Below are 72,089 nucleotides of genomic sequence, written 5' to 3'. Positions count from 1 at the left end.
GAAAATAAAATGTGTTAGAAGCAGTTCAGAGAAGTTCACTCAGCTCATTGCTGGGATGAAGGGCTTATGAAGAAAGGTTGGGTCTATACCCATTGGAGTTTGGAAAAATGAGAGGTGACCTTATTGAAACATGTAAGATCCTGAGGGGACTTGATAGGGTGGATACCAGGTAGAAATTTCCCCCTTGTGGGGAAATGCAGAACTAGGGGACGCAGTTTAAGAATAAGAGGTCTCCCTATTAAGACTGCAATGAGATTTTTTTCTCTCTGTCAATGAGGGTTGTTGGTCTGTGGAATTCTCTCTTCCAGAGAGCAGTGGAGGCTTGGTCATTGAATATATTCAAGGCAGGGTTAGATAGATTTCTGATAGATAAGGGAGTAAGGGATTACTGGGAGGGTAGATGCGAGAGGGATGTGTGGGTGATTTTGGAGACTGGGTAACATTTTCTGGAAGCAATCTCACACCTTGGACTCTACGCAGCAAAGCTAAGAGTGTGTTTGAGCTCACTTGGTCCTGAACACCCCAGCCACAAAGCAAGCTCTACTCATTCCATCAGGATCATTTCAAGAACCCCGAAATTGAAGGTGTTTAAAGATCTGTGTGAGGATGCCGAGCAGCTTGTGTGTCGAATCATTGGATTTAAGCTGGCAATGATCTGTGCTCGGTGGCAGGGGCACTGTTAGCACACTCAGCTTGCAATATCACATGGACGACAATCTGCAGATGCTTCACCGCCACTTCATTGAGGAGTGGGTTGAGGCCGTCATCCCTAATCTTGTAACATCTCCTCCTCTCACTTACCCCGTGTTGTCATCTTTTTTACTCTTTGGTTCATTATTTTGTACATCCTTTATTTAAAAGCTTTTTATTTTGCTTTCCTCAGTTTTTTTGCAGACTGACCAATCCACTCCTCCAGAAAAAGTTTTGATCAAAGTGTTTACAAGTTTTTTTCAGAGTAGTTCCATTAAACGCAGTTCACCGCTACCTCCATGTGGAACTTGTGACTGTGTTGCTGTCCTTGTCAGATTTTGCTCCTTGTCCTCCTATTGAATCCCTGATTGATTTCCTCTACATATGTAGCAGCGCACATCCTCCTGGAAAGGGTGGCATTACATCATTTTAATCACAAGCCAGAGATAGAGGTGAGGGAGAGACGATCTGATCTGACCCTTAACTCATTCACCCAGCATTCCACAGGGATCACTTCCTCAGTGACACCCTGGTCAATTCCACCACCAATCCCTCATGTCCTTCCCATGGCACCTTCTCTTACCATCGTAGAAGGTGCAACACCTTGCCCCTTTACGTCCTCACCGCTCAAGGGCCCAAACACTCCTTTCAGGTGCAGCAGCATTTCACTTGCACCTCCTTCCATTTGGCCCACTGTACTCGATCCTCCCAGTGTTGTCTCTACATTGGGGACACTAAACGCAGACTGGGTGACCGCTTTGTGGAACACCTTCCTTCAGTCCCCAACCTTGACTACAACCTTCCTGTCATTTGTCATTTCATCTCAGCATCTTGTTCTCATGCCCACGTGTCCATCCTTGGCCTGCTGCAATGTTCCAGTGAAGCAAACTGGAGGAGCAGCATCTCATATTCCGATTCAGCACATTACATCCCTCAGGACTCAACATTGGGTGGCACAGTAGCACAGTGGTTAGCACTGCTGCTTCACAGCACGAGGGACCTGGGTTCGATTCCCAGCCTGGGTCACTATCTGTGTGGAGTTTGCAAGTTCTTCCTGTGTCTGCTTGGGTTTCCTCCGGGTGCTCCGGTTTCCTCCCACAGTCTGAAAGACGTGCTGGTTAGATACATTGACCCGAACAGGCGCCGGACTGTGGCAACTAGGGGAATTTCACAGTAACTTCATTGCAGTGTTAATGGAAGCCTTACTTGTGACTAATAAATAAACTTTAACATTGAGTTTGACAACTTTAGACCGTGAACTTTCCTCTCCATCTTAACTGCCTTTTTTAATAGATCCCATACATTGTTTGCCTTGATGTAAAAGCCCTTCCCACAATGGGCCATCTGTCTCTTGTTCTTAATTTTGCTGCATCTTCGTTGCAATCTCTCCCAGTCACAGTAAAATATCCAAGACATTCCCTCTGTTTGGTTCCGATGAAGAGTCAAACGGGCTGGAAATGTTAACTCTTCTCTCTCCCTACAGACCTGCTGAGTTTTTCCAGCCTCCTCTGTTCGTTTCAGATTCCAGCATCCTGCAGTATTTTGCTCATATTGAAACGGTCCGCATTGATAAAAATTTCTTAGAGATAGTGGTGTAGCAGTAATGTCACTGGACGAGTGATTCAGGGACTCCGTTCAATTGCTTTGGTGGAGCCACGGAACATCTGAGCCTTTAAAAATGGGAGAATCACAGTGGGAAGAATTTTGGAAAGCAGCTGGGCTGATGCGTCGAAACAATGACCAATTTCAAGAGAACGCGCCCAAACATTTATACAGACAAGCATCCTTCCTGTGGACACCATGATTGGGATGCTGGTTAGAAATGTCATTGCTGTGGCATCTGTCTGGTTTGGTGTGTTTACCACCCCTACCACCACCCCCTCACCAGCCAACGCAGCAAGCTATTTAATTCTCCATTCAGTTTGGCGAGTCTGTAATATAGTCGGGCTGTGGAGATGCCGGCGTTGGACTGGGGTAAGCACAGTAAGAAGTCTCACAACACCAGGTTAAAGTCCAACAGGTTTATTTGGTAGCAAATGGTATTTGCTACCAAATAAACCTGTTGGACTTTAACCTGGTGTTGTGAGACTTCTTAATATAGTCGGGCAGCAGGGGCATAGAATCCTTGCCATGGAGTTACTCAGTTCTTTGATAGACAAAGATTTGTCTTGTTCAACCTTAACTGTAAATGTTAGTGAGTATTGGAGGAAGCTGACCTGTTTGTTTCCCCTGATGTAATGTAAACTTTGGTCACGTTGGGTGTACTTTATGATTTTTTTTAATGAATAAAGTATATTTTTGGGAGATTAAAAAAAGAGGCTTGTCTTCAACCATCTCACCACCTGACAGAAACCTCCTCAAAATCCTGCCTGACCAAGCAGAGGGAGTCAAGCTGCCTGATTTATTGAGCCACAGGTATGTTCCTCAGTTCTGGGAAGAACAGTCTATTTAAATTTTTTGTAAAATGGTTGTTTTAGTAGCATAGAAATTTGAGTGTCGCGGGGAAAAAAGAGACTCACTGTCAAAGTTTTCTGTCTTGGACTCATCAGGACATTATGCAAGGATGCCAAGTCAAGGGAACAACACTTTATACTGCATGAGAAGAAAGTGCTAATTGGTAGGCAAGTGGACTCCGATTGGTAGAGACATTAAGATTGAGAATGCACCAGGGAACAGTTAACTTCCAAGCCCTTGTTCAAGATCAAATCAGGCAAGTCGACTCTGATTGGTCAAGGCATTGATGTGGGGAATGTATCAGGGAATGGCTGACCCCAAGCTTTAGTTGAATAAAGTGTGTGGAAAAGTTCCTTCTCTTTGCAAAGGAGAGGGCCCTGTGTGTGAATATTCTAGCTTGCATAAGTGAACCACACTGCAAGCCGACAGCACATGCTAAGCAATCCTGATTGTGCTAAGAATTACACTGAAAACCAATTTAAGACTACCGGTCAAACTTGCAGTGCGGCCTGCTTTACTTAGTCCAATTGATAATCCTGATGCAAACCCAGCTGTCTCCAAAGGCTAACTGGGCTGCATTGTCAATGATCTGGGATGAGGGAAGGGAGAGAGAGAGAAAGCCCTATTTATTTATTAGTGACACAAGAAGGCTTACATTAACACTGCAATGAAGATACTGTGAAAATCCCCTAGTCGCCATACTCCAGCACCTGTTTTGGGTACACTGAGAGAGAATTTAGCATGGCCAATGCACCTAACCAGCATATATTTTGGACTGTGGGAGGAAACCGGAGCACCCAGAGGAAAGACACGGGGAGAATGTGCAAACATCACACAGACAGTGACCCAAGCTAGGAATCAAACCTGGGTCCCTGGCGCTGTGAGGCAGCAGTGCTAACTACTGTGCCACAGTGCTGCCCTGGGACATGACTGAAGATTTCTTCCCCAATTTCACATACATCAATCTTGGTGTCTAATGCTTGGGGAAGGTTGATTTCAGGAGGCGGTATCTGTGAGCTGGTTAGATGAGCTGTAATTTGGGAGAAGTAGAGTGTTTCAGTGACAGACCTGGAGTGAGTCAGCGTTAATTCTGTCATGTCGCCTCTGGGTGAGCATACCTGTGTCCGTGTAAAGTTTGTAAAGCAACATTAGTGCCACTCAAGTGTTAGACAATGACCATGTCCAACACTGGAGAAGCTAATCATCTCCCCTTCACTTTCCTTTAAAATTTATTTATTAGTAGTGCAAGGAGGCTTACATTACATGTCTATGTGGGTTTCCTCCGGGTGCTCCAGTTTCCTCCCATAGAGCAAAATGCATGCTGGTTAGGTGCATTGGCCATGCTAAATTCTCCCTCAGTGTACCTGAACAGGCCCTAGATTTCTTGTACATTAAAAGGTTACTTCCATCATTCTCAGCTAACTCCTGGAGAAGATTCGTAGAGATAGGATTTATACACATTTGGAACTGAATGGACTTATTAGTGACAGACAGCGTGGTTTTGTATGAGGGAGGTCATGTCTCATTAATTTAATTGAGTTTTTTGAGGAGGTGACAAAAACGATTGACGAGGGAAGAGCTGTGGATGTTGTCTACATGGACTTTAGTAAAGCATTTGACAAGGTCCCTCATGGCAAGCTTGTGCAAAAGATTAAATCACACGGGATCAGGGGTGAACTAGCTAGATGGATTCAGAACTGGGTTTTGCATAGAACACGGTAAGAAGTCTCACAACACCAGGTTAAAGTCCAACAGGTTTATTTGGTAGCAAATACCATAAGCTTTCGGAGCACTGCTCCTTCATCAGATGGAGTGGAAATGTGCTCTCAAACAGTGCAAACAGACAAAATCAAGTTGCAGAATCTCCACATCATTTTGCATAGAAGACAGAGGATAGCAGTGGAAGGGTGTTTTTCTGAATGGAGGTCTGCAACTAGTGGTGTTCCACAGGGATCAGTGCTAGGACCTCCGCTGTTTGTAATATATATAAATGACTTGGAAGAAAACATAACTGGTCTGATGAGCAAGTTTACAGATCATACTAAGATTGCTGGAGTTGCGGATAGTGATGAAGATTGTCAGAGAATACAGAGAAAACTATAAAATAAATGGCAGAACCATCAGGACCACACACAGAGAGAGCTGGGCGTGCAGGTCCACCTATCCTTAAAAGTGGCAGCACAGGTGGAAAAGATGGTGAAGAAAGCATATGGCCTGCTGCCTTCATCGGACGGGGCATCGAGTCTAAAAGTTGGCAAATTATGTTACAGTTATATAACACACTGGAAACACTACATTTGGAATACTGTGTCCAATTCTGGTCACCGCACTACCAGAAGGATGTGGAGGCTTTGGAGAGAGTACAGAAAAGGTTTACTAGGATGTTGCCTGGTATGGAGGGCATTAGCTCTGAGGAGAAATTGAATAAACTGGGATTGTTCTCCCTGGAAAGATGGACACTGATAGAAGTTTATAAAATTATGAGGGGTATAGATAGGGTGAACAGTTGGAAGCTTTTTCCCAGGGCAGAAATGACAATTACAAGGGAGCACAAGTTCAAGGTAAGGGGAGGGGGAGGGTGGGGGGTGGTGGGGGGAAGGTTCAGTGGAGATATGTGAGGGACGTTTTTTACACGGAGGGTGGTAGTGGCCTGGAATGCACTGCCAAGTGAGGTGGTAGAGGCAGATATGTTAGCGACCTTTACGATTTGTCTGGTTAGACACATGAACAGACGGGGAATAGAGGGATACAAGCGGTTGGTCTAATAGGACAACGTGATCAGTGCAGGCTTGGAGGGCCGAAGGGCCTGTTCTTGTCCCGTACTGTTCTTTGTTCTTTGAGAAGTCATGTTAAAAGCTGATGAGAAATAAATATCACTTAACATCTTTTAATGTGGCTTTCTCTTATGTCACTGAGGGAAATGACCCTCCTGCAAAGACTGCAGCAAAACAGCACCAGCTATTTCCAAGTTTTACTGAGTTTTCCCTCTGGGAGCCACAGTTAAACAAAGGAAGTTTTGCTTTGTTCTGTGGAATAATTGCTGGGAAATTGATGAAATGATTCAAACAAATGAAATCTTTAAAAGTGCTATTTTTTTCAAACACATAGAATTCTGAAGGGTGTTTCAAACAGAGATGCACAGCTAATTCTGGAAAAAAAATCATCAAATCCTTACAGTACAGAAGGAGGTCATTCGGCCCATCAAGTCTGTACCGACCACAATCCCATCCAGGCTCTCCTCCCAAAACTCCACACATTTACCTTGCTAATCCCCCTGACACTAGGATCAATTTAGATGGCCAATCAACCTAAACCCACGCATCTTTGGACCCGCAGTTTGAAGAAAAATGGTAGGCTTTGTTTCCTTTCAAGGGAAATATGCAAATGAGTGCTATAGACTTTATCTGAGCAGCATTTTCGGCCAACGTACAATAATACATTTCAAGCAGCAGCAGAGTTTGAACAACCTTAAATCAAGTGTGTGCAACTGTGAAAGCTAGTGGATGATGTCGGGTGGCAGCATGTGAGACATTTTAATTACAATTACTGGGTGGAGTGAAACAATTACCGGCTCGGGTCACTGTCTGCGTGGAGTTTGCACATTCTCCTCGTGTCTGCATGGGTTTCCTCCGGGTGCTCCGGTTTCCTCCCACAATCCAAAGATGTGCGGGTTAGGTTGATTGGCCAGGTTAAAAATTGCCCCTTAGAGTCCTGGGATGTGTAGGTTAGTGGGATTAGTGGGTAAATATGTGGGGGTAGGGCCTGGGTGGGATTGTGGTCGGTGCAGACTCGATGGGCCGAATGGCTTCCTTCTGCACTGTAGGGTTTCTATGATTCTATGATTACAATGCACTACATTGGGGCTATAAACAATTTCAGAGCATAACCTGTAAAGGAGGAATCAACTCTTGTAATGATTGAAAAGGTCTTCCAGTTTTGTGTTATCCTTGGATGTTTCAGTGGTTATTTTGATTTGATTTATTATTGTCACATGTATTAACATACAGTGAAAAGTATTGTTTCTTGTGTGCTATACAGACAAAACATACTGTTCATAGAGAAGGAAACGAGACAGTGCAGAACGTAGTGTTACAGTCATAGCTAGGGTGTAGAGAAAGATCAACTTAATGCTAGGTAAGTCCATTCAAAAGTCTGACAGCAGCAGGGAAAAAGCTGTTCTTGAGTCAGTTGGACGTGACCTCAGCCTTTTGTATCTTTTTCCCGAAGGAAGAAGGTGGAAGAGAGAATGTCCGGGGTGCGTGGGGTCCTTGATTATTCTGGCTGCTTTGCCGAGGCAGCGGGAAGTGTAGACAGAGTTAATGGATGGGAGGCTGGTTTGTGTGATGGATTGGACTACATTCAGGACCTTTTGTAGTTCCTTGCGGTCTTGGGCAGAGCAGCAGCCATATCAAGCTGTGATACAACCAGAAAGAATGCTTTCTATGGTCCATCTGTAAAAGTTGGTGAGAGTTGTAGTTGACATGCCAAATTTCCTTAGTCGTCTGAGAAAGTAGAGGCGTTAGTGGGCTTTCTTAACTATAGTGTCGGCATGGGGGGACCAGGATAGGTTGTTGGTGATCTGGACACCTAAAAACCTGAAGCTCTCGACCCTTTCTACTTCGTCTCCATTGATGCAGACAAGGCCATGTTCTCCTTTATGCTTCCTGAAGTTGATGACACTCTCCTTCATTTTGTTGACATTGAGGGAGAGATTATTGTTGCTTCACCAGTTCACCAGATTCTCTATCTCATTCCTGTACTCTGTCTCATCATTGTTTGAGATCCAACCCACAATGGTGGTGTCATCAGCAAACTTGAAAATCGAATTGGAGGGGAATTTGGCCACAGTCATAGGTGTATAAGGAGTATAGTAGGGGGCTGAGAACACAGCCTTGTGGGGCACTGGTGTTGAGGATGACCTCCATGGAGGAAGTATTGTTGCCTATCCTTATTGATTGTGGTCTGTGAGTTAGGAAGTTCAGGATCCAGTCGCAGAGGGAGGTGCCGAGGCCCAGGCCATGGACTTTGAAGATGAGTTTCGTGGGAATAATAGTGTTGAAGGCTGAGTTGTAGTCAATAAATAGGAGTCCGACATAAGTGTCCTTGTTATCTAGGTGTTCCAGGGTTGAGTGCAGGGCCAGGGATATGGCATCTGCTATGGACCTGTTGCGGTGGTAGGCAAACTGTAGTCGATCCAGGTAGTCCGGGAGGCTGGAATTGATTCGTGCCATGACTAACCTTTCGAAGCACTTCATAATGATGGATGTCAGAGCCACCGGCCGACAGTCATTAAGGCATGCTGCTTGGTTTTTCTTAGGTACCAGGATAATGGTCATCTTCTTGAAGCAGATAGGGACCTCAGATTGTTGTAAAGAGAGGTTGAAGATGTCTGTGAATGCGTAGGATCTGAGTGCATGTCCAGGTACCCCATCCAGGCCAGTTGCTTTCCGTGGGTTGACCTTCAAGAAAGCTACTCTGAATCTGCAGTGGTGACCCCAGATACAGGTTCATCCAGGGCTTCCAGGGTGGAGGGCATGCTCTCGCTGACCTCTTGCTCAAAACGGGCATAGAATGCATTGAGTTCATCAGGGAGGGGTGCCTTGGAGCCGCGATTTTACATGCCTTCATCTTGTAGCCCGTTATGTCTTGCAGACCTTGCCATAGTCGGCAGGGGTCGGTGTGGCTAGCCTGGGACTCTAGCTTGGTCCGGTATTGTCATTTGGCATCTTTGATGCATCTCCTTAGATCGTATCTGGCTTTCTTGTATAGATCAGCGTCTCCTGACTTGAACGCCTCGGACTTAGACTTCAGCAAGCAGTGGATATCCTTGTTCATCCATGATTTCCGGTTGGAAAACACGCGGATTTGCTTCTTTGCACACCGTCTTCTACACACTTATTAATGAAGTCAGTTACTGTTGTGGTGTACTCGTTCAGGCTGGGTCACAGAGTTTTTAAATACTGACCAGTCCACTGACTCCAAGCAGCCCTGTAGGAGATCATTCGATTCCTCAGACCAACATTGCACAACTCTCTTTGATGGGTTCTCCCACTTTAGTTTTTGCTTGTAAGCTGGGAGCAGGAGCACTTGTGGTCTGATTTGCCAAAGTGTGGGCGGGCGATAGAGTAGTTCCCCTTGAACTGAAGAAGTAGTGGCTGCAATCTGTTGAGCCCTAAATTGAGGTACATAACACTGTTAAGGTAGTGGTGAAGCAGGTGCACCCTTTGACTGTGTCTCCTTTCTTAACAGGATCCTTCTGGATTCCTGTGGATTTGAAGTTGCTGTCTGCAGAAGTTCCCCAGTGCTGAATACTTTGATGTCACTTTCAAAGATGTTTCCTGATGCTTCCTGCATCAAATCCCTGAAAGTACTCAATAAGAGAGATCTGCCACTCTTTAGAATACTAAAGGCAGAGCCTTTCTTTATGCTTCCATCTCAATGAGACCGCGTAGTGACTGTGCACCTCTACAATCCTCATGTTCTAGTCGTAGACTTGCTCATTTGCCAGGTACGTTGACAAGGTTGACAACTGCTCGGAGGCCAAGGACATCTTTGAAATCTGGACCAGCAAATGTCAGGTGAATGACAATTAAGACTGATGGCAAGGGTTTTGCAATTGGGGGGGGGGGGGGGTGCTGTAGCTATCTTACCTATGCCAACTAACCCAAAGTTTGTCATTCCAGTGGAAAATCCGGCCATGTAGTGGTCAACTGCAGTACTCTGATCTGCAAGAACTGTAAGCAGGAAGGACATCAGACAAATGACTGAACATAGACTAAGAGCTGCAATTTGTGTCGGGACTGTTCATTTATACAAGACCTACCTGAAACCTGTGGGTGGCACGGTAGCACAGTGGTTAGCACTGCTGCTTCACAGCTCCAGGGACCTGGGTTCAATTCCCGGCTCGGGTCACTGTCTGTGTGGAGTCTGCACGTTCTCCTCATGTCTGCGTGGGTTTCCTCCGGGTGCTCGTTTCCTCCAAAGATGTGCGGGTTAGGTTGATTGGCCATGCTAAAATTGCCCCTTAGTGTCCTGAGATGCGTAGGTTAGAGGGATTAGCGGGTAAAATATGTAGGGATATGGGGGTAGGGCCTGGGTGGGATTGATCGGTGCAGACTCGATGGGCCGAATGGCCTCTTTCTGCACTGTAGAGTTCTATGATTCTATGAAACATGGTATCACATATGCACAGGCCATGAAAGCCAATGATGGCCAAGCAGATGTAATGGCCAGTCTGACTACCGCCAAGGATACGTGCAAATCTCTAGCCAGTGAAACCTCCAGCCAGCAGAATGGGACAAAGGAAGGAAAAATGGCAGACAAGGGGAAAGGAAAGAGGGAGACAGCAGACAGCCAAACATCACCACACCTCAACTTCTCAGCAGACTGAACCAATGGAGCAGAAACCATCAGAGGTCCAGCCAGAGAGGGATTGCCAGCTGGTGAGAAGGAGGAAAACAATAAAGAACAATGCCACCAGCCCCGCCGAGTGAACAGAAAGAGACCACGCCCATCCAGCTCAAGTAACGGAGATGAGGATGAAAGTAGACATCTATAGAAGAGGCACCACTAGGGAATTGGAGGAGGAGACCCCCGAGCTCCAGAACATCAGAAACAACTCCAACCCCAAAATGAAGGCAACAGAACATCCCAGTTCCAGAAAGCGGGAGCAGAAATGCTCCTGGAGAGAGACGGATAGGAGAGAGATCCCAGAGAGGAAGTGACACCACCAGGATGGAGCAACCCCAATGTGAGGTTTCAGGGCAGTTTCCTCAGACCATCCAAAGTGAAACAATTTGCGGATGCTATAGGCATGGAGCAGCTCACCAAAGGACAGAAACTGTCAACAACAACAGGTCTGGTAAGCGATGAAACATGTTAAAATGGGGACAAAGATCGGTTCCATTAATGTGCATAATGTTAAATCCACCATGCGATGTGTGGCTACCTTGGATTACCTGCGAAAGTCAAAGCTGACCCCGCCCCCCCCAGACATTGCCCACCACCCCCCCCACCCCCGATCACCGCCCCTGCAGAGTTCACTCCACCCCCCCCGATTGCCATTCCAACTGATCAACCCGCTCTTCACTCCTCCTCCCCATCATTGCTCCAGCCCTTCTCAGGCCCCATTGGCTGCCAGGGTGCCTGCTGTGAAGTGCCGGAGTGCCTGATGGGCACTGCCAGGCTGGCACTGCCTGAGGGGCAATGCCGGCCCTGCCCCTGACCACGTGGACATGTTCAATGGCCTGCAGTCTCACCAGCGAGGCCATAACATCTGTTTTTTTTAATGGTCCTACCTCTCCTCCTAGGAGTTTCTATTTCCCGTACTGTGGGACTTGGCAGATGGTCTGTGATTCTATAAATCGCCGGTTGCCATATTAGTCACTGGTTTGATGTATACTGCTCTCTTGGACTCACAGAACCCAATCTCCAGCCAGATGTTGGGAAAATGCAGCAGGTATTTTGCTTATGTCTTGCAGGCTTTAGCATGGCTGCCTTACAACCCCAGGGACCCTGATTGAATTCCAGGCTTGAGTGACTGTGCAGAATCTGCATGTTCTCCCCATGTCTGCGTGAGTTTCCTCCGGGTGCTCCAATTTCCTCCCAGTCCGAAAGATGAGTTGATTAGTTGCATTGACCATGATAAATTCTCCCTGAGTGTACCCGAACAGGCGCCGGAGTGTGGCGACCTGGGGTTTTCACAGTAACTTCACGTAATTGTTAATATAAGCCTACTTGTGACACTAATAAATAAACTTAAACATAAAACTCCAACTATGCACTGCTTGATGCAGCACCCCCAGAAGGGTCACATGAGTTCCTCCCTTAAAGGCCTATGCAGCCCATGTACATAACGTAAGGGAAGTCACTTTATTTCACAGTAAGTAATCATCTTTGATTTTTTAACTTTCAAGCATTGATATGTATTTTGTATAGTTTGTGTAACTGCTATAACATTGTGAGTTTTGCAATGTATGCTGTCAATTTAATTAACTTATGCCAAGGACTGGCAGATACAACAAAGATATGATGATGTTTGTGGTATATATAAGTGACTTGGATGAAAATGTAGATGGGTTGGTTAGTAAGTTTGTAGATGACATAAAGATATGAGTGGAGAAATGGCAGATGGAGTTTAATCCGGGCAAGAGTGAGGTGCTGCGCTTCAGGAGATCAAATGTTAAGGATAAGTATAGTTAGTGGCAGAACCCTGAACAACATTTATGTACAGATGGATCTTGGGATCCGAGTCCATAGCTCTCTGAAAGTGGCAACAAGTAGATAAGGTGGTAACAAAGGCATATGGCATATTTGCCTTTATTGGCCACGGCATTGAGTACAAGAGTCAGGATGTTGCAGCTTTATAAAACTTTGGTTAGGCCGCACTTAGAATATTGCGTTCAATTCTGGTCGCCACATTGCAGGGAGGATGTGGAAGCTTTGGAGCGGGTGCACAAGAGGTTTACCAGGATGTTGCCTGGATTAGAGGGTATGAGTTTTAAGGAGAGGCTGAACAAACCAGGGTCATTTTCTTTGGTGCGGCGGAGGCTGAGAGGAGACCAGATAGAAGTCTAAAATTATGAGAGGCATAGATCGGGTTGACAGTCACAATCCTTTTCCCATAGTTAAAAAGTTTAATGCCAGGGGTATGCATTTAAGGCGAGAGGGGTAAAGTTCAAAGGAGATGTGAGGGGCAAGGTTTTACAGAAAGTGGTATGTGTCTGGAACGCGCTCCCGGGATGGTGGTGTAGACAGATATGATAAGGGCCTTTAAGGGGCTTTTAGATAAGCACGTGAATATGCAGCAAATAGAGGAATATGGACCAAGGGCATGCAGAAGCGATTAGTTTAATTTGGCATCATGATCCGCACAACATCGTGGACTGAAGGGCCTCTTCCAGTGTTTTATGTCAGGGACAACTCCTTGTATGGAGAACTAGCAGGTTTTGGGCAGACCACATAGCGTCTTTCACCAGGTTGATGACCGTCCAGCAACATGAGATGTTTGTCTTGGTGTGCATCCCTGGGAACAGCCCACAGAGCACAGAATCCTGCGTCACAGAGTTGTTCAGGATGAACTTCCACAAAAACTACCTCATCTCTCTCCAGCCGTTCATTGCACAAGGAGGTAGACAACAGTCTCTTCCCCACCATGAGGACAGCGTGCAAATGGGATGATACTCCGGACGTGTAGGAAGGCTCTGACGGGGAGGGCCTTTCTCACCACCAGTGAAGCTAGGTCTTGGTGCTTGTTTGAAAGCTCTGATGATAAGGGATTTTGCCAGATGACTTTGACAGTCTGCTCAGGGAGCCATCTGACAAGATCCACCAACTCCTTTCCCCATAAGTCCTCTAGGACATTATGAGAAGACCACTGCCTGATGGACTTGTGGTCAAAGGTATTATTCCGTGTAAACCTTTCCACAATGGTGGGAAGGCATTGTGCAACTCCTTGGAGCATTCCGCAGCAGTGTGGCCAGACCATCCTTCACAACACCGGGGACAGGTAAAACCTCAGTACGTAGTGACACTTGATGTTTGCATACTGAGGCACACCTTGATGCAGCAGATTGCACCTTATACTCGAAATAGTCAAGTATAATACTTTGTGAAATTAATGCATTGGGGCAAGGCCTCATAAAAATAATTCCCTGGGCTATGTCCTCTCTTCCAAAATAAATGGATTTTTATTGATCATTCCTTATCGGCAATTCCCCGAAGGGTCATGCGTTGCTCCCTTAACGGTCTATGCACCCCACATACATATCATAAGGGAAGCCACTCGATTTCAGCATCTTTGAGTTGGTAACTTTCAAGCATTCATATGTATTTGATATAGACTTTGTGCAATCGCTATAACATTGTAAGTTTTGCAAACTTATTCTGTAAGTTTAATTGACTGATACAAAGCAACAAAAACATAAAGAGTGAAACAAACGTCTCAGCAAAAACACATTAAAAAGCTCCTGTTTCAATAAAGTTATCTTGTCAGGGACCATATCAGAAATTCCGAGAGGTGTTATTAAGTTAGCCTAGACTTTTTTGATTTTGGCATTCGGGCAATCGTAAGATGTTTTGCTCCAGCCTTTTAATTCCTCTAGACAGATGCAGAAAGACACCTGTCTTCTGAATCCCATACAGCAGCCTCCAGAGAAAAAACTCATTTCCTGGCAGGTCCCAGTCTCCAAATCCAGTGATAAAGAGAGAGTTACTTTGCTCTCACAAAGATAACAAATTGGTCAATGTCGGCCATCCATGACTCGGCAATCCTTCCATACGATTCTGAAAAATATTTGACTGTTCCCTTTAGTATGAAAAAAGTTGATATAGTGCCCCCAGATCGATTAACATTAGGAGAAAGACAGAGATTCATGAGTAGGCCTTTAGTTTGATTTGATTTATTATTGTCACATGTATTAGTATACAATAAAAAGTATTGTTTCTTGCGCGCTGTACAGACAAAACATACCATTCTTAGCGAAGGAAAGGACAGAGTGTAGAATGTAGTGCTACAGTCATAGCTAGGGTGTAGAGAAAGATCAACTTAGTGCGAGGTAGGTCCATTCAAAAGTCTGGTGGCAGCAGGGAAGAAACTGTTCTTGAGTCGGTTTGGACATAACCTCAGACTTTTGTATGTTTTTCCCAACAGAAGGTGGAAGAGAGTATGTCCGAGATGCATGGGTCCTTGACTATGCTGGCTGGTTTTCCAAGGCAGCGGGAAGTGTAGACGGAGTCAATGGAGGCTGGTTTGCGTGATGGACTGGGATTCGTTCATGATCCTTTGTAGTTTCTTGCAGTTTTGGTCACAGCAAGAGCCCTACCAAGCTATGATACATCCAGTAAGGATGGTGCATCTGTAAAAGTTGGTGAAAGTCGTAGCAGACATGCTGAATTTCGTGAGCTGCTTGAGATAGTAGAGGTGTTGGTGGACTTCCTTAACTATAGCGTCGGTGTGGAGAGACCTGGACAGATTGTTCGTGATCTGGACACCTAGAAACTTGAAGTTCTCGACTATTTCTGCTTTCCTGTTTCTGTACAAGCATGTCCTCCACTACACTTCCTGAAGTTGATGACCATCTGCTTCATTTTACTGACATTGAGGGAGAGATTATCGTCATCACACTATTTAATCAGATTCTCTTATCTCTTTCCTATACTCCGTCTCATCACTGTTTGAGATCCGACCCACGACGGTGGTGTCATCAGCAAACTTGAAAATCTAGTTGGAGGGGAATGTGGCCATAGTCAGAGGTTTATAAGGAGAATAGTAAGGGGCTGAAGAGACAGCATTGCGATACGCCAATGTTGAGAGTAATCAGGGAGGAGGTATGTTGCTATCCTACTGACTGCGGTCTGTGGGTTAGGAAATCTAGGATCCAGTCGGAGAAAGAGGAGCCAAGTCCTCTGCCGCGGAGTTTGGAGATGAGTTTCATTGGAATAATGGTGTAGAAGGCTGAGCTGTGGTCAATAAATAGGAGTCCAATGTAAGTGTCTTTGTTATCCAGGTGTTCCAGGATTGAGTGTAGGGCCAGGGAGATTGTGCCTGCTGTGGACTTATTGCAGCGATAGGCGAACTGTAGTGGATCCAGGCAAGCTGGGAGTTTGAAATTGATCCGTGCCATGACTAACCTTTCAAAGATGGATGTCAGAGCCACTGGGTGATAGTCATTAAAGCATGCAGCATGGATTTTCTTTGGTACAGGGATGATGGTCGCCTTCTTGAAGGAGGTAGGGACATCAAATCGGTGGCTATGTGCTCCATGCGTCCCTCTTCTGGAACTCTTGCTGACACTATCCTGACCGCCTCTGAAATGGTTGGTGAGGTTTCCACCATTTAATGTGGGGCCGAAAGCAGCTGGTTCATATGCCGTCGCCAAACCAACTCATTCCGTGTTTTCACTATAGGACAACAGCCTTGTCTTGGCAATAATTGTGGTGAGAACACACTTTTACCTCGAAAAAGTAGTTCCTGGCAAGTACCAACTTGCCCTTCTGGGATGCCCTCATTTTGGCATGCTCAGCTCGACGCGACATCTGTGCCTCCTTGCTCCTCTCCACTACTCTTCTTGTTTCATCTAGCCTCTGTATACAAGTGGCTTCCAAACATTAATGCTATTGGGGAGCATTTGGTTGCGTGGTGAGTGTTGCTATACCCATTTTAAAAAGTGTCACATGTCTGCACATGAGAACTTCAGTGAGGGTTTAACAAACTGTATATAGCACTCTGCTAAGCCATTGGGTAGGGCGCAGACAGAACATGATGAATTCTATGTGGTTCCATTCAAGCAATCTGCAAAGTCCTGCGAACTGAAATGCAGTCCATTGTCGCTTTCAACCTGTTCTAGAAATCCAAACCGGTTTGGAAATTCAAACCTCGCTAACATTGATGCACTATCAATCAAGCAAAGACTAGTTTGTATGCAAGAACAAATAGGCTTTTACTCGCACAAGACTTGGAGCACACCCATGCTGATGAACTGGTCCGGCGACTGAGGCGGGGGGTTGGGAGCAGTCACCTTTATACCTGGACCGGGGGGGGAGGAGTCTCAGGCAGGGCCGGCAGTAGCATACCCAGGCATGTCCCACACACACACACACACACACACACACACAGACAATAAGCTTAACAGTGGTTTACCACAAACATGTCATCAGGCTTGTCGAGGCTCCTTTCTGTGATCATCGACCTCATACTTATCACTTCCAGCCACTTTGAGTGTGCATCAATGGCCACCAGCACGGGTCCCGCAAAATCAAACTGGGCCCGTTCCCAAGGCTCCCTTGGCCATTTCCATGGCTGCAATAGTGACGCAGGTGGTGCCTTATAAATTTTGGAACATGATACACAAGAGCGTACTTTTTCCTCTATGCTCACATCCACCTTAGGCCACCACACATTACTGCGGGCCATCACTTTCATCCGTACCACCTCTGGATGTCCTTCCTGCAGTTGCTCCAGTACATTGTCCCCATCAAAGGGAAAAATAGGAATGACAACCCACATGCCCCACATCAAACATCCATCCTGCACTGACAATTCCCACCGATCCTCAGATATGCTTTCAGTTCCAGGTTCTTCTACTGGCTTGTTCTTCCGTTGTGGACAAGGTCTACCACCTGACTTAGTATGGGATCCATCTGTGTGGCATTCTTCACCAGTGTAGCGGTAATTGGCACCTTGTCATCTTGTGAAAACTACATGATTTGGGTAATCTCGTCCGGGTTCTCTTTATTACTCAACAACGGCAGCCTGGATAAACATCAGTATTTGCATGCTGGTCCAATTGGCTAATCTTGTATGAGTGGGCAGATAATATCAATGCCCATTGCTGTAACCAAGCTGCAGCCATCGATGGAATCCCTGTGTGAGGTCCAAAAATCGTAGTCAGCAGTCTGTCAGAACTGCCTGCCATATAGACAGTGGTGTCATTTGGTAACACAAAAAAATGATGCCTAATGTCCCCTTCTCTACATGCGTGTATTTCTCATCTGCTTTGGAGAGTGACCTAGACATGAAAGCAATGGGCCTGTCATCCCGATTTCCCATCACATGGGATAGAACTACTCCCATACCATACGGTAAGGCATCACAATTTGGCTGCAGAGGTGGTCTTGGTTCTTCACTGCTTCTTAAGCCTTCTCACACTCCAGCACCAACTTCCACACTTCTCCCTTAAGTGGTTTGAATCCTGTCACCCAGTCCAGCACAAATTTGCCATAATAATTTATGAGTACCAAAGAGGACCTCAGCTGGGGCAGGTTTTAGGTCTTGGCGCCTTCATTATGTATGGTCACCAACTTCTCCCCCGCATTATGCAATCCTTCCCCATCGATAACATGCTCTAAATATTTGACAGAGTCCTTGAAATCCCATGTTCTTGCAGTCTCTTTAAAGTCTCTTCCAAGTTCTGCAAGTACTCCTCATCGTGGATCCTGTTATCAGGATGTCATCTAGGTAACATTGGACCGCCAGGAGGTCACTCAATATCTGGTCCATGGTTCTTTGTAATAAGGCCAAGGGCCGACGTGATCCCAAAAGGCAGTTGCTTGTAATGGAATCTTTTGGGTAATGATGGTCAAAGGCGGCTATGACTCTTTGGCCATCCCTACCTGTAAATAGGCCTGCAAGTGATCCAATTTGTTAGTTTCTGACCTCCAGCACGGCCACTAAACAGGTCTTCGATAAGGGGCAACGGATACTTCTCCACACGTAGCACAGAGTTCACGGCGACCTTAAAATCCCTGCATTGCCTCAATGTGCTATCGATCTTCATGAGGGAAACAGTGGGCATGGCCCACTCAATCGTAGCCACGGGTTCCAATACACCCAAATCCACTAATCTCGAGGTCGGACTCCACCTTGGATCTGATTGCGTATGGTACCAGACCTGCCTTCATGCTTTTGGGTGTGAATTCGGCTTCAGCTGCAGACTCAATTTCACTCCCTTCATCTCACCAAGGGTCAAATGAACACACTCTTGTATTTCTCCAAAGCATCGTTCATGATTCTCGGCTCTCGCATAATTTTACTGGCTTGCTCTGCCCATCGATGAGCGGGGCGAGCTGCTAAAATCCCAGCCAATGTTTCAGGTCCAGGTTTCACTCCCCTTACTAGTTCTGACGAAGGGCCACTGGCCTTTTTCTCTCCGCACAGATGTCAATAGATGTGCTGAGAATTTCTAATACTTCCTGTTTCTACATGAACAAAAATAACACATTTTGCTGGTCTCCGAGAGCAAGCAGACTCCAATGAGCCTTTCATCCTAGAATCATAGAAACCTACAGTGCAGAAGGAGGCCATTCAGCCCATCGACTCTGCACCGACCACAATCCCAGCCAGGCCCTTTCCCCATAACTCCATGCATTTGCCCTAGCTAATCCCCCCGACATTAAGGGGCAAGTTAGCATGGCCAATCCACCTAACCTGCACATCTTTGGACTGTGGGAGGAAACCGGAGCCCCGGAGGAAACCCACGCAGGCACGGGGAGAATGTGCAAACTCCGCACAGACAGTTACCCGAGGCCGGAATTAAACCCGGGTTCCTGGCGCTGTGAGGCGGCAGTGCTATCCACTGTGCCGCCGTGCCGCTCCTCTCAGCAAGATACCTAGCAATCTGAGATCTAGATTGGCACAATATTAAAAAAGACTTTTCTAAAAAAGTTAAGCTATGAACTTGATGATCAAAAAAAAATTCAATGTCAAAGCAACAAACTGATCAATTAAAAAATAATCACTAATAAAAATGACCAATAAAAATGCTAAACAACAGAGCTAATAAAAACTTATTTGTCTAAGAAGCAGAGCTAGAGAGAGACTAGACTCCAAGTTCTGGTCACAACAGGGGTCAAGGGTCATGCTGAGGAGTTAGGTTCAATTTATTCACATCTGCTAATACAACCTATGAGCTGGCCTCAGCAGAGCTTGTATCAAAGTGGGGGTGGAAATGGTCTCCTTTCAATCTGGGTTTACAGCCTTCCCGAGCCCAGAATCTGTATTGGTTTTTAGGGAGGGAGCAGAATAAGAGAGTGAATGTGTGTCCAGATCACTCCCCTTACTGTGTTGTTCTGGTCCTTGCACCCATTTATCACTGACAGAAAAATGAATGGACAGTAATAATGAATACTTGGGACAGTGCTGCACAGCATAGAATTTTACATCAAAATTGAGAACATGGGCCTGCATCACCCCCCTCCCCCTTTCTCCCCTCCCCTCCAAGCTATGGTGTGTAACACTATCTGCACCCCTCTGTCCCAAGTGCTGCACCGGACCCTCCTCCCAACTCATTCCCCCCACTCCCTCCCCAAGCACCACCACTAAATTCGACATTAAGTGCCACTTTACGAAAGTTATTGCCCAACAACAAGTTTCAGTTTCATTTCCTTGCGATAAAGATTTGTTCTGGGAACCGAAGTTTTGTTTTGAATAATTACTTCAGGGCAGTCATTCCTGTGAGTGCCTCCCAGCAGAAAGTGCTAAACTCACAGCATAACAACAGCAGAAACCAAGAAAGTTCATTCAGCATTGAACTGTGAGTGCATTTATTTTAATGTGTAAAGACTTACATTGCATGCATTTATCTCATGAACCTCAAATCTTATGTTTGCTAATATGAGTCTGATTACTACTGTGTGGTGCAATATTCAAAGTGATAAAATATCTCAGGTCTATACCCCATATACCATAATATTTGCCTGTTACAATTCTACAAATGTTCACTGTTTTTCATTAACGATTTAGATGATGGAATAGAAAGCCACTTGCCCACTTTTTGCCATAACAATTTATGAGTACCAAAGAGGACCTCAGCTGAGGGCAAGTTTTTAGGTCTTGGCCCCTTCATTATGTATGATCGCCAACTCTCCCCCGCATTATGCAATCCTTCCCCATCGATAACATGCTCTAAATATTTGACAGAGTCCTTGAAATCCCATGTTCTTGCAGTCTCTTTAAGGGTCCAATGAACACACTCTTGTATTTCTCCAAAGCATCGTTCATGATTCTCGGCTCTCGCACAATTTTACTGGCTTGCTCTGCCCATCGATGAGCGGGGCGAGCTGCTAAAATCCCAGCCAATGTTTCAGGTCCAGGTTTCACTCCCCTTACTAGTTCTGACGAAGGGCCACTGGCCTTTTTCTCTCCGCACAGATGTCAAAAGATGTGCTGAGAATTTCTAATACTTCCTGTTTCTACATGAACAAAAATAACACATTTTGCTGGTCTCCGAGAGCAAGCAGACTCCAATGAGCCTTTCATTCTAGAATCATAGAAACCTACAGTGCAGAAGGAGGCCATTCAGCCCATCGACTCTGCACCGACTGCAATCCCAGCCAGGCCTTATCCCCATAAGAACAAAGAACAAATAAAATTACAGCACAGGAACAGGCGCTTTGGCCCTCCAAGCCTGCACCGACCATGCTGCCTGACTTAACTAAAACCCCCTACGCTTCCGGGGACCATATCCCTCTATTCCCATCTCATTCATGTGCTGGTCAAGACGCCCCTTAAAAGTCACTACCGTATCCACTTCCACCTTGTTCCCCTGGCAACAAGTTCCAGGCACCCACCACCCTCTGTGTAAAAAATCTGCCTCGTACATCTCTTTTAAAACTTGCCCCTTGCACCTTAAACCTATGCCCCCTAGTAATTGACTCTTCCACCCTGGGAAAAAGCTTCTGACTATCCACTCTGTCCATGCCTCACATAATCTTGTAGACTTCTATCAGGTCACCCCTCAACCTCCGTCGCTCCAGTGAGAGCAAACCAATGCCTTCCACACCAGGCAACATCCTGGTAAATCTTTTCTGTACCCTCTGTACCTTCTGTACCCTCTCCAAAGCCTCCACATCCTTCTGGTAGTGTGGCGACCAGAATTGAACATTATATTCCAACTGCGGCCTAACTAAGATTCCATAAAGCGACAACATGACTTAACAATTTTTAAACTCAATACCCTGGCCGATGAAGGCAAGCATGCCGTATGCCTTCTTGACTACCTTCTCCAACTGCATTGCCACTTTCAGTGACCTTTGTACCTGTACACCCAGATCCCTTTGCCTATCAATACTCCTAAGGGTTCTGCCATTTACTGTATATTTCCTATCTGTATTAGACCTTCCAAAATGCATTACCTCACAGTTGTCCAGATTAAACTCCATCTGCCATCTCTCCGCCCAAGTCTCCAACTGATCTATATCCTGCTGTATCCTCTGATGGTCCTCATTGCTATCCACAAATCCACCAACCTTTGTGTCGTCCACAAACTTACTAATCAATCCAGTTACATTTTCCTCCAAATCATTTATATATATTACAAACAGCAAAGGTCCCAGCACTGATCCCTGAGGAACACCACTTGTCACAGCCCTCCATTCAGAAACGCACCCTTCCACTGCTTCCCTCTGTCTTCTTTGACCAAGCCAGTTTTGTATCTACCTTGCCACCTCACCTCTGATCCCATGCGACTTCACCTTCTGCGCCAGTCTGCCATGAGGGACCTTGTCAAAGGCCTTACTGAAGTCCATGTACACAACATCCACTGCCCTACCCTCATCAATCATCTTCGTCACTTCCTCGAAAAACTCGATCAAGTTCCCGTGAACACGACCTCCCCTTAACAAAACCACGTTTCCTCTCACTAATACATCCACTTATTTCCAAGTGGAAATAAATCCTGTCTCGGTGAATCCTCTCCAATAATTTCCCTACCACTGATGTAAGGCTCACCGGCCTGTAATTACCTGGATTATTCTTGCTACCCTTCTTAAACAAAGGAACAACATTGGCTATTGTCCACTCCTCTGGGACCTCCCCTGTAAGAGTTTTAACAACACCAGGTTGAAGTCCAACAGGTTTATTTGGTAGCAAATGCCATTAGCTTTCGGAGCGCTGCTTTCCACTCCACCTGCCGAAGGAGCAGCACTCCGAAAGCGAATGGTATTTGCTACCAAATAAACCTGTTGGACTTTAACCTGGTGTTGTGAAAACTCTTACTATGTTCACCCCAGTCCAACGCCGGCATCTCCACATCACCTCCCCTGTAGCCAGTGAGGATACAAAGATTTCTCTCAAGGCCCCAGCAATTTCCTCTCTTGCCTCTCTCAGTATTCTGGGGTATATCCCATCAGGCCCTGGAGACTTGTCTACCCTGATGTTTCTCAAGAACCCCAATACCTCCTCATTTTTGATCTCAACATGACTCAAACTATCTACACATCCTTTCCCAGACTCATCATCCACCAACTCCTTCTCTTTGGTGAATACTGACGCAAAGTACTCATTTAATACCTTGCCCATTTCCTCTGGCTCCACACATAGATTCCCTCCCTTGTCCTTGAGTGGGCCAACCCTCTCCCTGGCTACCCTCTTGCTCTTTATATATGTGTAAAAAGTCTTGGGATTTTCCTTAATCCTGCTGGCCAATGCTTTTTCATGACCCCTTTTAGCTCTTCTTACTCCTTGTTTAAGTTTCTTTCTACTTTCCTTGTATTCCACACTTGCTTCATGTGTTCCCAGCCTCCTAGCTTTGACAAATGCTTCCTTTTTCTCTTTGACTAGACTCACAATATCCCTCGTTATCCAAAGTTCCCAAAACTTGCCATACTTATCCTTCATCCTTACAGGAATGTGCCGGTCCTGAATCCCTATCAACTGACACTTGAAAGCCTCCCACATGCCAGATGTTGATTTGCCCTCAAACATCTGCCCCCAATCTACATTCTTCAGTTCCTGCCTAATATTGTTGTAATTAGCCTTCCCCCAATTTAGCACCTTAACTTGAGGACTACACTTATCTTTATCCATCAGTACCTTCAAGCTTACTGAACTGCTCCCCTACTGAAACATCGACCACCTGGCCGGGCTCATTCCCCAATACCAGGTCCAGTATGGCCCCTTCCCTAGTTGGACTATCTACATACTGTTACAGGAAGCCCTCCTGGATGCTCCTTACAAACTCAGCCCCATCCACGCCCCTAGCACTAAGTGAGTCCCAGCCAATATAGGAGAAATTAAAATCTCCCACTACAACAACCCTGTTATTTTTACACCGTGCCAAAATCTGCCTACATATCTGTTCCTCAATCTCCCACTGGTAGTTGGGTGGCCTACAGTAAACCCGCAACATTGTGACTACACCTTTCCTATTCCTGAGCTCTACCCATATTGCCTCGCTGTATGAGCCCTCCGACGTGTCCTCCCAGAGTACAGCTGTGATATTCACACATGTAACTCCATGCATTTACCCTAGCTAATCCCCCTGACACTAAGGGGCAATTTAGCATGGCCAATCCACCTAACCCGCACATCTTTGGACTGTGGGAGGAAACCGGAGCACCCGGAGGAAACCCACGCAGGCACAGGGAGAATGTGCAAACTCCGCACAGACAGTTACCCGAGGCCGGAATTAAACCCGGGTCCCTGGCGCTGTGAGGCGGCAGTGCTATCCACTGTGCCGCCGTGCCGCTCCTCTCAGCAAGATACCTAGCAATCTGAGATCTAGATTGGCACAATATTAAAAAAGACTTTTCTAAAAAAGTTAAGCTATGAACTTGATGATCAAAAAAAAATTCAATGTCAAAGCAACAAACTGATCAATTAAAAAATAATCACTAATAAAAATGACCAATAAAAATGCTAAACAACAGAGCTAGAGAAAGACTAGGCTCCAAGTTCTGGTCACAACAGGGGTCAAGGGTCATGCTGAGGAGTTAGGTTCAATTTATTCACATCTGCTAATACAACCTATGAGCTGGCCTCAGCAGAGCTTGTATCAAAGTGGGGGTGGAAATGGTCTCCTTTCAATCTGGGTTTACAGCCTTCCCGAGCCCAGAATCTGTATTGGTTTTTAGGGAGGGAGCAGAATAAGAGAGTGAATGCGTGTCCAGATCACTCCCCTTACTGTGTTGTTCTGGTCCTTGCACCCATTTATCACTGACGGAAAAATGAATGGACAGTAATAATGAGACAGTGCTGCACAGCATAGAATTTTTATATCAAAATTGAGAACATGAGCCTGCATCACCCCCCCTTCCCACTCCTCCCCTCCCTTCCAAGCCCCCAAGCTATGGTGTGTAACACTATCTGCACCCCTCTGTCCCAAGCACTGCACCGGACCCTCCTCCCTACTTATCCCCCCCACTCCCTCCCCAAGCACCACCACCAAATTCGACATTAAGTGCCACTTTACGAAAGTTATTGCCCAACAACAAGTTTCAGTTTCATTTCTTTGCGATAAAGATTTGTAATGGGAACCGAAGTTTTGTTTTGAATAATCACGTCAGGGCAGTCATTCCTGTGAGTGCCTCCCAGCAGGAAGTGCTAAACTCACAGCATAACTGCAGAAACCAAGAAAGTTCGTTCAGCATTGAACTGTGAGTGCATTTATTTTAATGTTCAGAGACTTACACTGTATGTATTTACTTTATGAACCTCAAATCTTATGTTTGCTAATATGAGTCTGATTACTACTGTGTGGTGCAATATTCAAAGTGATAAAATATCTCAGGTCTATACCCCATATACCATAATATTTGCCTGTTACAATTCTACAAATGTTCACTGTTTTTATTAATGATTTAGATGATGGAATAGAAAGCCACCTGCCCAATTTTGCTACTGACAGAAAAGACAGAATTGTAAGGAGCAGATGCAAATATAAAATTACAAAGAAACGTTGATGGGTTTAGTGAATGAGAAAAACTGTGACAAATGGAATTCAATGAAGGCAAATGTGAGGTTATTCACTTTGGACTTAAAAACGATAAAAGAGGGTACATTCTAAATAGTGAAAATAAACAAAGTGGAAGTCCAAAGAGACTTGAGGATGCATAGATCATTAAAATGTTATGGACAGGCAGAGAAAATGAACAGGAAGGGTAATGGGATTTGAGGAAAAACTTTTTCATCCAGAGTGCGGTGGGAATCTGGAACTCACTTCCTGAAATGTTGGTGGAGGCGGGAACCCTCACAACATTTAAGAACCATTTAGATGAACATTTGAAACTCTACAGCATACAAGGTGACAGTCAAGTGCTGAAAATGGAATTTGTGAAGGTCAGGGCAGACATGATGGGCCAAAGGGCCTCTTTCGGGGACAATCTTACCAAAAATATTCTAAGTGCTGAACAAGCGAAAAACAGATGAGTTTCAGACTTGTTTCTTCAGTGAGTTGAGATATGCAATCTTATGGCACTTAGTTAAAAAAAAGCCACAACGTGATTCTCGCCAGCAGGGAGAGGGAGCAGAGCCTAATCTCACCAGGAAGTCGGCTGCTGAGCTGCACGGATGCCACTGCACAGGCGCCGCGATCTCCCAGTGTATTGTGTCCACATGTACATGACACTTAGAGATCTCCTGTCACTGCCCCACCTCTCCCCTACAGACATCGGGTTCTGCCGTCGATTGCTCCTGGTGCCGGGCTCCCAAGGGGCACTACCCAAGTCCTGCCCCCAAGCACCTGGGGAGGCTTCAACTGGCTGGATTGGATTGTCCTGCTTCTTTTGGACAGGACATATCTGGTCAGGTTTCCACATTGTTGGCCAGATGCCAGTGTTACAGTTGTACTGGAGCAGCTTAGTTGAAATCGTGGCTAGGTTTTGAGCCAAGTCTTCAATACTATTGCTGGAATGTTGTCAGGGTCCATACCCTTTGTTATATCCAGTATCTTCAGCTGTTCTTGATATATTGTGGAGTGAATTGAATTGATGTAAGATGGAGATCTGTGATGCTGGGAGTATCAGAAGACTGAGGTTAATCATTCATTTGGCACTTCTGGCTGAAAATGGTTACAAATATTTCAAGCTTGTATAATTGCAAATGTGCTAGGCTTCCCTGTCAGTTAAGGATGGAACGTTTATGGAGCCTCATTCTCAAGTTAGTTTTTTAATTGTCCACCACTCTTCTCAAAAAAAAGGTAGTTTGCCCAGGGTCAGGCTAGCCCATTGCATCTTTCACCGAGTCGATGACCCTCCAGCAACATCTGATATTTGTCTTGGAGTGAGTACGTCGCTGGGAACAGCCCTGTAGAGCACACAGAGTCCTACGTCACGGAGCTATTCGGGCTGGACTTCGACAAAAACCATCTCATCTCTACTTGTTGCTTACAACCTGGTCTAGATATCCAAACCTCGCGAACATGTCATCAAGCTTATCAAGGCTTCTTTCTGTGGTCATCAACCTCAGACATATCACTTCCGGCCACTTTGAGTGTGAGTCAACAACCACCAGCAGCAAATGGCCTTATAGCGCACCCGCAAAATCAAAGTGGATCCGTTCCCAAGCCTCAGGATTGATCGAGACCCATGTTAACTACCTATCTGTTAACTACCTCCCAGGTCAATTTCAACATTTTCAGCCAGGATCGTCCGAACAAAATGGGGTAGTCACCTTTTACAACAAAGATAATTCAATGCACTGGTCTTTCAGCTGTATCTTGGCCAAGACATAGTCTTTAAGAGGGACCGCTGTTCCATGTATGTCCTCAGAGTGATGTTTGCTGGCTTCAGGAGTAGGTGACTCAACGTTTTTCTATATATGGATTCTGGGATCAGCGATACTGCCACACCCATGTCTATCTCCATCTTCACCAGTTTCCCTTTCACTTTAGTCATTCCAAACTATCGTCCAGAAATAGTTTGCTACTCCATGCACATTCAAAACCGCATCTTCTCAACCTGCTCTGCTTCAGCCGCAGACCCCACGGACTCCTCGTCCTCAATTGCACTTGCCACTTGCCATTTCTTCCTCAGTTTCCACACTGGACGCTTTGAGTTCCCCTTCTCCTGGGGCACGAGCGCTTTGCAGTTCTGGGCAATGTGGCCCACTTTGTTACAGTTCCAACACTGAGCCTCCCTCGTCCAACAACTGGCCTGCTGTGAGACATATGGCCACATGGTGGCATTCCTCAGGCCATGATTGCCTCTTCGGCGTTTCCGTCAACTTGTGCACCCTCATGCTAGCTCTTAATTGTGCTGCCCCATTGGTAGCGCATTCCATTGACATCGCAATTTCCAGAGCCTTTTTGAAAACCAGTTATACCTCTGCCAGTAGTCTGTTGAATTGCTTTCTGTTCGAGACAATATACAAGCCTATCCTGCAGGACATCCTGAAAGAAGGTCCCAAATTCAACATACTCTAGTCTTTTTACACTAGGGACAACTTAGGTGATGGTCTCACCCTGGTCCCACTTGTAAAAACGTTAGGTCCGTCCTTGACTCGGCTTCCCCATTCAATGCGCCCATTGAGCTGAATTGGCCCGCCATTTTCCTTTACTTTTGCTGCCAGCAGGGTTTCTCCGGCTCTCGAATACCTAGGCCCAAAGCCTGCCGGTGGCAACAGTGGAGGCAAGACCTTGTAAATGTTGATGGTGCCCGGTTCATTTAACAAGCTGCTTTGTTGCCAGCAGGGTTTCTCCCACCCCAAAAAGCTAGGCACGAGACCTGACAGCCCCAACCGTGGAGACAGGACTCTGTAAATGTTGACAGCGACCAGTCCGTTTTTTTTTTAATGGTACTAATTGATCTTCTCGGGGTTTCTTATTCCCTTACAGTGGATCACGGCACACGGTCCGTGATCCTACAAACCGTTGGTTACCATCTTTGTCGCTAGTTTTATGTATTCTGCTTCCTTGGACTCATAGAACTTAATCTCCAGCCAGACGGTGGAAAAATGCAGCAGGTATTTTATTTATTATGTCTTGCAGGCTTCACACTCCAACTCCACTGCTCCAGGGCAGTCCCTGGGCACATTTTCTTTCCAAAAATATACTTTATTCATAAATCTGTGAAAACATTATAATCATAGAAACCCTACAGTGCAGAAAGAGACCATTCGGCCCATCGAGTCTGCACCGACCACAATCCCACCCAGACCCTACCCCCATATCCCTACATATTTACCCACTAATCCCTCTAACGTACGCATCCCGGGACATTAAGGGGCAATTTTTAGCATGGCCAATCAACCTAACCCGCACATCTTTGGACTGTGGGAGGAAACCGGAGCACCCGGAGGAAACCCACGCAGACACGAGGAGAATGTGCAAACTCCACACAGACAGTGACCCGAGCCGGGAATTGAACCCAGGACCCTGGAGCTGTGAAGCAGCAGTGCTAACCACTGTGCTACCGTGCCGCCTTAAGTGGAAATTTCCACTCCATCTGACGAAGGAGCAGCGCTCCAAAAGCTAATGGTATTTGCTACCAAATAAACCTGTTGGACTTTAACCTGGTGTTGTTAAAACTCTTATTCGGTCAAAGAAGACAGAGGGTAGCAGTGGAAGGGTGCGTTTCTGAATGGAGGGGTGTGACAAGTGGCGTTCCTCAGGGATCAGTGCTGGGATCTTTGCTGTTTGTAATATATATAAATGATTTGGAGGAAAATGCAACTGGATTGATTAGTAAGTTTGCGGACGACACAAAGGTTGGTGGATTTGCGGATAGCGATGAGGACCATCAGAGGATACAGCAGGATATAGATCAATTGGAGACTTGGGCGGAGAGCTGGCAGATGGAGTTTAATCCGGACAAATGTGAGGTAATGCATTTTGGAAGGTCTAATACAAATAAGAAATATACAGTAAATGGCAGAACCCTTAAGAGTATTGATAGGCAAAGGGACCTGGGTGTACAGGTACACAGGTCACTGAAAGTGGCAATGCAGGTGGAGAAGGTAGTCAAGAAGGCATATGGCATGCTTGCCTTCATCGGCCGGGGCATTGAGTTTAAAAATTGGCAAGTCATGTTGCAGCTTTGTAGAACCTTAGTTAGGCCGCATTTGGAATGTAGCAATTCTGGTCGCCACACTACCAGAAGGATGTGGAGGCTTTGGAGAGGGTACAGAAAAGATTTACCAGGATGTTGCCTGGTACGAAGGGCATCAGCTATGAGGAGAGGTTGGAGAAACTTGGTTTGTTCTCACTGGAACGATGGAGATTGAGGGGTGACCTGATAGAAATGTACAAGATTATGAGAGGCATGGACAGAGTGGATAGTCAGAATCTTTTTCCCAGGATGGAAGAGTCAATTACTAGGGGGCACAGGTTTAAGATGCGAGGGGCAAGGTTTAAAGGAGATGTACGAGGCAGATGTTTTACACAGAGGGTGGTGGGTGCCTGGAACTCGTTGCCGGGGGAGGTAGTGGAAGCAGATACGATAGTGACTTTTAAGGGGCGTCTTGACAATTATATGAATAGGATGGGAATAGAGGGATATGGTCCCTGGACGGGTAGGGGGTTTTAGTTAAGTCGGGTGGCATGGTCGGTGCAGGCTTGGAGGGCCGAAGGACCTGTTCCTGCGCTGTAATTTTCTTTGTTCTTTGTATTCCAAAATGACCATCACACAAAAAGCAATAATATTCAGGCTCTTTTCATACATCAAGTAACATTCTGAGATGCTTCAATACGTTAAAAGGAAACGCTTCAGACATTTCACAATGGTCTTTGAAATGTTGCAAAGTTATTTTAAAGGATGTCTATGTAGAAAAAGTCACACTCCGAGGTGCTTCAGTACATGTAATATTTACTGCATGCATTCAGTGAGTCATTTGGTCCGAGGAGGTTCTACTCCCCTCAGTTCATGGTGGTTAAAAGGTCTTAGACAGCAACCTTCTCCATTGCGTCTGTGCAGCAGCTGCCCCAAGCTTTAGTGCATCCCTCAGCACGTGGTCTTTGGCTTTGGAATGTGCCAGTCTGCAACACTCAGTCGGGGACAACTCCTTGTACTGGGAGACCATCAGGCTTCAGGCAGGTCAAAGAGCGTTTTTCACCAGGTCAATGACCCTCCAGCAACATCAGATGTTTGTCTTGGTGTGCATCCCTGGGAACAACCTGTAGATAACAGAGTCCTACATGACAGAGCTGTTCAGGATAAACTTCCACAAAACTACCTCATCTCTCTCCAGACCTTCTTTGCAAAGGCCCATTCCACACCACGGTCACCTCGAGGGCAAGGGATGATACTCCGGGCATGTAGGAAGGATCTGAGGGGGAGGGTTTTTCTCACCACCGGCCAAGCTAGGTCTTGGTGCATGTTTGAAAGTTCTGATGATGAGACATTTGCCAGATTACTCTGACAGTCTGCTCAGGGAACCATCCAACAGGATCCACCAACTTCTTTCCCCGTAGATCCTCTAGGACATTATGAGCAGACCACTGCCTGATGGACTTGTGGTCAAAGGCATTTTTCTGCGTAAAGTTTTCCACAAAGGACAGGTGGGAGGCATTATACAACTCCTTGGATCATTCTGCAGCAGTGTGGCCAGACCCATCCTTCACAACACGGGAGACAGGTAGAACCTCAGTACATAGTGACACTTGGTGTTTGTGTACCGAGGATCTACGCACACCTTGATGCAGCATCCTCCGAAGGGTCACATGTGTTGCTCCCTTAAAGGACTATGCATCCCACATACACAAGGGAAGCGTGTTGCTAACTTTCAAGCATTGATATGTATTTGATATAGACTTTGTGTAATTGCTGAAACATTGTCAGTTTTGCAAACCTATTCTGTAAGTTTAACTGACATTTACCAAGGAACAAAAACATACAAGGCCTGACTGTAACATCGCGTTGCGCTCACTTCCAGGCGCAAAACCTTGGTAAGGTCGGGCGTGAGGCGAGTAGCTCGATCTGCGTCCGCCTCCGCACCGGTTCCCCCTTTACCAAGACCCGAAAATGGTCACAATCGGGACCGCGCCCGAAACAGGCGCAACGGCCATTTAAATGCATTTGCATGCGTTTAAATTGACTGAATGGGCTGCATGCCCAACTTTACCGGCACTTCCCCCTTTACCATCACGTTCGCCCATCTGGAATCGGCGGGAAACAGACATGCTCCATATAAGTCCGATCCGGGCACTCCGTCAGTGAGGGTTAGTGAGGAGGTAACTGCCCAGCGTGCGACAGCTCTCTGCTTGAGATCGTGGGGGTGTGAAAGGGGCGGGGGGAGGGGGTCCACTGCCACTCTGCCCATGATCAATAGAGGGGAAGGGGGAGTGGCATGCGATCGGTCTGGGTGACGGGGGAGTGGGGGGGATATAGGGGTCGGTAAAGTTGTGGGGGTGGGGCAATGTCTGTGGGGACCAGGGGGAGGCATTATCCAGCCCAGGAGCGATGTGGCAGGGAAGCGACACTCTATCATTTTGTCTGCGCATGCACAGTTGGAGGTGCCGTTCGGAGCTGCAGGATTTCAGGCCCACAGGCTTATGCAGCGCAATTCAGACTCGCTGATACTTTTTTCAGACAGAGTATGGGGGCACCTCAGAATAGGTCTTAAAGTCAGATCTGAAACACTCCCAGTTTCAAGTCCACCCAACACTTAGAATCAAAATGATAATATAGGGCCCATAGAGTAAAACAAATATCTCAGCAAAAATACATTGAAAAGCTCCTGTTTCAATAAAGTTAACCTTGTTAGGGACAGCTCAGAAACTCCAAGGGATATTATTAAGTGAGCCTCGACTTTTTTAATTTTGGCATTATGGCAAGCGTAAGATGTTTTGCTCCAGGTATGATTCGATTGACCCACTAGAATGTTTTTACTAAAACAAATTTTATTTAACAACACATTTAAAGTATAACAAAAATAATTAGGATAACTTTTGCCAATTGAAATACTTAAATATGACAAGGTACAATTCTAATCAGCTAGCTATCTCTGTCGTTCCAATATAAGCAATATCCCCACAGACATAAATCCTTCTTCAGTATAGGTTAGCATCAAAAAAATAAAATCAGCTCATGTGGATGCCAGATTTCCAGCCTTTTAATTCCTCTGGACAAATACAGAAAGACACCTGTCTTCTGACTCCCATACAGCAGCCTCCGGCGGATCCCAGTCTCCAAATCCAGACAGAGAGAGGTACTTGTCTCTAACAATTCCAAGCAGCAACTGAGCTTATTTCTCTTTGCAAGCCTAGTCCCACTCAGTCACATGATTTTTCTTGTCAATCAATTTAATCAGGTCCCACTCAGAAAATCCCCAGGGGAAAACGTTAAAATAAGAAACTGATTTGCCCAGATTAAAACAAATATTCCAGCAATTGAGATCAAATATGCATCTGCAGAATCAACATCTCGGCTGCTGGTCATAGACAAAGTGGCACCTGGTGAATAGAACAGATTGCTAAAAAAATCCGACAGAAAAACATGACACAAATACATTTCTTAAAGGCACACTATTGTCAATATCTCCGCTATAGACCCAAATGATCATTGGATCTCCCAATGGATGCTCTTAGTACCATTGCTAGCCTTTATCATCACCATTTACATTCCCATTGTCCTTTTGTCTATGGTTTTCCTATCAATTACAGCCCATTCCACCCCACCCCAACCTTCAGTGAATAAGTCTTGTCCCATTTTCTTTTGTTTTAAGCTCTGACAAAGGGTCATCCAGTCTCGAATCGTCGGCTCTATTCTCTCTCCACAGATGCCAGCAGACCTGCTGATATTTTCCAGCATTTTCTGTTTTTGTACAACATCACTTCAAGGAGTTTTACTTTTCTCAAAGGATGCAATGGACTTAATCAACCCATCGAGAGTTAGTGGTATGTCCAGGCTCTCTGCTCTTTTTCCTCCAAGACCTCCGTGGCAGAGGGCAGTGCACTAAAAGCCAAAAGTCATTTTAGAAGCAGCCAGCTGCTGCAATGGGGGATGATTTATTTGTGGGTGAATAAATTTTGAAAGGTCAAAAGTGTCTCCTTCTCAAGATTTGTTTGTGTAGTTTATGATGAAAATGATAGAATAGCACACAAGCAGAGAGGAAAGCATCTGCAGTAAGATCACAGCGTGAATGAAAAATGACAAAGAGTGAAAAAGACAGATTTTTAAAGTGGTTCAATATTGGGGTGGCACGGTGGCACAGTGGTTAGCACTGCTGAAAACAGTTGGTCCATATGCTGTCACCCAACCAACTCATTCCGCGTTTTCACTGGAAAACAATGGCCCTGTTCCTAGCAATAATTGTGGCCGGAACACACAATTACCTCGAAAAAGTAGTTCCTGGCAGGTACCAACTTGCCCTTCTGGGATGCCCTCATCTCGGCATGCTCAGCTCGATGGGCCACCTGTGCCTCCTTGTTTCTCTCCACCACTCTTCTTGTCTCACCTAGCCTCTGTATGCAAGTGGCTTCCAAACATTAATGCTATTGGGGAGCATTTGGTTGTTGCATGGGGAATGTTGCTATACCCATTTAAAAACGTGTCATGTGTCTGCACGTGAGGCCTTCAGGGAGGGTTTAACAGAATGTATAAAACGCTCTACTAAGTCATTGGTCTCTGGGTGGTAGGGCGCAGACAGAACATAACAAATTCTATGCAGTTCCATCCAAGCAATCCACAAAGTCCCGTGAACTGAACTGCAGTCCGTTATCGCTTTCAACCTGTTCGGAAGTCCAAACGAGTCTGGAAATTCAAACCGAGCTAACATGTCATCAAGCTTGTCGAGACTCCTTTCTGTGATCATCGACCTCATACTTATCACTTCCAGCCACTTTGAGTGTGCATCAATGGCCACCAGCAGCAAATGGCCTTCCAGGGGTCCCGCAAAATCAAACTGAATCCGTTCCTGTTGTGGGAAAAATCCACTAGTAGTCAGACTTCGAGATTCAGAAAATACGATTTATTTAACGGAGCTCCGTGGAGACAAGGCACATGTCTGTAGCAAACCTTTTCTCGGTAAAATGTCGGGAGCGGTCCATCTTTATACTTTTTACACAATGGATGGACCGGTGATTTGAACATTATCACATCGTTTTAGGCAGGTACAAACAGATATAGACATTTAACATAGTATTGTTCTTATGAATGGGTACATTTCCTGATGTCTGTATCTATCAGTGGTTGGTTTCGGCCCATACAGGTGTTAATTGGTTTCCTCGCATTCATATTTCCCGCTCTTCCTATGGCTAATCTATTCCCTTTGTTTCGGGTTTTCCTTATCTTAAAAGATATCTCGACCCTTGGCTTGGCTTCCTGAGGTGTTTGTTTACTATGAGTCACTGTCTGTGATTTAGAAATGGCTTGTCTATTAAGTTTTGATTTAAAGTGATTTCTGATAAGTGGGAGCCGGTGTCTGCTTTTTGGCTCCTTTCCCAGTTAACTCTCTATGTGCCAGGCAACCATTTTAAAGTGTGTTCTCCTTGCATTTTCCCCTTACAGTTCCCAAGGCTCCCTTGGCCATTTCCAAGGTTGCAATTGTGGCGCAGTCAGTGCCTTATGAATTTTGGATCATAATACACAACAGCCCACTTTTTCCTCTATGCTCACATCCACCTTAGGCCACCACACATTACTGCGGGCCATCACTTTCATCCGTACCACCCCTGGATGTCCTTGCTGCAGTTGCTCCAGTACATTGTCCCCATCAAAGGGAAAAATGGGAACGACAACCCACATGCCCCACATCAAACATCCGTTCTGCACTGACAATTCCCACCGATGCCTTAGATATGCTTTCAGTTCCAGGTTCTTCTTCTGGCTTGTTCTTCCGTTGTGGACAAAGTCTACCACTTGACTTAGTATGGGATCCGTCTGTGTGGCATTCTTCACCTGTGTAGCGGTAATTGGTACCTTGTCATCTTGTGAAAACTACATGATTTGGGTAATCTCATCCGGGTCCTCTTTATTACTCAACGCAGTAGCCTGGATAAAGCACCAGCATTTGCATGCTGGTCCAATTGGCGGTAGCTAATCTTGTATGAGTGGGCAGATAATATCTGTGCATCCATCGCTGTAACCGAGTTGCGGCCATTGATGGAATCCCTGTGTGAGGTCCCAAAATCGTAGTCAGCAGTCTGTCAGAACTGCCTGCCATATAGATAGTGGTGTCATTTGGTAACACAAAAAATGCCTCCTTCTCTACTTGCGTGTACTTCTCCGCTTTGGAGAGTGACGTAGACGTGAAAGCAATGGGCCTGTCATCCCCATTTGCCATCACATGGGATAGAACTACTCCCATACCATATGGCAAGGCATCACAAGCCAGCTGCAGAGATAGTCTCAGTTCTTCGCTGCCTTCTCACACTTCAGCAACCAATTTCATGCTTGTCCCTTCAGTTGTTTCAATACTGTTACCAAGTCTGGCACAAATTTGCTCCACCCCTCTGCTGGTGAGAATCGTACTTCTTTCCAAAAATGTGATGATTGCACTTTCAAACTTGCCCAAAAAGCAAATCTGAAACTCCCGTTTTCTCATTCATTTGGCAATTCGAATTATTTTCGTAAGATTGCACCCTCTGACTTTCATGGTGTAATTGTGAAATGCTGTAATCCACACTTATGATTGTCCTACCAGCCGTAGTACAGCTAATGAAGGAATACAATGTTTAAAGTACGTTTTCTCACTCTTCTTTTCACAATGCTTCAAGATCAACTATCCATAGTTCTATCTCCAAAACTTACAACCCAATTCTACTATTTGATTTGATATATTATTGCCACATATGTTGATATACAGTAAAAGGTATTGTTTCCTGCACGCTATACGGACAAAGCATACCATTCTTAGAGAAGGAAAGGAGACAGTGCAGACTATAGTGTTACAGGCATAGCTAGGATGTAGAGAAAGATCAACTTCATGCAAGGTAGGTCCATTCAAAGTCTGATGGCAGCAGGGAAGAAGGTGTTCTTGATTTGGTTGGTACGTGTCCTCAGGCTTTTGTATCTTTTTCCCGATGGAATAAGGTGGAAGAGAATATGTCCGGGATGCGTGGGGTCCTTAATTATGCTGGCTGGTTTTCTGAGACAACGGGAAGTGTAGACAGTGCCAATGGATGGGAGGCTGGTTTGAGTGATGGACTGGGCTTTGTTCACGACCCTTTGTGGTTTATTGCATTGTTGGACAGAGCAGGAGCCATACCAAGTTGTGATACAACCAGAAAGAATGCTTTCTATGGTGCATCTGTAGAAGTTATGAGAGTTGTCGCGGACATGCCAAATTTCCTTAGTCTCCTGAGAAGATAGAGGCATTGGTGGACTTGCTTAATTGTAGCGTCGGCATGGAGGGACCAGGACAGGTTGTTGGTGATCTGGACACCTAAAAACTCAAGTTTGCAATCATTTCTACTTTGTCCCCATAAATGTAGACAGGGCAAGTCCTCCTTTACGCTTCCTGAAGTCAATGACTACCAGTGGATTACCATGGACATTTCTCCTTATCCAACCCATTAGTGATACTTTGCACAGATGCATTCACATTCTCTCGTCATTCACTTAATACACTCCTGAAGCACCATTGCTTTCATGAAATACTGTCTTCTGCACCTGTGCATGACCTACCTCGACACAATATTTTGATATGGCGCCAAGGACATGTTGTAGAGTCATACAGGACAGAAAGAGGCCCTTCAGCCCATCGTGTTTGTGTCGGCCATCAACTCTAATCCCATTTTCTAGCATTTGGTCCACAGCCTTGTATGCTATGCCGTTTCAAGTGTTCATCTCAATGCTTCTTAAATGTTGTGAGGGTTCCCACCTCGAACATCCTTTCAGGCAGTGAGTCCCAGATTCCCACCATCCTCTGGGTGAAAAAATGTTTCCTCAAATCTACTCTAAATCTCCTGCCCATTACCTTAAACCCATGGGGCCTGGTTATTGACCCTTCTCATAGAATCATAGAAACCCTACAGTGCAGAAAAAGGCCATCTGGCCCATCGAGTCTGCACCGACCACAATCCCACCCAGGCCCTATCCCCATATCCCTATATATTTACCTGCTAATCCCTCTAACCTACGCATCTCAGGACACTAAGGGGCAATTTTTTAGCATGGCCAATCAACCTAACTTGCACATCTTTGGAGTGTGGGAGGAAACCGGAGCACCCGGAGGAAACCCACGCAGACATGAGGAGAATGTGCAAATTCCACACAGACAGTGACCCAAGCCGGGAATCTAACCCAGGTCCCTAGATCTGTGAAGCAGCAGTGCTAACCATTGTGCCACCGTGCCGCCCACAACAGGAAGTGTAGACAGTGCCACAGTGACTACTAAGGGGAAAAGTTTCTCCCTATCTACTCTATGTCCTCCATTATTTTGTACACCTCAGTTAGACAGGCTGGCACAGTAGTTGGGTCCCAACCTGTCTCACAGCACTAGGGACCCAAGTTCAATTCCGGCCTTGGGTGTCTCTGTATGTGGAGTTTGCACATTCTCCCCACGGAAGTGTGGGTTTCCTCCAGGTGTTCCAGTTTCCTTCCACACTCCTGGTTGATTGGCCATGCTAAATTGCCACTGAGTGTTAGGGGGATTAGCAGGGTAAATACTTGGAGTAATGGGGATAGGGCCTAGATGGGATTGTTGTCGGTTGCCTGTTTTTTCTCTACTTCCCTTCTTGAATAATGGTACCACACTTGTTGTCCTCCACCCCTCTGGTACCTCACCAGTAACCAGAGAGGATTTCAAAATTAACGTCAAAGTCCCTGCAATCTCCTCTCTTGCCTCACACAGCAATTTAGGATACATCTCATCTGAGCCTGAGGATTTATCCATTTTTAATCTTGTTAACAGCTCCTCCCTCTCAATGCTAATCTGTTCAATTGCATCACAGTCCCGCTTCCTATTTTCTATACCTACACCGTCCTCTATAGTGAACATAGATGCAAAATATTAATTTAATACCTCTCTTATGTCTTTCAGCTCCACATACAGGTCCCTAATGGGCCCTACTCTTTCCCTGGTTACCCTCTTGCCCTTAATACTTATAAAACACTTTGGGATTTTCCTTTATTTTGCCCGGCAGTGTATTTCATGTCCTTCTTCGCTTTCCTAATTTATTTTTAAAGTATCTCCCCTGCACTTTCTATATTCCTCTAGGGCATCCACTGTTTTCAGCTCATCTACTATAAGCCTTCTTTTTTTTCCTTGGCCAATCCTGTATTTCCCTTGACATGATGTGGAGATGCCGGCGTTGGACTGGGGTAAACACAGTAAGAAGTCTCACAACACCAGGTTAAAGTCCAACAGGTTCATTTGGGTGCAAACGCCACTTGCTTTCGGAGCGCTGCTCCTTCATCAGGTGGTGTGGGAGATCTGCTCACAAACAGGGCACAGAGACACAAACTCAATTTACAGAATAATGATTGGAATGCGATTCTTTACAGCTAATCAAGTCTTAAAGGTACAGACAATGTGAGTGGAGAGAGCATGAAGCACAGGTTAAAGAGATGTGTATTGTCTCCAGACAGGACAGCGAGTGAGATTTTGCACATCCAGGCAAGTTGTGGGGGTTACAGATAGTGTGACATGAACCCAAGATCCCGGTTGAGGCCGTCCTCATGTGTGCGGAACTTGGCTATCAGTTTCTGCTCAGCGACTCTGCGTTGTAGTGTGTCGTGAAGGCCGCCTTGGAGAACGCTTACCCGAAGATCAGAGGCCGAATGTCCGTGACCGTTGAAGTGTTCCCCAACAGGAAGAGAACAGTCTTGCCTGGTGATTGTCGAGCAGTGTTCATTCATCCGTTGTCGTAGCGTCTGCATGGTTTCCCCAATGTACCATGCCTCGGGACATCCTTTCCTGCAGCGTATCAGGTAGACAACGCTGGCCGAGTTGCAAGAGTATGTACCGTGTACCTGGTGGATGGTGTTCTCACGTGAGATGATGGCATCCGTGTCGATGATCTGGCACGTCTTGCAGACGTTGCTGTGGCAGGGTTGTGTGGTGTCGTGGTCACTGTTCTCCTGAAGGCTGGGTAGTTTGCTGCGGATAATGATCTGTTTGAGGTTGTGCGGTTGTTTGAAGGCAAGAAGTGGGGGTGTGGGGATGGCCTTGGCGAGATGTTCGTCTTCATCAATGACATGTTGAAGGCTCCGGAGAACATGTCATAGCTTCTCCGCTCCGGGGAAGTACTGGACGACGAAGGGTACTCTGTCCACCGAGTCCCGTGTTTGTCTTCTGAGGAGGTTGGTGCGGTTTTCCGCTGTGGCGGGTCGCAACTGTTGATCGATGAGTCGAGTGCCATATCCTGTTCTTATGAGGGCATCTTTCAGCATCTGGAGGTGTCTGTTGCGATCCTCCTCATCTGAGCAGATCCTGTGTATACGGAGGGCTTGTCCGTAGGGGATGGCTTCTTTAATGTGTTTATGGTGGAAGCTGGAGAAGTGGAGCATCGTGAGGTTATCCGTGGGCTTGCGGTACAGTGAGGTGCTGAGGTGACCGTCCTTAATGGAGATGCGTGTGTCCAAGAATGCAACCGATTCCAAAGAGTAGTCCATGGTGAGTCTGATGGTGGGATGGAACTTGTTGATGTCATCATATAGTTGTTTCAGGGATTGTTCGCCATGAGTCCAACGGAAGAAAATGTCATCGATGTTATCTAGTGTATAGCATCGGTTGAAGGTCCTGTGCGGTGAAGAAGTCTTGTTCGAACCTGTGCATGAAGATGTTGGCATATTGAGGTGCGAATTTGGTCCCCATGGCTGTTCCATGTGTCTGGATGAAGAACTGGCTGTTGAAGGTGAAGACATTGTGGTCCAGGATGAAGCGGATGAGTTGTAAATTTGCATCTGGAAACTGGCAGTTGTCGGCGTTGAGTACTGAGGCAGTTGCAGCAATGCCATCATCGTGGGAGATGCTGGTGTAGAATGCCGAGACATCCATTGTGACGAGGATTGCTCCTGATTCAACTGCTCCATGTGTGCTGAGTTTCTGTAGGAAGTCTGTAGTGTCGCGACGAAAGCTGGGGGTTCTTTGTACAATGGGTTTCAGGATGCCCTCGACATAGCTGGAGAGGCTATCGCACAGGGTCCCATTGCCCGATATGATGGGACGGCCGGGTATGTTTGCCTTGTGTATCTTCGGGAGGCAGTAGAGATCTCCAACGCGGGGAGTACGTGGGATGAGAGCACGGAGGGTGTTCTGAAGGTCCGGATCAGAGGTCTTGATCAGAGTGTTGAGTTGATGGGTGTGTTCTTTGGTTGGGTCTGCGGGTAACTGTCTGTAGTGTTCCTCGTTGTTCAGTTGTCGATACACTTCTTTGCAGTAATCCATTCTGTTCAGTATGACAATGGCCCCTCCTTTGTCTGCTGGTCCGCAGATTATTATTACCATAGTGTTTTTTCACTTCTGAAAAGGTTTGCCTTCTATCTCTCCCTGTTTGGGGCCTCTAGTACACTGTCAGCAACATGATTGTCCCCTTATTGTTTTTAAGTTCCACCCAAATGACCTCCGTTGAGAAGCCTGCTAAGATGCCATCCCTCCTTACTGCAGTAATTGACTCCTTGATCAGTACTGCAACACCACCTCCTCTTTTATACCTCCCCTCTTCCCCAACCCGTCTCACCTGAAGATTTTATATCTCGGAATATTGAACTGCCAGTCCTGCCCCTCCCTCAATTATGCCTTTGTGATTGCAATAATATCATACTCTCATGTGTTAATCAACAGCCTCAGTCCATCAGCCTTACCAATAAGACTCCTTCCACTAAAATACATGTCATCCAGCCTTGCCATTAACATATCTATCTTTGCTCTGTTTCTTGACCTACTCTGTTTTTCTTCCATATTTATCCTTGCATCACTCCCTACTGTGCCTCCACTCTGTAATCTACCCCGCTGCAAATTAGTTTTAACCCTCCCGACCCCCTCCACCCCCTCCAAAAGCGCTAGCAAACAACCCTGACTTGGTCCCATTCCAATTCAGATGCAATCCATCCAACTTGTACAGGTCCTGCCTTCCACAGAAATAGACCCAATATCCAGGAAATTAGAGCCCTCCCCCTTACACCATCTCTTCAGCCATGCATTCATCTGCTCTATTTTCCCACTCCTATAGTCAACAGAACGTGATACAGGCATGAATCCAGAGATTACAACTTTTGAGGTCCTGCTTTTCATTCTGCTACCTAAGTTTCCTAAATTCTTGCTGCAGGACCTCATCCCTCTACCTATATCAATGTGAACCAGGACCTCTGATTGTTCACCCTTCCGCTCAGTGACATCCTTGACTCTGGCACCAAGGAGGCAACACACCATCCTGAATTCACAGAATTCAGTCTGAAGCCCAGAAATGCCTGTCTGCACCCCTCGCTATTGAGTCTCCTAGCACTATTGCTCTTCCAAACTTACTCCTCCTCCCTTGAACTTGGCTCGACCTGCATTTCTCTCACTCTCATTGCTCTCATTGTTTCCAACACAGAAAAATGGTTCTTCAGTGAGATGCACTCTGGGGCTTTCCTGACTACCTGCCTGCCCCCCTTCTTCTGACTGGTGGTCACCCGTTCTCTCTCTAATTGGTGGTCACCCATTCTCTCTCTGGCTGCACTTCTTTAAGCTATGTGGCGACCATGTTTAAAAATGTGCTATCTACGAATCTCTCAGCCTCACAAATGCACTGCTGAGCCTCCAGCCAACGCTCAAGCTCCAAAACCCAGCTCTCAAACTGGTGACACTTCCTGCAAGTGTGGTCATCCAGAATACAAGGAGCATCTAGGTGTTCTCACATGCTGCATGCCATGCAAAATACAGAACTGAGCTCATCAGTCATACTTTTAGTTAAAAGATTCTTTCTTAGGTTAAATTTATTCAAGGTAGAAAATTAATTTAAGTTATATTTTAAAAAGCTAGAACTCTTAGTTCTCCTTAATGTACCTTTAAATTGGGAAAAAATGTACCCACTTTTACCGATCAGCTCTCTCCCTTGTAGCCTCTACTCCTGCAGCAAGACCACTCTCAGTTCAATTCCCACTTTGCTCTAAATTCAGAAATGCACTCTCTCACTCTGGCTGTGATTTACTCAGGATGTGCTCTCTCCCAACTGCTCATTACCAAGTTGGCTGGTGAAAATAAACATAATGTTCATTGCCTTGTATAAATATTTCAACAATCTTTCAATATCTTGATGTGGCTTAGGACATTCATACAGATAGAATGGACTTGGGGAAAGTGTTTCCATTGGGAGGAGAGACCAGGGTCCGAAGGTACAGTCTCAGATAAAATAAAGGCACGACCCTTTAGAACCAAGATGAGGAGGAATTTCTTCAGCCAAAGGGTGGTGAATCTTTGGAATTCATTGTCACAGAAGGCTGTGAAGGCCAGGACATTGACTATATTTAAGACAGAAATAGATAGGTTCTTGATTGGTAAAGGGATCGAAAGTTACTGGGAAACGGCAGGAAAATGGGGTTGAGAAACTTATCAGCCATGATCGAATGGTGGAGCAGACTCGATGAGCCAAATGGCCTAATTCTGCTCCTATATCTTATGGTCTTACTAACATCACAAGAATACTCTTCCATTTGAGGACCAAAGAACGTGATGAGAAGGTGAAATGCCTGTTTGATTAACTAATTTCTCAGTTCTAATTACCTTTTCCCTTTATCGATCATGTAAAGAGCTAGTCATAGAATGATATAGCACAGGAGGAGGCCATGTGTCCCTTCACGCATATGCCAACTCTCTGGTCGAGCTATTTAATTGCACTCCTCTGCTCTTTTCCTATAATCCTAAAAAAACCCTGAAATTTGATCCTTATTAACAATTGTCTCACGATAAGTCAAATTACATTTTTGATTATTTTTATTGTAGATACAGAAATCCAAGTGAAGTAAAAGCGACAATGAATAAAGACACTGAAGGAGAATCAAATAAAATCTGTGGCACAATGAGAGAAACTGGTTGCAACGAAAACACAGAGGAAGGTAAGAGCAAAGTAACAGGGCACAGAATTACATTGCATATACAACACAAATGATCATTCGACCCAACAGGTAGCTACCGGTCCAAACAAGCCTCATCCCTCCATGCATCATCTAACCTAATCTTCGATTGCTCTCTTCTCCTCTACTTACCGAGCTTACCTTTAAATGTATGTATACTATACGCTTCAAATATTCCTTGTTATAGCAATTCCACATTCTCACCACTCTCTGGCTAAAGGGCTGTCTCCAGAAATCCTTATTCATGATCATCTTATATTCACAGCCCCTGGTTTTCCACTCTTCTACAAGTGGAAATATCTTCTCTAAGTCTCTCCTGTCAAATGTCTTCATCATAGACATGTAAGGACCTCTATTAGATCACCCTTCTGACTTTCGCTTATGGGAAAAGAGCTCTCGTCTTTCCTGATGGTTCTGGTATCTTCTTAAATCTTTTTATCATCTTCTCCAGTGTCTCTCAATCTTTTTTACGTGTGGAGGCCAGAATTGGACAGAATATTCTTAATTATGGTTGAACCTAGATTCTAAATATGTTTGAAATAATCTCTTTACTTTTCAATTTTATCCCTCTAGAAATGAACTCCAATGCTTTGTATCCATTTTAAAGGCGTTGTATCATGTTGCTTAATTTTATGGTTTATGAATCAGTACCCCTAGATCCCATTGTGCCTCTACTCAATTTAGGTTCTTATTTTTCAATGCATTCGGTTCTAGATAATACTGGGAAGCCAACCCCCCTCATAGAGAAACTTCAACTGAACAACTTCAGTTGAAAAAGTAACAGCAAATCTACACGGGATCTTTCTAAGACCTATCAGCTAACAGTAAGCCCAAATCTACATTTTCCCCAAAACTGCTCTAGCTGTAATTTTATGAATTTCCTTTAGACAAAGATTCTGATGGAGCACAAACTGAGACTTTTGATAGCAATGAAACCAGGAAAGATGCTGAAGACAAGGAAGAACAATCAGAAAAGAACATGAATAATGGAAATGAGAGAGAGGATTTCAAAGAAGGTGAGAACTAAAAGTGAACATTTAATTAATATAATTGTTGCAAACTTTTGAATAATGTTTCACACTAGATGTTTAACAAAATACCAAGTTTACTGTAGGTTATACCTCTGTGCTTTTAAAAGGTGAAACAATACTATTGCTAGTGTACGGGTTAAGTGGTCAGAAGCTCATCCTGAGGTGAAAAATGACGTGGAAATGCCGGCGTTGGACTGGGGTAAACACAGTAAGGAGTGTAACAACACCAGGTTAAAGTCCAACAGGTTTATTTGGTAGCAAACGCCACTAGCTTTCGGAGCGCTGCTCCTTCGTCAGATGGAGTGGAAATCTGATTTCCACTCCATCTGACGAAGGAGCAGCGCTCCGAAAGCTAGTGGCGTTTGCTACCAAATAAACCTGTTGGACTTTAACCTGGTGTTGTTAGACTCCTTACTGTGAAAAATGACACCAGGGTTGTGAACAGTCTACTTCAGCCTCAGACAGCTGCCAAGGAGCAGGATTGGGTGGGTCACTAAGTTATAAAGTTTGTAACAGGGATTAAAGACAACAGCTACAGACTTCCTATTGATGCTGGACATCACAATCTGAATGAAAGAGTTTCAAAACAGCAATATCAAGAACTGCAATCGCGTAAGAATATTCTGGTGAAAAAAATGAACGTAGCATTCTTTCAAATCTGTCAATGTATTTGATGTTCTTTGCTTGCATCTACTAGAATAAGGAGTGACAGAATTTCCTCTTGCTGAGCCTGGGTCATTGGATCTGTTCCAATACATCTAATGCTGCTTTACTCTTAACATTCTGTACATTACAATCCAGTGTAATTTTTTGTTACGGTTAAACTCATGTAGCGTCTCGCAATTTGTGCAAATTTCAATTGAAATGAAATTTGTAATTACATCATTAGTTATATAATCAGAGCAATCATAAAGAAGGAAAACATCAAAGACTGGTTGCCGCAAAATCGGTTGAACAGGAAAATTACACAGGAAGTAAAATGGGCTGTCAAACTACCATGGCTCTCTTCACAGTACCACGGAGACCAATTTTACCACGTAATTTTGATTACTTTTAAGAAAATTTCATTCAGTATTTAGCAAGCAAAGAAAGTGGTTCACAGCCAATTAATTATTCCTGAACTGTAGTCACCATTGTAGTCAGTCTGAAAAAGAAATTTGCAGATATTGTTGCTGAGTAGCACCCTTATGTTAACTTCTTGTTTTGCTTTTGATATTGGAATTTTAGATTGTGTACTGCTCCTAAATTCCTTTTATTAAAAGGCTAAAATTGCCATGATTTGTTCTGCAGGCAAACCGTCATGCAACACTACAGCCTCAGTGAATGCTGAAAACAAAGGGATGGACGGAAACAAAGAAAATATTGAGGGACAAGGAAATGATCAGCTAGAACTGGAAGGTAGAAATAAGTTTACAAGAAATAGGAGCTGGCTGAGACCATTCAGCCCATCAAACCTGCTCTGCCATTCAATAAGCTCGTGGATGATCTTGTAGCCTTAACTCCACTTTCCTGGCTGTCCCCTGTAACGTTTGACTCCTTTGGCAGAATGGTGTCCTTAAGTAGCCATTAAGGATGGGTGGGCTGCCAAATGCTTTACCCACCGTCCTGCATAATATGGAGGGACAATTTACAAACTATATAAATGATCTGCAACCAGGGACAGAGTGTAACATAGCAAAATTTGCAGATGATACGAAAATAGGTGGGAAAGCAGGCAGTGAAGAAGATATAAAGATTTTACAGATGGATATAGATAGGCTAGGAGAATAGGCCAAAATTTGGCACCTGGAGCTTAATGTGGATAAGTGTGAAGTTATCCAATTTGGCAGAAAAAATAGAAACGCAAATTATTACCTAATGAAAAGCAGATTCAAAATGTGTTCAGCCAGAGAGATCTGGGTGTCTATGTTCATGAATCGCAGAAAGTCGGTATGCAGATGCAGCATGTAATAAAAAAGGCAAATTGGATGTTGGCATTTGTTGCAATGGAACTGGAGTATAAAAGTAGAGAAGCGTTGTTGCAATTGTAGAGGGTGTTGGTGAAACCACATCTGGAGTATTGTTTCCAGTTTTGGTCTCCTTATTGGATGGATGTGGTGGCACTGGAAGCAGTTTAGAGGAGGTTCACCAGATTGATCCCATGGATAAAGGGGGTTGACGTATGAGGAGAGATTAAACAGTTTGGGCTTATACTCGCTGGAGTTGAGAAGGATGAGAGGGGATCTGATCAAGGTATAACATTTTTTAAAAGGGATTGGTAAAGTAGATGTAGACCAACTGTTTCCTCTTATGGGGCAATCTCAACCAAGAGGTCATAGGTATGAAAGATGGTAGGTTTAAAACTGAGATGAGGAGGAACTACTTCTCTCAGAGAATGGTGAATTTGTGGAACTTGCTGCTCCATAGCACGGTGGAGTCTGAATTGTTCAAGGAGATAGATATATTTCTAATAAAAAAGGGATAAAGAGAAACAGGTGGGAAGGTGGATTTAAGACCAGGGAGAAATCAGCCATGATTTGACTGAATGGCTGGAGCAGGCTCGAAGGTTTGAATCTGCCTACTTCTGCTCCTAGTTCTTATGTTGACAGATCAGGGATGGGTGGAATGGCAATAGTCTGACTACCTGCTTTATCTTATTGTGCCCGCTGACTTCAAATAGGCCGGCAGGAGCTGTAAAATTTGCCCCTGCATTTTTATCCACTCTGCTTGCTACATTCGTAGAAGAATTTGTCAAACAATTCCCTTTCACAAAACCACATTAACATAATCTGATTGTATTATAATTTTCTAAATATCCTGTTACTACCTCATTAATAATTTATTCTAGCGTTTTCCTACTGGCTAACTGGTCTATATTTTCCTGATTTCTGTCTCCCTTCTTTATATTTACATTTTCCAATTCGCTCCGATTTTTGAATAATCCAGGGAATTTTGGAAGATTACAACTAACACATCCACTATCTTGACAAGCACTTATTGAGCCTAGGATGCAGACCACCAGGCTCAGGGGACTTGTTAGCTTTTAGTCTCATTAATTTTCTAGTATTTTCTCTAGTTATTGTGACTGTTTCTCCCTTTTCCACTGATGTTTAGGGAATAGAATTTCACATACTAACAATTCTCCAAAAGAAAGGTTTTCTCCTCATCTCAACTAAAAAGTGAGGCCGTTTATTCTTCAACTGTGTCCCCTAGTTCCACGACCCCCTCAAATGGAAACATCCTCCTGGTACCTACCCAATTAATCCCATCAGGATTTTATATGTTTCAATAAGATCACATATCATTCTTCTAAACTCCAATGGGTATAGGCTCAACCATTCTTCATAAAATATGCCCTTTATCCCAGGAATGAGCCACGTGGACTTCTTTCTGAATTGCATCGAATGCAATTAAATATTTTTTCAAATCAGGTTACCAAAACTATACACGGTGCTCCAAATGTCCTCTTACCAAAACCTTATACTGCTGCAGTAAATATTCCCTGCTGTTGTAGTCCATTCCCCTTGAAATAAACATCAATGTTCCATTTGCCTTCCTAATTACTTGCTCTACTTGCTCTATATTTTTGCGATTCATGTCCCAGGACACCTAGATCCCTCTGTAGCACTGAGTTCTGCAATCTCACTCCATTTAAATTGTGTACTGTTTTTCTATTCTTCTGCAAAAGTGGACAAGTTCACATTCTCCCACATTACAGTCCATCTGCCAAATTTTTGCCCACTCACTTAAACTATCTGAAACCCTTTGCAGACTCTTAACAATTTACTTTTCAACCTAAATAAAAGCAAAATACTGCAGATGCTGGAAATCAGAAATAAAAACAAAAAATGCTGGTTAAACTTAGCAGGTCTGGCAGCATCTGTGGAAAATGAAACACAGTTAATGTTTCGAGTCCATACGACCCTTCCACATAGCTGAAAAGGAATAGAAAAGGAATAGTACTTGCAGAGATGGGTGGGACAGAATGGATAGTCAGTGATAGATTGGGAGCTAAGGAGAGAGAATGTCATGGATATAAAACAAAAGAGGCTGTTAATGATGCCATTGGGGACTGAAGAGTGTTAACAGTGGCAGAGATAGGGTAACAGAATGTGTTAATAGGGGAACAATGGTCAGTGCTCAGTGGGAGCAAAACTGATCAACAAGGGACAGTAGCCATGTGGGGGGATGGGTGGAGTTGTGTTGGAATAAGCCAGAGGAACCGAAAAAGAGATAACAGAAGGGAATGGGGAGTCAAGATGGAGGGGAAAGTTCACAGTCTAAAGTTGTTGAACTCAATATTTTGAGTCCAGAAGGCTGTAACATGCCTAATCGAAAGATTAAGTGTTGTTCTTCCAGTTTTCGTTTGGTATCAGTCAAGCATTGCAGCAGACCAAGGATGGGAATTTTGGCACAAGAGCAAGCTGCTGAGTTGAAACGGCAAACGACAGGAAGGTTGGGGTCATGCGTGTGGACAGAGTGAAGGTGTTTCAAAAAGTGGTCTCTCAGTCTGCGTTTAGTCTCCCCAATGTAGAGGAGACTGCATTGCAAGCAGCGAATACAGTGGATCAAATTAGAGGAGATGCAAGTGAAATGCTGCTCCACCTGAAAACGGTGTTTGGGCCATTGGAGAGTTAAGGAGGGAGGAGGTAAAGGGGCAGGTGTTGCACTTTCTGCATGGGATGGTACCATGGGAAAGGTTCAGGGCGATAGGGGAGTGGACCATGGTGTTTACGGATGGAGTGGTCCCTGCCTAATGCTGACAGAGAGGGGTGAGAGAAAGATGCATTTCAGAAATAGTGGCTCTGTTTTCCCGCTTCCTGATGGCGTGAATCCCATTTGACCACAAGACATAGGAGCAGAATTAGGCCATTCAATCCATTGATTCTGCTCCACCATTCAATCATGGCTGATCCATAGATTCACAACCATCTGGCTGAAGAAATTCCTCCTCATCTTGGTTCTAAAGGGTCACGCCTTTACTCTGAAGCTGTGCCCTCAGATCCGAGTCTCTCCTACTAATGAAAACATCTTACCCACGTCCACTCTATCCAGGCCTTTCAGTATTCTAAATGATTCAACATCGCTTCTCGGCCTTTTGGCTAAGATCAAGTGTAGTTATGCGGATGCTGCACTTGGTTGAGGTCATTGGGTTGCATTTAAGCTTCATATGTCTCATATGAAGCAATTTTTAAAAGCGGTATTTCGGCCTTTTGGCTAAGATGCAAATGAGATCAAGCCTTGGAGGAGGACTTCTCTAACTGCTCCAATAAGCTTGGCTCATGTAGATCAGGCCCAGGACAGGGTAAATGGTCGCTTGCCCTGACTTGTCAGCCTGGATCGGAAATGTCTCAACTTGTTGAGACTCTGAATTGGACTTGATTTGACTGAATTGGAAAAGTATTTTAAAAAATGATTAAATGAGATCTCTCCCTCATCCTTCTAAACTCCATCGAATACAGATCCAGAGTCCTTAACCGCTCCTCATATGTCAAGCCTTTCATTCCCAGGATCATTCACGTGTACCTCCTCTAGACCCTTTCCAAGTCCAGCACATCCTTTCTGAGATACAGGGCCCAAAATTGCTCACAATATTCCAATTGTGCTCTGAACAGAACCTTATAAAGCCTCAGCAGTATTTCCCTGCTATTGTACTCTAGTCCTCTCGAAATGAATGCTCACATTGCATTTGCCTTCCTAACTACCAATTCAACCAGAAAGTTAATCTTAAGGGAATCCTGAACTAGGACTCCCAAGTCCCTTTGCATTTCCGACCCAGGCTTTGACCTCCCGTGCGGCAAATGGGTCGGATTAAACTGAACAGGTTTCACACTCAAGTTGGACCCTGCTGCAACAGCCTCTTCTATTGGGGACACCGTGGCTCACATTTGTGCAACTAGAAAGAGCAGGGGGGTCATACGAGAGCAATTCAGGGAGATGGGGGCTAGGCTAAAAATTAAGGCCTCTAGGGTAGCAATCTCTGGACTGCTCCCAGTGCCTAGTGCTAGTGAGGCCAGGAACAGGGAGATTCTATAATTGAACACGTGGCTAAAGGACTGGTGCAACAGGGAGGGTTTAAAATTCATAGATCATTGGGAAGTCTTCATGAGAGGATGGCACCTGTACGGAAAGGATGGGTTACACCTTAACTGGAAGGGCACAAATATCCTGGCTGGGAGTTTTGCTAGAGTGTTTCGGCAGGGTTTAAACTAGTGTGGCAGGGGGGTGGGGATCAAAACAGTAGGTCAGTAAGTACTGAGGCTGGGGTCGAGCTGGGGGCCAGGGCAAGGCTAGCTAAGAAGAAGAGCATTCTGGAGCAGGATGACCTGAGTGGGCCTGGAGGTCTGGAGTGCATCTGCTTCAATGCAAGGAGCGTAACGGGTAAGACAGACGAACTTAGGGCCTTAATGCTTACACGGAATTTGGATGTGGTTGCGGTGACGGAGACATGGTTAAAAGGACAGGACTGGCAGCTGAATATTCCGGGGTATAAGTGTTTTAGGCGAGACAGAGGAGGGGCTAAAAAGGTGGGGGAGTAGCGGTATTAGTTAAGGAGCATATTACAGCGGTGCAGAGGGTGGACAATTTAGAGGGGTCATGTAATGAGTCGCTGTGGGTGGAGCTCAGAAACAGGAAAGGTGCAATCACTATGCTGGGGGTATACTACAGGCCACCCAACAGCCCACAGGAAGTGGAGGAACGGATATGTCAGGAGATTCTGGATATGTGCAGAAAAAATAGGGTTGTTGTAGTGGGAGACTTCAATTTCCCTGGTATAGACTAGGAAGTGCTTAGGGCTGGGGGTCTGGACAGGGAGGAATTTGTAAAATGCGTACTGGAAGGTTCTTTAGAACAGTATGTAGATAGCCCAACTAGAGAGGGGGCTATACTGGATCTAGTTCTGGGAAATGAGCCCGGTCAGGTCGTTAACGTTTCGGTAGGGGAACATGTGGCAAATAGTGACCACAACTCTGTTAACTTTAGGATAGTAAGAGTGTTGTCCTAAGGGTAGGGTGCTAAATTGGGGGAAGGCTAACTATAGCCGGATTAGGCAGGAATTGGTGGCCGTTGATTGAGAGAGGCTGTTCGGGGGTAAGTCCACATCTGGCATGTGGGAGTCTTTTAAGGAACAGTTGATAAGGCTGCAGGACAGGCATGTGCCTGTAAAAAGGAAGGATAGGAAAGGTAGGATTCAAGAGCCGTGGATAACCAGGGAAATTGAGGATCTGGTCAAAAAGAAAAGAGAGGCGTCCGTTAGGTCCAGGCAACTGAAAACAGATTGAGCTCTGGAGGAATACAGAGAGAATAGGAAAGAACTCAAACGGGGAGTTAGAAGGGCAAAAAGAGGTCACGAAATGTTCTTGGCAGACAGGATTAAGGAGAACCATAAGGCATTTTATTCATATGTTAGGAACAAAAGAGTTGTCAGGGAAAAAGTCGGACCTCTCAGGGACAAAGGAGGGGAATTATGCTTAGAACCCAAGGGAATATAGGGGAGATCCTAAATGAATATTTTTCATCGGTATTCACAAAGGAGAGGGACTTGTTGACTGGGAGTGTCTCAGAGGGAGGTGTTGGCCCGTTAGAGAGAATCTCCATTACAAGGGAGGAAGTGTGAGGTTTTTTAGGTAACATTAAAACTGACAAATCCCCAGGGCCTGATGGCATCTATCCTAGACTGCTCAGGGAGACAAGAGATGTAATTGCTGGGCCTCTGATGGAAATCTTTGTCTCTTCGTTGGACACAGGTGAGGTCCCTGAGGATTGGAGGATAGCGAATGTGGTACCGTTATTTAAGAAGGGTAGCAGGGATAACCCGGGTAATTATAGGCCAATGAGCTTGACGTCCATGGTAGGGAAGTTGTTGGAGAGGATTCTTAGAGACACGATGTATGCGCATTTAGAACGGAACAATCTCATTAGTGACAGACAGCATGGTTTTGTAAGAGGGAGGTCGTGCCTTACAAATTTGGTGGAGCTTTTTGAGGAAATGACAAAAACGGTTGACGAAGGAAGGGCCATGGATGTCGTCTATATGGATTTCAGTAAGGCATTTGACAAAGTCCCTCATGGCAGGTTGGTTAAGAAGGTTAAGGCTCATGGGATACAAGGAGAGGTGGCTAGATGGGTAGAGAACTGGATTGGCCACAGGAGACAGAGGGTAGCAGTCGAAGGGTCTTTTTCCGGCTGGAGGTCTGTGACCAGTGGTGTTCCGCAGGACTCTGTACTGGGACCTCTGCTATTTGTGATATATATATAAATGATTTGGAAGAAGGTGTAACTGGTGTTATCAGCAAGTTTGCGGATGACACGAAGATGGCTGGACTTGCGGATAGCGATGAACATTGTCGGACAATACAGCAGGATATAGATAGGCTGGAAAATTGGGTGGAGAAATGGCAGATGGAACTTAATCCGGATAAATGCGAAGTGATGCATTTTGGAAGAACTAATGTAGGGGGGAGTTATACAATAAATGGCAGAGCCATCAAGAGTATAGAAACACAGAGGGACCTAGGTGTGCAAGTCCACAAATCCTTGAAGGCGGCAGCACAGGTGGAGAAGGTGGTGAAGAAGGCATATGGTATGCTTGCCTTTATAGGACGGGGTATAGAGTATAAAAGCTGGAGCCTGATGTTGCAGCTGTATAGAACGCTGGTTAGGCCACATTTGGAGTACTGCGTCCAGTTCTGGTCGCCGCACTACCAGAAGGACGTGGAGGCTTTACAGAGAGTGCAGAGAAGGTTTACCAGGATGTTGCCTGGTATGGGTGGTCTTAGCTATGAGGAGAGATTGGGTAAACTGGGCTTGTTCTCCCTGGAAAGACGGAGAATGAGGGGAGACCTAATAGAGGTGTACAAAATTATGAAGCGTATAGATAGGGTGAACAGTGGGAAGCTTTTTCCCAGGTCGGAGGTGATGATCACGAGGGGTCACAGGCTCAAGGTGAGAGGGGCGAGGTATAACTCAGATATCAGAGGGACGTTTTTTTACAGAGAGTGGTGGGTGCCTGGAATGCGCTGCCAAGTAGGGTGGTGGAGGCAGACACGCTGGCATTGTTTAAGACTTACTTGGATAGTCACATGAGCAGTCTGGGAATGGAGGGATGCAAACGAATGGTCTAGTTGGACCAAGGAGCGGCACAGGCTTGGAGGGCCGAAGGGCCTGTTTCCTGTGCTGTACTTTTGTTCTTTGAGAGGCATGGACAGAGTGAATAGTCAGAAGCTTTTTCCCAGGGTGGAAGAGTCAATTACTGGGGGGCATAGGTTTAAAGTGTGAGGGGCAAGTTTTAAAGGAGATGTACAGGGCAAGTTTTTTACACAGAGAGTGGTGTGTGCCTGGAACTCGCAGCTGGGGGAGGTAGTGGAAGCAGATACAATAGTGACTTGTCAGGAACGTCTTGACAAACACATGAATAGGATAGGAATAGAGGGATATGGTCCCCAGACGGGTAGGGGGCTTTAGTTCAGTTGGGCAGCATGGTCGGTGCAGGCTTGGAAGGCCGAAGGGCCTGTTCCAGAGTTGTAATTTTCTTTTTCTTTGTGGCAAAGTGCAAACCATGATGCATATAATCAACAAGTGCCCTGACCTACACTGCAGTGGCAGTATCACTGCTCTACACCAGGCTGAAGAGGAGGCTGTCAACTGGCTGAAGAATTTCAAAGTTTTCACATCTAGCTGTTCATTAGTGCATACAATAGTAACAGTAGTACCTTCTGGATCCATCTCCCTTGAATAATTGATACTTTCTCACATGTGGGCTGAAGGGATCAAGGGATATGGGGGGAAGAGGGGATCAGGATATTGAATTCGATGATCAGCCATGATCAAAATGAATGACGGAGCAGGCTCAAATGGCCAAATGGTCTACTCCTGCTTCTAGTTTCGATGGGGGGACAAAAATTAAATTGCAACTGTTTACTTAGTATCAACATTTTAAATTTGCCAACTTTGATAAATTCAGTTGAAAAGATAGCAGCATATATGATCATTTTCTCAATTTCAACAAAGGACAATAAACACAAATGTGCATTTCTCTCAAAACTGCTGTGCCGGTGACTGTGATTTTCTGAATTCTCTTTAGACAAAGTTTCCGATGCAACGCAAGCTGAGACTGTCAATAGCAATGAAACCAAGGAGGATTCTGAAGACAAAATCAAGCAATCAGAAATGAATAACTGGGATAACAGGAATAGGAGTGAAAATGTCATAGAGGGTGAGAACAAAAATAAACCCAAGTTTAATAAATATAAGCCATGGTTTAGTTAGTGCTAGTCATGAAACCTTGCTCAATATTTCACACGAGAATTTAAGCAAAAAAGCAACTAAAGGTTGTAACATTTTGCTTTTCAAGTCCAGACAATTGTGCAGACAAGAACTGTTCCTGGTATTTAGAAAATAACTATTTTCTGTCGACTTCATGTTGTCCCTCTGGCTCATGTTTATGAAGTTCAACCAGTGAATTAATCTTTCATACAAAAGACAAAATACTACAGATGCTAAAAATCTGAAATAAATAGAGGGCAGAGTTTATCATTGGTGAGTTGCTCCTCAGCCATCTAACACTCGCAGGGGCATTAATAGGCTCAGGGTGAGACTTAGAAACATAGAAACTAGAAGCAGGAGTAGACCATTCAGCGCTTCAAGACTGATCCGTCATTCATTTTGATCATGGCTGATCATCGAATTCAATATCTTGATCCTCCTTCTTCCCATATCCCTTGATCCCTTTAGCCCCAAGAGCTATATCTAATTTCTTCTTGAAGTCAGACAATGTTTTGGCCTCAACTATTCTGTGGTTGTGAATTCCACACATTCACCACCCTCTGGGTAAAGAAATTTCTCCTCACCTCAGTTCTAAAAGGTTTGTTCCTTATCTTCCAACCAGGACCCCTAGTTCTGGACTCCCCACCATTAGGAGCATTCTTTCTGAATCTACCTTGTCTTAACTCTGTTAGAATTTTATAAGTTTCTCTGAGATCCCCTCTCACTCTTCTAAACTCCAGTGAATATAATCCTAACCAACTTAGTCTCTCCACATACGACAGACCTGCCATCCCAGGAATCAGCCTGGTAAACCTTCGCTGCACTCCCTCTATAACAAGGACATCCTTCCTCAGATAAGGACACCAAAACTGCACACAATATGCCAGGTATGGCCTCACCAGCACCCGATACAATTACAAAAAAAATCCCTATTCCTATACTAATATCCTCTCGCTATGAAGGCCAACATACTATTTGCCTTCTTTACTGCCTCCTGTACTTGCGTGCTTATCTTCAGCGACTGATGCACGAGGACTCCAAGGTCTCATTGAGTATGCAGCTCCCTCAATTTACAACCATTCAAGTAATAATCTGTCTTCCTATTATTGCTACCAAAGTGGATAACCTCACATTTATCCACATTATACTGCATCTGCCATGCAGATGCCCAGAAACTCAGCCTGTCCAAATTATGCTGAAGCATCTCTGCATCCTCCTTACAGCTCACCCTCCCACATAACTTTGTATCATCTGCAACTTTGGAGATAATACATTCAGTTCCCTCTTCCAAATCATTAATACACAATGTGAACAGTTGGGGTCCTAGCACAGATCCCCGCAGAGCCCCACTAGTCACTGCCTACCAATCAGAAAATGACCCATTAATGCCAACTCTTTGCTTCCTATCTGCAAACCAGCTTTCTATCCATCTCAAGACGTTACCTGCAATCCCATGAGTTTTAACGTTACAAAATAGTCTTTTATGTGAGACCTTGTTGAAAGCCTTCTGAAAATCTAAATAAACCACATCCACTGGTTCTCCTCGGTCAATTCCACGAGTTACATCCTCAAAAAATTCCAATAGATTCGTCAAGCATGATTTGTAAATCCATGCTGACTTTGTCTGATTATACCACTGCCTTCCAAATGCCAAGTTATGAAATTCTTGATAATAGATTCTAGCAACTTCCCCAGTACCGGCGTTAAGCTCACTGGTCTATGGTTCCCTGTTTTATTAGACCATAAGACAGAGGAGCATAATTGGGCCACTTGGCCCATCGAGTCTGCTCCGCCATTCAATCATGACTGATATTTTTCTCACCCCCATTCTCCTGCCTTTTTCCCATAACCCCTGATCCCCTTATTAATCAAGAACCTATCTATCTCTGTCTTAAAGATACTCAATGACCCGGCCTCCACAGCCTTCTGCGGCAAAGAGTCCCACAGATTCACCACTCCCTGGCTGAAGAAATTCCTCCTCATCTCTGTTTTAAAGGATTGTCCCTTTAGTCTGAGATTGTGCCCTCTGGTTCTAGTTTTTCCTACTCGTGGAAACATCCTCTTCAAGTCCACTCTATCCCAGCCTCGCAGTATCCTGTAAGCTTCATTAAGTCCCCCCTCATCCTTCTAAACTCCAACGAGTACAGACCCAGAGTCCTCAACCGTTCCTCACACGACAAGCTCTTCATTCCAGGGATCATCCTTGTGAACCTCCTCTGGACCCTTTCCAAGGCCAGCACATCCTTCCTTAGTTACGGGGCCCAAAACTGCTCACAATACCCCAAATGGGGTCTGACTAGAGCCTTATCTAGCCTCAGAAGTACATCCCTGCTCTTGTATTCTAGCCCTCTCGACATGAATGCTAACGTTGCATTTGCCTTCCTAACTGCCAACAGAATCTGCACATTAACCTTAAGAGAATCTTGAATAAGGATTCCCAAGTCCCTTTGTGTCTGATTTCCTAAGCATTTCCCCATTTATGCCTCCATTCCTCCTTCCAAAGTGCATAACCTCACACTTTTCCACATTGTATTCCATCTACCACTTCTTTGCCCACTCTCCTAACCTGTCCAAGTCCTTCTGCAGCCACCCCGCCCACCCCCGCTTCCTCAGTACTACCTGTCCCTCTACATATCTTTGTATCATCTGCAAACTTAGCAACAGTGCCTTCAGTTTCTTCTTCCAAATCGTTCATGTATATTGTGAAAAGTTGTGGTCCCAGCACCGACCCCTGAGGCACACTAGTCACTGGCTGCCATCTTGAAAAAGACCCCTTTATCCCCACTCTCTGCCTCCTGCCAGTCAGCCAATCCTCTTATCCATGCCAGGATCTTACTCTTAGCACCAATGGCTCTTAACTTATTGAACAGTCTCCTATGCGGCACCTTGTCAATCAGGTTTCTCTACCTCCCTTTTTGAATAGCAGACTTCTGCCCCCAGGCTGGATTTTATGGCTGCAAATTGGACGGACTTCTCCATCTCTGCGAATGTAAAATACAACATAATGATGTTGGGTTGCCAAAATAATGTCAACACGCCAGTGTCAGAAATTACAGAAGGCACCGAAATTGGAAGCCTTCCCGCCAAGTTGAAATTACCAGTTAACAAGCTTATGGAGCTTGTTAAAGAGCCATTTGTATGCAATTTTTCATTGCGCGCTGCATTTTTCAGGTATCAGATCTGAAGGTGTTTGCGAGTGCTTTACGGCAGGTATGAAGAGACTGCACAGGGGTGAATGAAAAGGCCTGCACTTGGACCATTGCTGCATGTAGCAGCTGATTCTGCTGGTAAAGTTGGCAGTGCCTGTATGGTTTTTGAATTAATTTATTGACTTCTTTGAACCATCCCGCCTCAGAGCACCAAGCCTGTAAATTTGTACCCATCATCCCTCTGCTGCATGAAGCCGTGGCCTGGACTCCTGATTGAGTGGGTTTAGAGGCATCCTCCACACCGCTAATTGGCTGCCTTTCCGCTGGACGGCTGCTAGTTGGCCATTTGGCGCTTGACTCAATGAACTGAAATGGTGGGGGTGGGAGTAAGCAAACTATCCACTTTCCACTCCTCCTCCCTCACCCCACAGGAAAACATAAAATCCAGTGCCCATCTGGGGAGGAAGTCCCATCCGAGGAGGTAGTTCCATCCAAGATAGAATCTCCAGGGTGGGAGAGGAACCTGGAGAGGTTGAGAAAGCACCAGCTGTTGTCGTAAAAGGTAGAATGTCAAGTCGTTCCCCTGACTCTCCTATGCTCACTAGCCTTACATTGGAGTGCTTGCACTGCCCATTTCTGCTTTAGCCAGGATCAGAAGTTGAAAATAGGTAGTAATGGGTAGTTGAGTCGGAGGAAACTTCACAGGCAACTGCAAAGTGCCTAGCTTTGCTACTGAATGGCTGGCAGTCCCAGCAGCACTACTGGGACAGAAGGCCAATGGAGAGATAAGTGACAAAGATTTTAGCAATGCCAAATGAGGAGGCCCCAATGAGGGGGACAATCCAGTTGGGGGGGTGGGGTGCACACCAGGATGGGGGTTCAAAACCTGGGAGGGTCAAGCATTGGTGATGAGGACAGCATCAGATGGGCCCTAAGGGCCCATAATCGAGGAGGCCGCCGCCACCCTTTCCCACTAGTGGCCTGAGAATTGCAGGCTTCAAATTTGATTCTGACTTCCACCCACCATGGGGAAATTTGTGACATGGTGGGAAGAGGCCTGATCTTTGGGTCCTCGCTGTCCATGGGGATGGTGCCAGAGGACTGGAGAATGGCGAATGTTGTTCCTCTGTTTAAGAAAGGGAATAGAAATGACCCTGGTAATTATAGACCGGTTAGTCTTACTTCGGTGGTTGGTAAATTGATGGAAAAGGTCCTTAGGGATGGGATTTACGACCATTTAGAAAGATGCGGATTAATCCGGGATAGTCAGCACGGATTTGTGAAGGGCAAGTCGTGCCTCACAAATTTGATAGAATTTTTTGAGGAGGTAACTAAGTGTGTTGATGAAAGTAGGGCAGTTGATGTCATATACATGGATTTTAGTAAGGCGTTTGATAAGGTCCCCCATGGTCGGCTTATGATGAAAGTGAGGAGGTGTGGGATAGAGGGAAAGTTGGCCGATTGGATAGGTAACTGGCTGTCTGATCGAAGACAGAGGGTGGTGGTGGATGGAAAATTTTCGGATTGGAGGCAGGTTGCTAGCGGAGTGCCACAGGGATCAGTGCTTGGTCCTTTGCTCTTTGTGATTTTTATTAATGACTTAGAGGAGGGGGCTGAAGGGTGGATCAGTAAATTTGCTGATGACACCAAGATTGGTGGAGTAGTGGATGAGGTGGAGGGCTGTTGTAGGCTGCAAAGAGACATAGATAGGATGCAAAGCTGGGCTGCAAAATGGCAAATGGAGTTTAACCCTGATAAATGTGAGGTGATTCATTTTGGTAGGACTAATTTAAATGTGGATTACAGGGTCAAAGGTAGGGTTCTGAAGACTGTGGAGGAGCAGAGAGATCTTGGGGTCCAGATCCACAGATCTCTAAAGGTTGCCACTCAAGTGGATAGAGCTGTGAAGAAGGCCTATAGTGTGTTAGCTTTTATTAACAGGGGCTTGGAGTTTAAGAGCCGTGGGGTTATGCTGCAACTGTACAGGACCTTGGTGAGACCACATTTGGAATATTGTGTGCAGTTCTGGTCACCTCACTATAAGAAGGATGTGGAAGCGCTGGAAAGAGTGCAGAGGAGATTTACCAGGATGCTGCCTGGTTTGGAGGGTAGGTCTTATGAGGAAAGGTTGAGGGAGCTAGGGCTGTTCTGTTCTCTCTGGAGCGGAGGAGGCTGAGGGGAGACTTAATAGAGGTTTATAAAATGATGAAGAGGATAGAAAGAGTGAACGTTCAAAGACTATTTCCTCGGGTGGATGGAGCTATTACAAGGGGGCATAACTATAGGGTTCGTGGTGGGAGATATGGGAAGGATATCAGAGGTAGGTTCTTTACGCAGAGAGTGGTTGGGGTGTGGAATGGACTGCCTGCAGTGATAGTGGAGTCAGACACTTTAGGAACATTTAAGCGGTTATTGGATAGGCACATGGAGCACACCAGGATGGTAGGGAGTGGGATAGCTTGATCTTGGTTTCAGATAAAGCTCGGCACAACATCGTGGGCCGAAGGGCCTGTTCTGTGCTGTACTGTTCTATGTTCTACATGGCCAATGATTTGCAGCTTAAGGATCTCAACTGGCCTAAGGGCAAGGGGGTTGCCCAACTCCTCCCTTGCCCCTGGAAAATTGCAGAGGAGCAAGCAGCTAGGTGCCAGGAAAGGCACCCATGGCATCATGCTCAATGTTATGTCCCCCTGTCCATTTGCCAACCCACTCCCAGGAGTGCAAAATTCTTCCCTGAATGTTCTCCAAATACTCAGCAGGTCAGGCAACATCTGTCGGTTAACAGACTTCATGGCCTAGATCTTCCATTCAGTGGCAATGCTGGGCACATTAACACCTTTCCACAGCACTTTTAATATTGTGACTTATAGATTTTTCTATAATACTGAGCAGAATTTACATCAACGTTAACACTTCCTGTAGATGCATTTTCGAAGGAGTCTACTGATCTGGAGTCTGACGTTGTCAGCATTAAAGGGGAGGAAAACCTGTCTGAGTCCCAAAAAGATGTCAAATCAGACCCTTTTCTCAGAGAATCAGAGCTCAAGGAATGTTCATGTAAGCCCTTGGCAGATAATTTGTCCAACCTTGGATCCAGGGGTGAAAAATCAACTGTGGAAGTGGAAACTCCAGCGCAAACAGATACTTCACCTCCTCTAAGCAGCATTTCTGCCAAAAGGTGCACTGAGCCAGTCTGTGTTCAAGACTTTCTAATGGAGTTGGGGTTCAAAACAGAGAGTGCGAAGCTGTCACTGAGCGATGTGCTCAACGTAAGTGCAGAAACACTTCAAAATAAGGTGCCAAGTTCACCTCAAGATATTCCAGCGTATTTTCTCTGGAATTTGATGATGTTCAATTCAAAATCAAGAAATTTCAAATATTCATTAGCTCAGAAAGAATCAGGGAAACAAGAAACAGAAGACTTGGACTTACTTGGACTGGATGAGCCACCTGCTGACTCATACCATCCCTTGGATATCATCACGGCTATTTTTCTGAATGCAAACGCATTCCTACAGCAGGAGGTGATGCTGAAGATGTCCCTGTGTCAGTTCGCTTTGCCACTTTTACTTCCTGATGGCAACAAGGGCTGCACCTTCTTACTGTGGGCTATGCGTTCCATTGTGAAGAAGTGGCGTCCATTCTCACTCCGAGAAAGTAAGGGGTTTAAAGAGACAAACATGGTGATCGAGTGCATGCCAACGTTTTCCTTCATTCGACTCGGACCCTGTTCCATCTCCAAATCTAAGATTCTAAATGAAATCATCAGCAATTCCGAACAACAGCACAATTTCTTTGTCCATTCCAATATGGAGTGTGGGAACTTACCTCGCAAGATTTCCAATGGCCTCGTTGAGCTGTGCTGGTACCTACCCAGTGGGAGTGAGGATTTGGATCTGTTTCGAGAACCAATGGCTATATTAAACCTTCGAGGTGATGGTACAGCATTCGACAGACAGGTTCAATTTATGGCAAAGACCTCTTCAGCTCTTTTTGTGTTCATCAATAACCTAGACAGTGAGATCAGTGGTATCCTTAATTCCTTTGTTGAGACTGTAACCAATCTATTCATAATTGTATCGAGTAAGGACATTACTGAAGAAACAAAAAGCCACATAAAGGCCTTAATTTCTTCATCAGCTGTGAAAAGGAATCAAATTTTAACTGTAGGTAGGAAGAATGATGCAGAGTTTGCACAGTTGCTGCGGTCCACATTGAAAGAAATAGTTGAAAACAGCAGTCCAGGAGCTTTTGGACTCTCAACTGTTCAATCCCAAACCAATGGAAAGAGACTAGAGGAAATGGCAGCAATTGCAAGGGAAATCGGGGTTAAAGTGGATGAGGATGATGAGCAAAGTTCAGAAAGTCAAAGGAAATCAAAAGAAATCCTTCATTCCATTGGCACCAAGGGAATTGAGAACTTCAAGAAGATGAGGATGACTTTTCAAGATGATACCTGGCAAAAACTTTCCAAACTAGAAAAGGAGAGCTGTCGCCTGAAGAAACGAGGGCAAATGTCTGTAAATGAGTATCTTAACAAGCTGGACGAGAACCGAAGTGAACTTCGCAATGAACGGCGCAAGAAAAGTGTAACGGCTGATATGAAAGCATTCATTACAGCCCTGACAGACAAGTCAGGGGACGAGAGGAAACATTTCCTGCACTGGATGAAATTCGGATTGGATTTCAGTTCCAGAGAAACACTCTCTGCTTTACGAGAAGCATACAAAGTCCTATATGAGAAATCTCAAGAAGAGTCTGCAGACCAGAAAAAACCCACAACAGCAACTTTGAAACAACTGAAAGAATTGGATAGGGAAATAAGCGCAAGCTCCCTTGGATTGGAGCATTTCATGCGAGAAATTGGACTAATCTATGAAGCATTGATCGACCAGAAAAATCGGAACGAGGAAGAAGAATGCATTGTCCAACAGCTACCCAGCACTGCTGCTGATCTGATGTTGGACGGGTTCCCTCTGGAGCTTATCGATGGAGATGTTTCCAACATACCTTTACAATGGGTCACTGCTGTACTGAAGGAAGTTGAACACAGGATTGGCAGAAAGACCCGTGTATTTGTACTGACGGTTTTAGGCGTGCAAAGTACAGGCAAATCCACACTTCTGAACACCATGTTCGGTTTGCAATTTGCTGTGAGCAGTGGCCGGTGCACCCGTGGGGCCTTCATGCAGCTCATCAAGATTACAGAAGATCTGCAGAAGGAGGTGGACTGTGGGTACATCATGGTGATTGACACCGAGGGATTGAAAGCACCGGAACTCTCAAATATCGATGACAGCTACGAACATGACAACGAGCTCGCTACCCTGGTGATTGGACTAAGTGATGTAACATTGGTAAATATGGCCATGGAAAACTCTACTGAGATGAAAGATGTGCTGCAGATAGCAGTCCATGCATTTATACGAATGAAAGACGTGGGAAAAAGGCCAGTTTGTTACTTTGTCCACCAAAATGTGAGCGATGTGTCTGCACATGACCAGAATATGAGAGGCCGCAAACATCTTCTGGAACAACTGGATACGATGACACGAGCAGCGGCTAAAATGGAAAAACAAGACTGGCGCTTCACCAAGTTCTCTGATGTGTTAGATTATGATGCAAAGAAGAATAACTGGAACATCCCAGGCTTGTGGCATGGGAATCCACCCATGGCAGCAGTCAGTACCGGTTACAGTCAGAAAGTGTTTGAGCTGAAAAGAATGCTTTTCAAATGTTTAACAAGCCACCAAAACAAACATAAATATTCAACCATCTCTGAATTTACTGAGTGGACTAAATCTCTTTGGAAAGCAGTGAAATATGAAAATTTCATTTTCAGTTTCCGGAACAGTCTTGTAGCTGAAGCTTACAAAGAACTTTCTATCAAGTACACCGACCTGGAATGGGAGCTGCGGAAAGAGATACATTGCTTTGTGGAAACAGTAGAGAACAGAATTTATAATGCCAAAGATGATCCAGAAAATGTAGCTCTAAGTTTGAAAAGAGAACGGGTTTCATTTCTGGAAGAAAAGAAACAAAAAGCTCTCCAAGAACTGGAAGATTATTTTGCCACCAGCAATAATGCGAACCTTGTTGAAAAATACCGGTCTGATTTTTTTTCCAGCATTGACTCAGTGGTCAAGGAACGTGCTATGTATGCAGACATGAAAAGTGATGAGGCAGTCCAGAGATGGAGAGATATGCAGAAATTAGATGATATTAAGGCCAGTTATCAGAATCGGATTGAAAAGCAGGTTAATGAACTTCTGCAAAAGTGCAGACAAGAGAAAAGGGGCATGGACAATGCTAAGCTTTGGGAAGAATTTCAGGCGATGTGGGAAGTGACACTTGCAACATTAAAACATGGGCCACGTAAAAAAATTAACATTGTGAGTGACATGGAAACCAGTCTGATACAGAACATGCCAGCACACAATCAAGCAATCAATGAGAAACTTGCTCAGAAAAGTTATTTCCAAGTGGAAATGCAAGTATTCCAAGTTACTAAAAATCACATTGTCAGGAAGCCAGGTAATGATGACACGAAACAGCCTACCCGTTTCCAAAAACTTGTCCGCTATTTTCACCAGGAAAAGTCCAATGACATGAATCGAGCAGAGGAGTGGGCAAACTGGTGTTTGCAAGAATGTGAGGAGTTTGTGGAAAAGCTTGCACACAGAAACCAGGACTATGATCCCACCTACTTCAGAGAACTTTTAAAAATAGTGAATCAGAAAATTCAAGAACACAGCGATAACGAATTCACATTCAATGAAAATTTCAAAGTCGACTACAGCCTCTACATTTGCTCCTTGGCCACAGTGAGATTTGAGGAGATGCAGGACAGCTTCAGGAAGAAAACCGATCCACTGGAGCTCCTGAAACATGAGAAGGAAAATTACTATAAAAGCTTTAAGAATATCTACCATGAGAAGGACCAAACCAAACAAAGGGCAGAGCTCTTCTGTAAATCCTGTATGGAACCAGCTTTGCTGAATGCAGTTAACAAGAAGCTGGGACCAGAGATTGTGGAGTACTTGAGGTATCACGGCAAAGGCGGAAAATTCAAATTTCGAAAGAACTTCCAAGTGGCTCTTATGTTGCATTTGAAAGAAGAGAACAAATTTGAAAATTATCACCGGTACATCAAACGGACAATACCGTATGAGCAGAAGTGGCTGAGTAAGCAAGTCACAAAGTGTTGTGCTACTATAGACGGTGAAAAGCCCCTGTTGTGCTCTCTTGCACTGAACATTCTGAAAAGATTTATCAGTCTGATCAAGGAAACTATCAAGCACATAACCTCCCAGACTAATGAGACTACAGTGCCCAATGTTATTTGGATGTTTAAAGAAAAACTTGGATCTGACTTTCAGATACCAGGAGGCCAATTGGCAGCCATTACCTTAGGAGCTTCAAATATTAACCTTGGGCATTTTACCCAAGAAATCGCCAGTTTTATCTGTGAAGTAGAAGATCGCCTTGTGCAACATATTAATGGTTGGGGAAGTGATATTGAGACAAAGATTAAAACATTGCCCATGGACCCATCCAGTGAGCTGTACACAATGTTATCTGGTTGTGGCGCAAGTTGCCCCTTCTGTGGTGTTCTGTGTGACTGCACAAACCCAACACACTCAGAGCATAGTGCTGAATATCACCGCTCTCAGGGCCTCACTGGGTACCACTTCAGCACAAGCAGGAAACTAGTAGCAGAGAATTGTACCACACTCGTTGCAAGTGATACCAAGTTCCGAAACGAAGACACAAAGAAAGAATTTTGGCCCTACAAGGACTACAGAAATCTTGGCGTGAAGTACAGTTGTTGGAACATCACTGCCGATACTACCATTGAGACCGCCGCCTTCTGGAAGTGGGTCTTTTACAAATACAATGAACAGTTCGCTCAGAAATACACTGTGATCCCAGCAAATCCTATCGCTAGTTGGAATTTATCCTGGGATAAGATTAAGGAAGACATTGAAAATATATACAACATCAAGGCCGATGAATTTTATTAGCCTGTTAATCATAATATGTGGTTGAAATTTTCCTTGATCTGTTGTTTTAAATGGGAGGGATTGCATCAGCTGCCAATTACAGACCCAGTTTGATATTGAGTTTCATTGAAGTCAATGGAACTAAAGATGAGCCTGGGAATGTAAACAGGCTTAACAACACCAGGTTAAAGTCCAAAACCTGGTGTTGTTAAACTTCTTACTGTGTTTACCCCAGTCCAACGCCAGCATCTCCACATCATGTAAACAGGCACCAGACCTGACACTACCTGTTCTACCAGACCTGACACTACCTGTTCTACCAGACCTGACACTACCTGTTCTACCAGACCTGACACTACCTGTTCTACCAGCTATGTTTCACATTTCTAATGTGATGAATATTTTAAAATAACACCAAACCGGATAATTGGATAATTGAACTCAGATCATGGTCAGGAAACACACTTATAATTGTTAATATTTCTACTTCTACTTCTGTTCTACCCAGAGCTAGAAAGAGCTACATTCTGACATTCTATATATAATTGGAATGAAGAGTTGACCTCTTATTAACTTCAAATTCTAATAAATATTTTGAATCCTAATGACAATACACATCGCCATCATTAAATTAGTTAAATTTATAGTAATCTAATTCTATACTCATATGTCCATATGATTTGCCATTTGTAGATATTTAATCGAATTAGTTCAACAGGACATTGCAATTGGAAGAACAGACAGGAAGCTAAGGGAGGTGGCACAGCTCTGATATTTAAGGATGACATCAGGGCAGTATTGAGAAATGATATAGGTTCTATTGGAGAAAAAGGTTGAATCCATTTGGGTGGAAATTAGAAATAGTAAGGAGAAAAAGTCACTGATAGGCATAGTCTCTAGGCCACCAAATAATATCACGGTGGGGCAGGCAATAAACAAAGAAATAACTGATGCATGTAAAAATGGTATGGCAATTATCATGGGGGACTTTAATCTACGTCGTTTGGTCAAACCAGGTCGTTTAAGGCAGCCTTGAGGAGTTCATAGAATGTATCCACGATAGATTCCTCGAACAGCATGTAATGGAACCTACAAGGGAGAAAGCTATCCTAGATCTGGTCCTGTGTAATGAGACAGGAATAATTAATGATCTCACAGTTAGGGATCCTCTCGGAAGGAGCGATCACAGTCTGGTTGAATTTAAAATACAGATGGAGGGCGAGAAGGTAAAATCCAATACCAGTGTCTTGTGCTTAAACAAAGGAGACTACAATGGGATGAGGAAGGAGTTGGCTCAAGTAGACTGGGAGTAAAGACTTTATGGTGGGACAATTGAGGAACAGTGGAGGACTTTCAAAGCGATCTTTCACAGTGCTCAGCAAAAGTATACACCAGTGAAAAGGAAGGACTGTAGGAAAAGGGATATCTAAGGAAATAAAGGAAGGTATCAAACTGAAAGAAAATGCATACAAAGTGGCAAAGATTAATGGGAAACTAAAGGATTGGGAAATCTTTATAGGTCAACAGAAAGCCACGAAAAAAACTATAAAGTAAAGATAGATTTTGGGAATAAACTAGCTCACACTATAAAAACAGATCGCAAAAGTTTCTATATATAAAACGAAAAAGAGTGGCTAAAGTAAACATTGGTCCTTTAGAGGATGAGAAGGGGGATTTAATAATGGGAAATGAGGAAATGGCCGAGGCATTGAACAGGTATTTTGTGTCGGTTTTCACATTGGAAGATACATGCCAAAAATTGATGTGGAGATGCCGGTGTTGGACTGGGGTGGACAAAATGAGAGGTCACACGACATCAGGTTATAGACCAACAGGTTTATTTGAAATCCCAAGCTCCTTCATCAGGTGAAGGAGTACTACTGATGTAAAGGCTGGTCATATTGAAGCCTCATGGTATTTGAGGGCACTGATGTACGAATTTAGAAGGTATCACATAAAGACAAGCATTGCCCTGTGGTTTTATTCCAGAATATCTTTCTGCAATGTTTTGGCAGATTAGTTCCTCAGCAGTGCTGCTGAATGATGTTCAGATTTCATTTCATCTTAAGTGTGAATACAGATAAATAAGCAACTGTCCTTTATTAATTGGCTTTTATTGTAATTATATAGCTTGCCATTTATGAATGTTTCATATATTTGTCCAAATGTTGACAGCGTATCAATAAAATAACCATTACACTCAAATCTGTGTCCTTTCTTTCCTTTATTCTTTCCTGAGATGTGGGTGTAAATGGCAAGGTCAGCATTTGTTACCCATTCCTAATTGCCCATAAACGGAGTATCTTGCTAGACCATATGAGGGCAGTTAAGAATCATCCACATTGCTGTGTATCTTGGTTACATGTAGGCCAGTCCAGGTAAGGATGGAAGATTTCCTTCCCTAAAGGGCATCAGTGAACCAGACTGGTTCTTATTCTGGGCAACATCTAGTAGGTATAAATTCATCTTGAGCAACAGTGGAAAACAGGACACTGGATTGGATGGAGGAGTGTCCTTTGTCCATTGTCTCACGTTCATATTAGCTGGAGACTAATTTCCTTCTACCCCACACCTTTGATTTGCCTGAAAAAATCAATGTTTGCCAAAGGTGGCTGCAGCTTTGTCACTTTTGTATCACTTGAAGGTGAATGGTAACACTGTGCAAGCATCAGCAAACATTCCCACTCCTGACCTGGTTCTGCTGGGTGCTGAAAGAGCAAAGAGGGTGGTGCTTCTCCACCCTCCCCATTGGCAACTCCTCAGACACTGAAGCAGTCCACATCCATATGCAGTAAGACCTGGACAACATCCAGGCTTGGGCTGATAAAGGACCAAGTAATATTTGCACCAGAAAAGTGCCAGGCAATGACTATCTCCAAAGGGTGAATCTAACCATTTCCATTGACATTCAATGGCATTATTATCGCTTAACTTCCTAGGAGCTACCATTGAAACCAAACTGGCCTTGCCAAATGAATACGGTGGCTACAGGAACAGGTCAGAGGCTGGGAATTCCAAGCGAGTAATATATCTCCTAATACCCCAAAGCCTATCTACATCTACCAGACACAAGTCAGAATTGTGAAGGAGTTCTCTACTTGAGTTTCTTATTTATTCATTACATTGAGGCTGAGGCAGTCCCAAATATCTGTGTTATCCTCTGCATAATGTTACAAATAACTAATAGGATACCTTCCTGTCAAAGTAACAGCATTGCATGATGCTGTCAAAGTAAAATTTGTACCCTCTGTTTGTTTCATAGTTGTGTTGGGATCATCTATAGGGTGCACAAAAACCAACACTGCATTATATCGTCACTGCTCCTAATTTAATGTCCCATGCTGCATATATTGAACAACATTTTACTCAGACCTTTCTGTGATTGGGTGAATCTTGTAAGGCAGCACTGGCGCCCATGATTTAAGACCATAAGACAATAAGAAAGAGAACAGGAGTAGGCCATTCAGCCCTTCGAGCCTTTTTTACCTCTAGACTGGACTATCATAGAGGCTAGTCTTCCAGTCTGACCAAGTTCCATTCACCCCTCTGCTCACTGATCTACGTTGGCTGCCGGATAAGCAATGCCTCAATTTTGAAATTCTCACTCTCGTGTTCTGTTCTCAGCTCTGCATTATTATGAACGCTAAGTTAAGGCCACCCTCGTATGTGCACACAAAAGATCCGACGACACTATTTGAAAGATTAGGCGGATTCACCTGGTGTTCTGGCTTCTGTGATCCACTGACACAAAGTGCTGAATTGAATGTCAAGCTTTTTGAACATTCTCGTGTCATGTAAGATTCTAGAGGAAAGCAAGCTAGTTTTCCTTTCTTATGCTCAAGAAGTAAAATAACTTCTTCCTGTTCTTATGTTCTTTCATTCATTCTTTCTTATCTATATTACCTTAAGCCAAGATTCTGTGAGCAGACGGTTAGACACTTCTCAGCATATCATGAACTAGAGCAGGGCACATTGCAGGCCTGTTAAGATATGGCGCGCTGTTAGCCACTTTCAGCAAAAGTAATTGATAGGAATAGATGAAAACCGTTCGGATTCTTACTCACCTCAGACTTAAGTTCTTGCTACTGCTGCTCCACAATACCACTTCTTAGGATGAACCATTGCATCAACATCTGGAGCAAAAGACTCGCCTGAGATCTGTCCTAGATAAAAACATGACGACCATCTGTCACTGTAGAAATGTATACTTTAAACAATGACTTGGAAGCAAATTCAACAGCTTCCCAACTCTGTATAAAGAAGGTTCATTTGAACAATGTCTCAACCAGACAGCGATGAGGAGGTGCTGACAATGCCAACTTTAATTCTGTATTTTAATTCTTGCCTATCAAGGCAACACTGAAGAAACTTAGCTTCTACCTACCTCATGTCATCTTTCATCGTTTTAAACATTTCTATTGTATCTCTCTGGAATATGGTTCCAGTTCTTAGCCCTTCCACCAATGGGAACAGTTTCTTCTGCTCTACTCTGAGCAGAACCCTCATGATTCTGAATATCTCTATCAAACCTCCTCTCAACCCTCTCTTCTCTAAGGAAAACAGTCCAAACTTCACCAACTGATAACTGAAGCTCTTCATGCACGGACCCATTCTCGTGAATCTTTTCTGCACTCTCTCTAATGCCGTCACATCGTTCCTAAAGTGTGGTGCCCAGAACTGGACACAGTACTTTAGTTGAGATCAAACCAGTGTTTTATGCAGGCCAACTACCTTGCTTTTTTAACTCTATGCCTTTTACTAAAGTCTAGGATGCTGCGGACTTCAACCGTGCTCTCAACCTGACCTGCCTCCTTCAGTGATTATGCATATATATACCCAGGTCCCTCAGCTCCTACACCTCAATTAAAGTGTCTCTCCACAACCTTTCTACCAAAATGAATCACCTCACACTTCTCCACATTAAATTTTCTCTGCCATTTGACAGCCCATTTCACCCATCTATGTTTGTCCATTTTAGGTTCTACAATGCTTCAGAGTTTTGTATCATCCTCGAATTTTGAAATTGCACCTTGATCCAGGTGATTTATATCATACAATCCCTAGTGCGGAAGGAGGCCATTCAGCCCATCAAGTCTGTGCTGACCACAATCCCACCCAGGCCCTACCCCATAACCCCACACATTTACTCTACTAATCCCCAACACTAAGGGGCAATTTAGCATGGCCAATCAACCTAACCCGCACATCTCTTGGAGTGTGGGAGGAAACCGGAGCACCCGGAGGAAACCCATGTGGACACAGGGAGAGCGTGCAGACTCCACACAGTGAGCCGAGGCCGGAATCGAACCCGGGTCCCTGATGCTGCGAGGCAGCAGTGCTAACCACTGTGCCACCGTGCCGCCCTATACGAAAGAGTTTAACCAATCCCTGGAGGGGGGGAGGCAATGATGTATATTCCTCCCCCCAAAAAAATCCATCAACCGTAATCCAGGAGTGTAAAATACATCAGCACCATCAGCTTTCCAGCAATATTTACTTCCTGTATTACCAAAGAACCATTTATAAATTGAAGTTATGCATTTTATGAAGTGCTAACCTTTAGGTTTTACACTAATAAGACCATAAGACATAGGAGCGGAAGTAAGGCCATTCGGCCCATCGAGTCCACTCCACCATTCAATCATGGTTGATTTCAACTCCATTTACCCGCTCTCTCCCCATAGCCCTTAATTCCTCGAGAAATCAAGAATTTATCAATTTCTGTCTTGAAGACGCTCAACGTCTCGGCCTCCACAGCCCTCTGTGGCAATGAATTCCACAGACCCACCACTCTCTGGCTGAAGAAATTTCTCCTCATCTCTGTTCTAAAGTGACTCCCTTTTATTCTAAGGCTGTGCCCCCGCGTCCTAGTCTCCCCTGTTAATGGAAACAACTTCCCTACGTCCATCCTATCTAAGCCGTTCATTATCTTGTAAGTTTCTATCAGATCTCCCCTCAACCTCCTAAACTCCAATGAATATAATCCCACGATCCTCAGACGTTCATCGTATGTCAGGCCTACCATTCCTGGGATCATCCGTGTGAATCTCCGCTGGACCCGCTCCAGTGCCAGTATGTCCTTCCTGAGGTGTGGGGCCCAAAATTGCTCACAGTACTCCAAATGGGGCCTAACCAGTGCTTTATAAAGCCTCAGAAGTACATCCCTGCTTTTGTATTCCAAGCCTCTTGAGATAAATGACAACATTACATTTGCTTTCTTAATTACGGACTCAACCTGCAAGTTTACCTTTAGAGAATCCTGGACTAGGACTCCCAAGTCCCTTTGCACTTTAGCATTATGAATTTTGTCACCGTTTAGAAAATAGTCCATGCCTCTATTCTTTTTTCCAAAGTGTACGACCTCGCACTTG

The 72,089-nt window shown here is 44.7% G+C and overlaps 2 protein-coding genes across 3 annotated transcripts in view; both read left to right on the top strand.

Moving 5' to 3' along the window:
* Positions 1 to 2,668, top strand: part of LOC144496906 (uncharacterized) — a 6,311-nt gene extending 3,643 nt beyond the window's left edge. The window contains exon 3 of the mRNA XM_078217516.1: positions 1 to 2,668. This exon is cut by the window's left edge and continues 1,992 nt beyond it. The gene's annotated coding sequence lies outside the window, so the exon portion shown is untranslated.
* A 17,394-nt stretch (positions 2,669 to 20,062) lies between these two features.
* Positions 20,063 to 67,709, top strand: LOC144496905 (interferon-induced very large GTPase 1-like). 2 transcript variants are annotated; one of them, XM_078217514.1, is made up of 6 exons: positions 20,063 to 20,174; positions 43,160 to 43,272; positions 44,178 to 44,306; positions 45,612 to 45,719; positions 54,385 to 54,516; positions 60,638 to 67,709. In XM_078217514.1, the coding sequence occupies exons 2-6, from the start codon at positions 43,191 to 43,193 to the stop codon at positions 65,737 to 65,739; spliced, it is 5,553 nt and encodes a 1,850-aa protein (XP_078073640.1). In that variant the 5' UTR covers positions 20,063 to 20,174; positions 43,160 to 43,190; the 3' UTR covers positions 65,740 to 67,709. The 2 variants fall into 2 exon arrangements, with proteins under 2 accessions (XP_078073640.1, XP_078073641.1); XM_078217515.1 differs by lacking the exon at positions 20,063 to 20,174 and adding an exon at positions 24,953 to 25,014.
* The last annotated feature ends 4,380 nt before the right edge of the window (positions 67,710 to 72,089 follow it).

This window comes from Mustelus asterias, chromosome 8 (assembly GCF_964213995.1).
Source record: "Mustelus asterias chromosome 8, sMusAst1.hap1.1, whole genome shotgun sequence".
Classification (NCBI taxonomy): domain Eukaryota; kingdom Metazoa; phylum Chordata; class Chondrichthyes; order Carcharhiniformes; family Triakidae; genus Mustelus; species Mustelus asterias.
Note: the sequence above shows the minus strand (reverse complement) of the source record. Positions and strands in the feature narration are given on the sequence as shown.

Bases quoted from the DNA above. Each gene is read 5' to 3' on its own strand.
- LOC144496905 (XM_078217514.1), top strand. From the start codon at position 43,191: ATGAATAAAGACACTGAAGGAGAATCAAATAAAATCTGTGGCACAATG. The intron at 43,273-44,177 runs GTAAGAGCAAAG...AATTTCCTTTAG, and splicing joins CAACGAAAACACAGAGGAAG to ACAAAGATTCTGATGGAGCA. The intron at 44,307-45,611 runs GTGAGAACTAAA...TTTGTTCTGCAG, and splicing joins GAGAGAGGATTTCAAAGAAG to GCAAACCGTCATGCAACACT.